This window comes from Cetorhinus maximus, chromosome 28 (genome assembly GCF_964194155.1).
Source record: "Cetorhinus maximus chromosome 28, sCetMax3.hap1.1, whole genome shotgun sequence".
Taxonomy (NCBI): Eukaryota; Metazoa; Chordata; class Chondrichthyes; order Lamniformes; family Cetorhinidae; genus Cetorhinus; species Cetorhinus maximus.
In genome coordinates, this window is record NC_135906.1 from 6,262,106 (window position 1) to 6,323,053 (window position 60,948).

A 60,948-nucleotide genomic window follows, 5' to 3' on the forward strand; every position below is an offset into this window, starting at 1 on the left:
CTCCTGGTGTTCTGCCAAAACTTTATCCCTCAATAAAACACAGGTAATCTGGTCATTGTCTGTGGGATCTTGCTGCGCACAACAGTGACTGTTGTGTTTTCCACTTCACAACAGTGACGGCATTTATAAAGCACTTGATTGAATGTCAAGACCTTTGAGATATCCTGGAGGCCACGAGAGACTCACAACAGGCACAGGTTCATCCATCCATTCAATTCCCCCTGCAACACAGCTGCATTCTGGGTCCTGAAACGTTCATATCCCGCTGCACTCCCATTGCAATTACCTGTTGTGTGCCATCGGTGAAGCCATTGGCTTTCAGCTTTCACAGGGAAACAAATCTGAATTGCAATCTCCGATTCCAAAACATTAATACATATCCTTAAATTCTAGTTACAGAAAAGGGATGGATTTTCATCGTGACCAACTGTGCTGGAAGAAAACTCATTCCAGGAGTGTTCCAGGGCACACAGATCACCACCCAGGGCCCGTATCTGAATATTCAACCCATCAGTGCAGCTCCATCCAGGGTCCCGTGTCTGATGATGGAACTCCTCTTGTTGGTTTGGATTGATGACCATATCTTGAGGGAGGAGGGGGAGGGGTTTGGGGTTGTGGTCAATGAGGCATCATCTTAGAGGAATATTGTGATTATTGATGTAAAAAGAGACGTCCTGTCAAAACTTTACACCCTGCACTCATCAGAACAGACCCAAGAATGCACATTTCAAATCACGGAATCACACTTAAAGTTAGACATTACCTTCTGAGTTTTGGGAGCATGGGCTGGTTGAGTGTGGCCAGTACTCTGCCTCTTGCAAACAGGGGAAGGGACCTGCTGCTTGATACCAGCCATTGGAACATAACAGCCTGGCAACACCCTGGCACAGAAATTCATACACCGCATCACTCATTTGTGTGGTAGGCAGAACATTATTTTTTGGCTTGATGGCAGCATCCTGTTAGTGGTGAATACCGCTCCTGTACAGCCAAGTAACTATTGCGATTATTATTTCCTAATTAGCACTAACGGGATCGTTTTCACGTAGAAACCGCACGTTGGTGGCCTGGGAGTGATCAAGGGGAAGAAAGGAGCAACCAGGGCTCTTTTTCATTTGAGAGGGAGACAGAATATTCTCCCAAGAACGTCACTGTTTTGCAAAGCAGGTTGTAAGCGGTGGCCAGTGGATCGGGTGCTGATCCTTAACTCTCCTTTATTTCTCCATCCCCCTCATTGTTCTAAAAAATGAGGCTCGATTAAAAACCAGAAAGTAACATGACCGGCTGTGCAACTCTTCCAAAAATGTCCCAGGTCACAAAGCTGTTGGGTCTGACGGCACTTACCTGAGAGAGTTGCCTATGTGTAAGACAATTTGGAGCATGCTCTGGTGATGGCATTTCTTGCATACTTTAAACGTTTATTCAGAAGTCAGACGACCTGCATGCTCGAGTGGCCCAGTCTCCCAACTACCCACAATACAAAACAACAGGAAGCAGATTCATACTTTAACAGTTATTACTAAAGAACAATGTTTTACAGTAGGGCAAAGAACGCTGCTTAATCGTAGCACGACTACTTCTGAGAATTCCCTGACTGTGAGATAATCATCCTGTTTTTTTTTATTCCTCCCCCCACCCCAAATTGTACTCAGACAAGGGAGACGTCATATTAAAAAAAAAAGGCTTGAGGAATGCGGTGTTCCCTAAAAGGCAAAAGTGGCTGGTGTGTCATCTGGAAGTGTTCAGGGATGGAAATGGTGAGCAGGCATCACATATATGCAGAGCGAGCTCCAGACACAACACTTCCTGCATGGAACAACCCAGAATTTTCCTCCATTGTAAAGCAGCGGACATTCCAGACATATTTCCAGTGAATAACCCTTCTCTTTAATCGCAGGCCCCGGCATCTCGTGTTGCAGACTTTCCACAGCTTATTGACTTTGTAGCTTCCAGTCCTGCATATTTCGGATATTCTGCAGCCCCAGGAAGTGATCTAAATTTAAACTCCAAAGTGGAGGCTAACATTTGTGTGTGTTTTTCTTCATTTTTTTTTTATGAATGGGCGAGTAAAGCTCGTTGTAACTGGCAGCTGCTGGGTCCTTCTGGGAAGGGGCTGAGAGAGGGTCACATTTTAAGCGTGAATGTTTTGCGATGAAGAAATTCACTGGAAGTCTTAATAACTTTCAGCTTAGCCAACTACCCAGAAGGAGAAAACAGCTCGGACCAGTACTCCTGCTTCCCAGTTTTCACTGGTGTTCCATTTTAAGGTATACCAGGCCAGCTCAGACTAGTATTATTACTTCTCAGTTTTTACTGTTTATTCCTTCTGGTTAATTATTACCTAACTTGTTAAGCCCCATGTACGACACATGTGGGAGTTCAGTTTGAAGACAAAGGTTCTGGGTATCAGAAATTTGGCATGAATCAACCAGGCTTGGCGCTGCTGTGAGATTCTGTTTATTATTGAAATGGGAGTGATAAGCCTTTAACTCTGCCCAGCTCTGTCATCCAGAGAAAGCGAAGGTCATTCACAACAGAAAACCTATATGAACTTGCTGAATGCAATTGCAGACCAACCGGACCAGCTCAGTGCAACGGTCAGTGTAACACAGGCCACTGTGGGCCAACATAGGCCTAGACAGTGTGAGACAGGCCAACAGGACCAACACTGTAAAACACAGCTAACCCAGAACATCACAGAACATCACAAAAACAGTACAACATGGACAAACACACGCTAACACCATACAGCACAGCACAATATATTTCAGTAGGGACCAACAAGGCAAAACACAGACCAAAAGACGTCAACTAGACCAACACAGCACAACATGGACATACACAGACTAATGAAGTACAATACGATCCAACACAAACCAAAACACAGCTGAAAACAGTAGACAAACAGGAGACAAACACAGTAAAACATATTCCAATAGTATACATCACAAGCAACTGCAGTACAGGGACCAATACAGACAAAGATTGTCCAACACAAATGCAGTACAGCCCATATCAATACAGGCCAATGCAGTACAACACAGATAAACACAGGCCAATGCAGTACAACACAGTTAAACACAGGCCAATGCAGTACAACACAGACAAACACAATGCAATACAACACAAACATAGGACAATACAGACCATCATTGTACACTACAAATAAGCACAGTACAACAGAGAGAATTACAGTACAACAAAGACCAAATTAGACAACCCGGACACCACAGTACAGCCAGAACAACACAGACTAACACAGTACAACGTATACCAACATTGTACAGGACAGACTAACACAGAGTGCAATACAAATCAACACAGCACAGCACAGACCATCTCAGTACAAAAGGACCAACAAAGTACAACTGAGGCCAAACAGATCAACAAAATATAACACAGGCCAATATGGGCTAATAATATGATGAACAAATTTCAACATGTACCAACACAGTATAACTCAGACCAAAACACTATAACACGGTCCCAACACTGTACAACCCACACTAACACAGTACAATCCCAAAAAAACATGCACTAATACCACCCAGTCAACCAAAATTCAACAATCACAGGCCAACTAAATACAACATGGATTAACGCAGGACAATCCAGTCAAACTTCAATCAACACAAATTGAAACAAGACAAACCAGGCAAACACAGGACAACAGAAGACAACACAGACCAACACAGATCAACACAGACCAACACAGATCAACATAGATAACACTAGACAACACAGGACAACACACCAAATCAGGGCAACACAGACCAACAGAGATCAACACATGACAACACAGATAAACACAGGACAACATAAAGCAACACAAACCAACACAGGACAACAAAGGTCAACACAGGACAACACAGAACAGCACAGATGAACATAGGTCAACACAGGAAAACACAGAACAACACAGGGCAACACAGGGAAACACAGATCAACACAGGTCAACGCAGGACAACTCAGACAAACACAGGACAACACAGACTAAGACAGGGCAACACGTATCAACACAGACCAACACTGATCAACACAAACCAGTACAGATCAACACAGGAGAACACAGGCCAGTACAGACCAACACAGGACAACACAATCAATGCAGGTCAACACAAACCAACAGAGGATAGCACAGGTCAACACACATCAACACAGGACAAACCAATCAACACAGATCAACACAGGCCAATACAGATCAACACATGCCAACACAGGATAACACAGGTCAAAACAGGTCAACACAGGTCAACAGAGGACAAAACAGACCAATATAGGACAACACAGACCAATGCAAACCAACACAGGACAACACAGATCAACAGAGATAAACATAGGACAACACAGGTCAACAAAGGACAACACAGACCAACACAAGAAAACACAGATTGACACACGACACCACAAGACAGCACAAACCAACACAGGACAATGCTGATCAATACATACAACACAGATCAACATTGGACAACACAGACCAACACAGGACAGTACAGATCAACTCATGACAACAAAATCAACAAAGGACAATACAGCTCAACAAAGGGCAACACAGGACAACACAGATCAACACAGATGAAGACAGATCAACACAGGTAAACACAGATAAACACAGACCTACACACAACACCACCGTTCAAAACAGGTCAACACTGGATAACACATATCAACACAGACCAACACAGGTCAACACGGACAACACAGACAAGTACAGACCAATACAGGAGAACACAGGCCAGTACAGATGAACACAGGCCAACACAGATCAACAGAGGTAAACACAGGACAACACAGATCAACACATGACAACATAAGCCAACACAGGAGAACACAGATCAACACAAGACAACACAGATCAAGACAGGACAACACAAGTCAACAGAGGACAACACAAACAAACACAGAAGAACACAGGACCCCACAAGGCAGCCCAAACCAACACAGGACAATGCTGATCAACACAGTTAAACAGACCTACACAAAACACCACCACTCAAAACAGGTCAACACAGGACAACACAGAATAACACATAACAACACAGGACAACACAGACAAGTACAGACCAACACAGGAGAACACAGGCCAGTACAGATGAATACAGGACAGCACAGATAAACAGAGGTAAACACGGGACAGAACACAGATCAATACTTAACAACACAAGCCAATACAGGAGAACACAGACCAACAGAGGACAACACAGATCAACACAGATCAACAGAGGACAACACAAACCAACACAGGAGAACACAGATCAACACAGGACACCACAGGACAGCAAAAACCAACACAGGACAATGTTGATCAACACAGGAAAACACAGACTTAGACAGGACAACACAGATCGATACAGCACAACACAGGTCAACACAGACCAAGACACATCAACACAGACCTACACAGGACACCACAGCTCAACACAGGACATCACAGGCCAACACAGGACAACACAGAGGAACACAGCTAAACACAGATCAACACAGGACAACACAGACTAAGACAGGACAACACAAATCAATGCAGATCAACACAGGACAACACACAACACAGATAAATACACAACAACACAGGACAACACAGATCAACATGGGACAACACAGGACAACGCAGATCAATACAGGACAACACAGACCAACACAGGTCAACAAAGGTCAATACAGATCAACACAGGACAACACAGATAAACACAGAACTACAAAGACCAACACAGGAAAACACAGATCAACAGAGGACAACACATACTAAGACAGGACATCTCAGCTCCAGGACATCGCTGAAGTAGTTCCTCAGGGTAGTGTCCTCGGCACAACCATCTTCAGCTGCTTCATCAATGACCTTCCTTCCATCATAAGGACAGAAGTGGGGATGTTCGTTGATGATTGCGCAATGTTCAGCACCATTCGCAACTCCTCAGATACTGAAGCAGTCCATGTCCAAATGCAGCAAGACTTGGGCTGACAAATGGCAAGTAAAATTCACGCCACACAAGTGCCAAGCCATGACCATCTCCAAGAGAGAATCCAACTATCGCCCCTTAATGTTCCATGGCATTACCGTCACTGAATCCCCCACTATAAACATCCTGGGGGTTACCATTGACCAGAAACTGAATTGGACCAGCCATATAAATACTGCAGCTACAAGGGCAGGTCAGAGGCTAGGAATCGTGCGACGAGTAACTCACAAGGACAACTCAACACAGGTAAACATAGGACAACACAGGTCAACACAGATCAGCACAGATCAACACAGGACAACACAAACTAAGACAGGACAACACAGATCAACACGGACCAACATATAACAACACAGGTCAACACAGGATAACACAGATCAACACAATTAAACACAGACCAACATATGACAACACAGACCAACACAGGACAACACAGATTAACACAGAACAACACATGTCAATACAGATCAATACAGGACAACACAGATGAACAGATGACAACACACAGCAACACAGGCAAATACAGACCAACACAGGAGGACACAGACCAAAACAGGACAACACAGGACAACTCATACAATGATCAACACAGCAAAACCCAGACTAACAAACTATAACATGCACCAACAATGTACAACATGAACTAACACAGAACAACGTTGACCATCTCAGTAAGCTGCTTACACAGTGCAATACAGACAATCTCAGTACACCCCAGAGCAACACAATACAACACAAACCAACTGAGACATATCTATTAGATCATCCCTCAATCTTCCACATGAAAGGGAATACAAGGCTAATCTAAATTATTTTCATAATTTAACCCTGTTGCCCTGATGTAGAATCATAGAAACCAGAGAATGGTTACATTCTAGCATGACAAGTAACACTTGCATCACACAAGTGCCAGGCAATGACCATTGCCAACTAGAGAGCATCTAACCAAACCATTGACCAGAAACTGAACTGGACCAGCCATATAAACACTGTGGCTACAAGAGCAGTTCAGAGGCTGGGAATTCTGCAGTGAGTAACTCATCTCCTGACTCCCCAAAGCCTGTCCACCATCTGAAGGCACAAGTCAGGAATGTAATGGAATACCTTCCATTTGCCTGGATGAGTGTGGCTCCAACACCAATCAGGAAGCTTGACACCATCCGGGACAGAGCAGCCCGCTTGATCGGCACCTCATCCACCAAGTTAAACATTCATCCCCTCCACCACCGACGCACAGTGGCAGCAGTGTGTACCTTATCTGAGATGCACTGCAGCAACTCAGCAAAGCTCCTTCGACAGCACCTTCTAAACCCACGACCACTATCATCTAGAAGGACCAGGGCAGCAGATAGATGGGAACACCGCCACCTGGAAATACCGCTCCAAGCCACTCGCCATCCTGACTTGGAAATATATCGGCCGTTCCTTCACTGTCGCTGGGTCAAAATCCTGGAACTCCCTTCCTAACAGTACTGTGGGTGTACCTACACCACATGGACTGCAGGGGTTCAAGAAGGCAGCTCACCACACCTTCTCAAGGGCAACTAGGCCTTGCCAGCGGCATCCACATCCCATGAGGGGAATAGATAGAGTGGACAGGATAAAATTTTTCCCCTTGGTTGAGAATTCTAGAACCAGGGGACATAGATTCAAGATAAGTGGCAGAAGGTGTAGGGGGGGACATGAGGAAGAACTTTTTTACTCAGAGGGTAGTGGGTGTCTGGAATTTGCTGCCCAAGTTGGTGGTAGAGGCAGAAACTCTAAACTCTTTTAAAAAGTACCTGGATCTGCACCTTAAGTGCTGTAAGCTGCAGGGCTATGGGCCGGGTGTAGGAAGTTGGGATTAGAAAGAGCACCTGGGTGTCCTCAGGCTGGCATGGACAAGATGGGCCGAATGGCCTCCTTCTGTGCTGTAACTTTTCTATGGTTCTATGAGAGAGAGAAACCCTGCAGGGTTTCTGAAGGAGAAATTCACCTTGTGCCACTCCCCTGCCTTCTCCCTATAGTCCTGCACATTCTTCCTTTTCAGGTAATGATCCAATTCCCTCTTGAAACCCTTGATTGAACCTGTCTCCACCACACTTTCAGGCAGTACATTCCAGACCCTAACCGCTCGCAATTTTTCTCATGTTGCCATTGTTTCTTTTGCCAATTACCTTAAGCCTGTGCCCTCTAGTTCTTGATCCTTCCACCAATGGGAACAGTTTCTCCCTCTCTACTCTGTCCAGACCCCTCACGATTCTGAACACCTCTATCAAATCTCTTCTCAATCTTCTCTTCTCCAAGGAAAACAGTCCCAATCTCTCCAATCTATCTATGTAACTGAAGTTTCTCATCTCTGGAACCACTCTTGTGAATCTTTTCTGCATTCTCTCCAATGCCTTCACATCCTTCGTAAAGTGTGGTGCCCAGACCTAGATGCAATATTCCAGCTGAGGCCAAAACACTTTTTTATACAGTATAATTTATCTTCCTTTTTTCCTTTATTACTTCATGGGATGTGGGAGTCGCTGGCCGGGCCAGCATTTAATGCCCATCCCTAATTGCCCTTGAGAAGGTGGTGGTGAGATCTATGAACATATGAACAAGGAGCAGAAATAGGCCATTCTGCCCCTCAAGCCTACTGCCTTCTTGAACCGCTGCAGTCCATGCATTACTAGCCGAGTGACATTAGCACTTGGCCGCCATCTCCTGCATTATAACAGTGACTACATTTTGCAATGAAAGTACTTCATTGGCTGTCAAGCTTTTTGAGACATCCGATGGGTGTGCAAAGTGCTAAATAAATGCAAGTCTTTCTTCAGATGAAAGTTAAAGTTTCTATTGTAACCGCTCTGCTTTTGCAAGAAGCTTCTCTGATCTCTGAGTTCATGCATCCCGCTCACATCAGGTAAACTGTGGATAACTCCCAGCAAACTCTTGCATCTTTGCCAATTCCTCAATTCTACCCAGAGAACTCCTACAGATAGTGCACTCTGGCTTTATATCCCCCACTTTCTAATTCCAGAATACTGTCCTGTATCAACACCGCCACTCGCCCTCCTTTTCCAATTTCCCTGTTCTTTAAATATCCAGAATATTAGCCTCCCTAGCTCGTAACCAGGTCGGAGTGATGCTCACAGGTTGCAAAAAAAAAAAATGGGAAACTTTCGAAAAGGCTCTGTTTGGAAACTCAGCCCCTAGGAGAGGAACATAGACAACTGGCAGGATAAGGAAGACAGTTTAAAATGTGCAAAGGACTGGTGCTCAAATGAAAAAGATCCCAGGTCACAATAATGTGTTCAACAGATAAGGCAGCGATGATGTCAGGGGCTGACCAGTCCAGGAATGTACATTCCCACTGAGCATTGAAGGTGACCTCAATGGAAGTCCGGGAGTTCTCTGTTCTAATTAGGCAATAATGCAGAAAAATGTGTGACTGGGACAGGAGCCAGTAACTGGAAACACACAGAATACCAAGCTTGAGGTAAGGAGTGGGGACAGAGTCTGCACTGTCCCGTCTCCTGCCCCTCAGTGTAAGGAGTTGTCTATCTTCACTGCTCTTTCTGTGTGTTAGCCTCCTTATTTTAAGGCACCCTCTTAACTTCTGGAGAAAAAAATCATTTGTTTTTACCTTGCCTTATATTTTATCTTGCTATCCCTTCTGGCTCCCCAGCACTGTTGTTATTCTACTGATTTCCTACTCCACAGACCTAGGGCTTGTGGCCAATGCTCAGAGCTGCTGCCAGACTGCTACCATAGAGAAACCCACAGGCTGCCAGTATGTGCAGTGAGCACTAACATGGGGGGAGATGGAGGGCACTTTGTACAGATTTTGGGCTCCAAATGTCAGCCACCATCCCAATCAGCTCACCTCAAAACACACTTGTGGGGTGTTTTGTCCTGTACAACTGCCCTTTCTGCTACTTTCAGTGTCTTTTTTTTTTTGCTGATGCTCCTGGATTAGCTATTGTTCTTTCATTCATTCTCTGGCGAGAGTGTCACTGGCAGCATTTATTACCCATATCATATGGGTTTGGAGAAGAGTTGTGAAAGAATGTTCCAGGAACACACCGTGCGACCCTGTACAGAAACAGTTCACAGCAGATACACAGCTAAAAGGCAATGTCTGTTGCTGAATGGCCTGTGGTTGGGTGTGTATCTGTGGGTGACTGTGCATGTGTCCCTGTCTGCATCAGTGTCTGGGTGTGTGTGTGTTTGTGCGTGTGTATCTGTGTCTGGGTGTGTGTGTGTTTGTGCGTGTGTATCTGTGTCTGGGTGTGTGTGTGTCTCTGTCTGTATCAGTGTCTGAGTGTGTTTGTGTGTGTATGTGTGTGTTTTTGCCCGTGGGTATGTGTTTGTGTCTGCGTGTGCGTATTTGTATCAGTTTCTGAGTGTGTTTGTATGTGTATTTGTGTCTGAGTGTTTGTTTTGTGTGTGTGTCTCTCTCTGTCTATATCAGTGTCTGAGTGTGTTTGTGTGGGTATGTGTTTGTATCTGCATGTACGTGTTTGTATCAGTTTCTGAGTGTGTATGTATGTGTATCTGTGTCTGAGTGTTTGTTTTGTGTGTGTGTCTCTCTCTGTCTGTATCAGTCTCTGGGTGTGTTTGTGTGTGCATCTGTGTCTGGGTGTGTCTGTGTCTGTCTTACTGTCTGGGTGTGTGTGTATCTGTGGTCTGGGTGCTTGTGTGTATCTATGTCTGGATGTGCGTGCATCTGGCTGGATGTGTTTGTGTGTGTATCAGTGTCTGGATGTGTGTTTATCAGTATCTGGGTGTGTATCAGTGTCTGGATGTGTGTTTATCAGTATCTGGGTGTGTATCAGTGTCTGGATGTGTGTTTATCAGTATCTGGGTGTGTATCAGTGTCTGGATGTGTGTTTATCAGTATCTGGGTGTGTATCAGTGTCTGGGTGTGTGTTTATCAGTATCTGGGTGTGTATCAGTGTCTGGATGTGTGTTTATCAGTATCTGGGTGTGTATCAGTGTCTGGGTGTGCGTTTATCAGTATCTGGATGTGTATCAGTGTCTGGGTGTGTATCAGTATCTGGGTGTGTATCAGTGTCTGGATGTGTGTTTATCAGTATCTGGGTGTGTATCAGTGTCTGGATGTGTGTTTATCAGTATCTGGGTGTGTATCAGTGTCTGGGTGTGTGTTTATCAGTATCTGGGTGTGTATCAGTGTCTGGGTGTGTGTTTATCAGTATCTGGGTGTTTATCAGTGTCTGGATGTGTGTTTATCAGTATCTGGGTGTGTATCAGTGTCTGGGTGTGTGTTTATCAGTATCTGGGTGTGTATCAGTGTCTGGGTGTGTGTTTATCAGTATCTGGGTGTGTATCAGTGTCTGGGTGTGTGTTTATCAGTATCTGGGTGTGTATCAGTGTCTGGATGTGTGTTTATCAGTATCTGGGTGTGTATCAGTGTCTGGGTGTGTGTTTATCAGTATCTGGGTGTGTATCAGTGTCTGGATGTGTGTTTATCAGTATCTGGGTGTGTATCCGTGTCTGGGTGTGTGTTTATCAGTATCTGGGTGTGTATCAGTGTCTGGGTGTGTATCAGTGTCTGGATGTGTGTTTATCAGTGTCTGGGTGTGTATCAGTGTCTGGGTGTGTGTTTATCAGTATCTGGGTGTGTATCAGTGTCTGGATGTGTGTTTATCAGTGTCTGGGTGTGTATCAGTGTCTGGGTGTGTGTTTATCAGTGTCTGTGTGTGTATCAGTGTCTGGGTGTATGTTTATCAGTGTCTGGGTGTGTATCAGTGTCTAGGTGTGTATCAGTGTCTGGGTGTGTGTATGTGTTTGTGTCTGGGTGTGTATCAGTGTCTGGATGTGTGTTTATCAGTATCTGGGTGTGTATCAGTGTCTGGATGTGTGTGTATCAGTATCTGGCTGTGTATCAGTGTCTGGATGTGTGTTTATCAGTATCTGGGTGTGTATCAGTGTCTGGATGTGTGTTTATCAGTATCTGGGTGTGTATCAGTGTCTGGGTGTGTGTTTATCAGTATCTGGGTGTGTATCAGTGTCTGGGTGTGTGTTTATCAGTATCTGGGTGTGTATCAGTGTCTGGGTGTGTGTTTATCAGTATCTGGGTGTGTATCAGTGTCTGGGTGTGTATCAGTGTCTGGATGTGTGTTTATCAGTGTCTGGGTGTGTGTATGTGTTTGTGTCTGGGTGTGTATCAGTGTCTGGGTGTGTATCAGTGTCTGGATGTGTGTTTATCAGTATCTGGGTGTGTATCAGTGTCTGGATGTGTGTTTATCAGTATCTGGGTGTGTATCAGTGTCTGGATGTGTGTTTATCAGTATCTGGGTGTGTATCAGTGTCTGGATGTGTGTTTATCAGTATCTGGGTGTGTATCAGTGTCTGGATGTGTGTTTATCAGTATCTGGGTGTGTATCAGTGTCTGGATGTGTGTTTATCAGTATCTGTGTGTGTATCAGTGTCTGGGTGTGTGTTTATCAGTATCTGGGTGTGTATCAGTGTCTGGGTGTGTATCAGTGTCTGGGTGTGTGTTTATCAGTATCTGGGTGTGTATCAGTGTCTGGATGTGTGTTTATCAGTATCTGGGTGTGTATCAGTGTCTGGATGTGTGTTTATCAGTATCTGGGTGTGTATCAGTGTCTGGATGTGTGTTTATCAGTATCTGGATGTGTATCAGTGTCTGGGTGTGTGTTTATCAGTATCTGGGTGTGTATCAGTGTCTGGATGTGTGTTTATCAGTATCTGGGTGTGTATCAGTGTCTGGGTGTGTGTATGTGTTTGTGTCTGGGTGTGTATCAGTGTCTGGATGTGTGTTTATCAGTATCTGGGTGTGTATCAGTGTCTGGATGTGTGTTTATCAGTATCTGGATGTGTATCAGTGTCTGGATGTGTGTTTATCAGTATCTGGGTGTGTATCAGTGTCTGGATGTGTGTTTATCAGTATCTGGGTGTGTATCAGTGTCTGGGTGTGTGTTTATCAGTATCTGGGTGTGTATCAGTGTCTGGATGTGTGTTTATTAGTATCTGGATGTGTATCAGTGTCTGGATGTGTGTTTATCAGTATTTGTGTGTGTATCAGTGTCTGGGTGTGTGTTTATCAGTATCTGGGTGTGTATCAGTGTCTGAGTGTGTGTATGTGTTTGTGTCTGGGTGTGTATTAGTGTCTGGGTGAGTGTTTATCAGTATCTGGGTGTGTATCAGTGTCTGGGTGTGTGTTTATCAGTATCTGGGTGTGTATCAGTGTCTGGATGTGTGTATGTGTTTGTGTCTGTGTGTGTATCAGTGTCTGGATGTGTGTTTATCAGTATCTGGGTGTGTATCAGTGTCTGGATGTGTGTATGTGTTTGTGTCTGTGTGTGTATCAGTGTCTGGATGTGTGTTTATCAGTATCTGGGTGTGTATCAGTGTCTGGATGTGTGTTTATCAGTGTCTAGGTGTGTATCAGTGTCTGGGTGTGTGTATGTGTTTGTGTCTGGGTGTGTATCAGTGTCTGGATGTGTGTTTATCAGTATCTGGATGTGTATCAGTGCCTGGGCGTGTGTTTATCAGTATCTGTGTGTGTATCAGTGTCTGGGTGTGTGTTTATCAGTATCTGGGTGTGTATCAGTGTCTGGGTATGTGTTTATCAGTATCTGGGTGTGTATCAGTGCCTGGGTGTGTGTTTATCAGTATCTGGGTGTGTATCAGTGTCTGGGTGTGTGTATGTGTTTGTGTCTGGGTGTGTATCAGTGTCTGGATGTGTGTTTATCAGTATCTGTGTGTGTATCAGTGTCTGGGTATGTGTTTATCAGTATCTGTGTGTGTATCAGTGTCTGGATGTGTGTTTATCAGTATCTGGGTGTGTATCAGTGCCTGGGTGTGTGTATGTGTTTGTGTCTGGGTGTGTATCAGTGTCTGGATGTGTGTTTATCAGTATCTGTGTGTGTATCAGTGTCTGGGTATGTGTTTATCAGTATCTGGGTGTGTATCAGTGCCTGGGTGTGTGTTTATCAGTATCTGGGTGTGTATCAGTGTCTGGGTGTGTGTATGTGTTTGTGTCTGGGTGTGTATCAGTGTCTGGATGTGTGTTTATCAGTATCTGTGTGTATATCAGTGTCTGGGTATGTGTTTATCAGTATCTGTGTGTGTATCAGTGTCTGGATGTGTGTTTATCAGTATCTGGGTGTGTATCAGTGCCTGGGTGTGTGTATGTGTTTGTGTCTGGGTGTGTATCAGTGTCTGGATGTGTGTTTATCAGTATCTGGGTGTGTATCAGTGTCTGGGTATGTGTTTATCAGTATCTGGGTGTGTATCAGTGTCTGGATGTGTGTTTATCAGTATCTGGGTGTGTATCAGTGTCTGGGTGTGTGTATGTGTTTGTGTCTGTGTGTGTATCAGTGTCTGGATGTGTATCAGTATCTGGGTGTGTATCAGTGTCTGGGTGTGTGTATGTGTTTGTGTCTGGGTGTGTATCAGTGTCTGGGTGTGTGTATGTGTTTGTGTCTGGGTGTGTATCAGTGTCTGGATGTGTGTTTATCAGTATCTGGGTGTGTATCAGTGTCTGGGTGTGTGTATGTGTTTGTGTCTGGGTGTGTATCAGTGTCTGGATGTGTGTTTATCAGTATCTGGGTGTGTATCAGTGTCTGGGTGTGTGTATGTGTTTGTGTCTGGGTGTGTATCAGTGTCTGGATGTGTGTTTATCAGTATCTGGGTGTGTATCAGTGTCTGGGTGTGTGTATGTGTTTGTGTCTGGGTGTGTATCAGTGTCTGGATGTGTGTTTATCAGTATCTGGGTGTGTATCAGTGTCTGGGTGTGTGTATGTGTTTGTGTCTGGGTGTGTATCAGTGTCTGGATGTGTGTTTATCAGTATCTGGGTGTGTATCAGTGTCTGGGTGTGTGTTTATCAGTATCTGGGTGTGTATCAGTGCCTGGGTGTGTGTTTATCAGTATCTGGGTGTGTATCAGTGTCTGGGTGTGTGTATGTGTTTGTGTCTGGGTGTGTATCAGTGTCTGGATGTGTGTTTATCAGTATCTGGGTGTGTATCAGTGTCTGGGTGTGTGTTTATCAGTATCTGGGTGTGTATCAGTGTCTGGGTGCGTGTGTATCTGTGTCTCACTCCTCGCCCCTTTTATGAATGGACTCCATTCATCAGGAGGAGACGGCTCAACGCACGCGCACTGAGCTCCGGAATGGAATGTCTGGAGCGAGAGACTCGTCCCTGATTGGACAGCCGTCCAGCTAGCTAACCAATGGGAGGGCTGAAGCAGCAGGGCGAGCTCTGTATAATTAGCGGGGAGGAGACAGAGGGATAGAACAGAGTTAGCAGGAGAGCAGAGACAGAGAGACAGGGACAGACTGTGATAGAGAGAGAGAAAACAGCGAGTAATAGACAGACTGATAGAGAGTGTGATAGAGAGAAAGATAGAGGGAGGAATAGACTGATAGAGACAGAGGGATAGGGATAGAGGGATAGGGATAGAGGGATAGACTGCGATAGAGAGAGAAAAACATAGTAATAAAGACAGACTGATAGTGTGATAGAGAGAAAGATAGTGATAGAGGGAGAATAGACTGATAGAGACAAGGGGATAGACTGTGTGATAGAAAGAGAGAGAAACAGAGAGTAATAAAGACAAGACTGATAGACTGTGTGATAGAGAGAAAGATAAAGAGAGTGATAAGAGAAATAAACAGAGATACACTGATAGAGTGAGAGATAGTGAAAGTGACAGACAGACAGAGACAGAGACTGAGAGAGTGTGTGTGATATCAGAGGGAGAGAGTTGCAGGGGGAGAGTTTGCAGGGAGAGAGTTTGCAGGGAGAGAGTTTGCAGGGGGAGAGTTTGCAGGGAGAGAGTCCCAGTCAGTGTAGCCCCAGAAGCTGAGCCCCTCAGTTTGTACAGCCGGGAGATGGAGCAGCTGGTATTTCTCACCCTGCTGCTGTCTGTCGCTCCTACTCTGGTGAGAGAACCCGCTGCTTTTCTGTGTTTGTCTATCGGGGGGAGGATTCCGGGGTTGAAAAAGGGACTTTGGTCAAAACCCTTTTGCTAAAACTGTTTGAATGAAAGTCTTTGAGAGGAATCTCTCTGTCTCTCTGTGTGTTGTGTAGCCTGAGTGTTTTAAGCCTGTTCCCTGCTGTGGGCTGAACTCTTGTTGTTGTCGCTTTACTAGGTGAGAGGGGACTGCCCGCTGGAGTGTAGCTGCCCCTCGGCTCCGGCCCGCTGTCCTCCCGGGGTCAGTGTGGTCCTGGACGGCTGCGGCTGCTGCCGAGTCTGTGCCCAGCAGCTGAATGATGACTGCAGCCTGGAGAAGCCGTGTGACTATCTGAAAGGACTGGAGTGTAACCAGGGTGCCAGGCTGACAGGGGGCAGCGGCATCTGCAGAGGTGAGTGTGACTGACCCAGTCCCAGGTATGAATGGTGAATAAAGTTAACCCAGAAAATCCCCCTGTGTAACTGAGGGTCACTGCTCCTCCCCTCCACCCCTCACACCCACACACACCCAGACACACCCACACACACACCCAGACACACACCCAGACACACATACACACACCCAGACACACACACACACACACCCCCACACACACACACACCCCCACACACACACCCACACACCCAGATACACACACACACACCCCCACATACCCACCCTCACACACACACACACACCCAGACACACACACCCCCACACACACCCCCACACACACCCCACCCACACCGACACACCCACACACCCCCACACACACACACCCACACACACACCCACACACACACTGAGTGATCCCAATCCACATTCCCCCCTGGCTGATCACTCAGGGTCTAGCTGTCTGAGTGGGGAGGGAAGGGGAGGCAGGTCTCTGGGATGTTTGTACAGGCTCTCTCACTGTCCCATACAGTCCCAAGGAACCTCCTCCTCACCTCCTTTATCATCACTTTCATGAATTGTCTCCTGGAGAGCTAGAAAAACAATTCGGGGCAACTACTGAGACCAGATCTTCTCTCCCTCTCTCCCTCCCTCCCCAATATCCACTCAGCCCACCCACCCACACACAGCATGGCCCTCACTCTGTGCCCCCTCCCTCACATTCCTGATCCCCTCCCTCAGTCTGCGCCTCCTCCCTCACTCTGTGCCCCCCTCACTTGCACCCCCTCACTCATTCCCACACCCCCCTCCCTCACTCTGCACACCCCCCTCCCTCCTTCACTCATTATCACCCAGGATGGGGTTCAGACTAGCAAAGGGACACTTTTTTGATTTTTTTTTGGGTGGTGGGGGGTGGAATTCTGCTGAGTTTGCCTGATCCCTCCGACTGTAACTACAGGGGAAGATTGGCGGATCTCCCAGCGAGATGGTGGTGGCTCACCGATCTACCGCTGCAGTCAGGACTGGAGAAGAGGGGGGTGGTGGTGGTGGTGGTGGAATTCGGTGGTGATTTTCCAGCACTGTGTCCACTCTGGGCAGAATCGTGAGTGCCTCGGTCTCTCTTCCCCCCACCCCCCTAATATATTCACTGTGAGCAGTGAGGTGGGAGTTTAGACTTGCATCAGGAGGAGCCTGGAGTCTGCTGTTTAGTTGGTGTTGTTTGAATTGTTTAGTGGTGAAGGATTCCTAAGCTTCTGGCCCTTGAGCGGGGTCTGACGGTGTTTCTCCTCCCCAACAGCCAAGTCTGAAGGCAGGACCTGCGAGTACAGCGGGAGGATCTATCAGAACAGTGAGAGCTTTCAGCCCAGCTGCAAACACCAGTGCACCTGTATCGACGGGGCAGTGGGCTGCATCCCACTCTGCCCCCAGGAGCTGCCGCTGACTGGGATGAACTGCCCCTACCCACGCCTGGTGAAAATGCCCGGGCAGTGCTGCGAGAAGTTTGTCTGCGATAAATTGGCTTCGAAATACCGGGGAGTGCCCTATCACGACCTCTCTGCCCTCGCTGCCATCAGCACCAACAAGCTGCTCCACAGAAAACACCACTCCCTGGGGAACCTCGCTGGTGAGTTGCTTTAAAATGGTTAACCAAGTGTATTCAGTTCACTGGCCTCTCTGGAGCTGCCCTCTCCGGTAATAGTAGCCCAGATATCCGTTGTCCATTTATAGCGACTACATCTGTCACATTGGTACTTGACTAAACAAGACAAAAATATCACCTGAATAGTTTCCTTGAAATTGAAGCCTTATGCAATTCAGTTCCTCTGCGGCTTGTCTATTTTAAGAAGGCTCTGGCTGCCCCCAGTTATGAAAATTTATATTCTGCATCCCCGGATCTAAAGCCATTTTTTGCTTCCTTTTCCCTCAGCTTGGAGGCCACTGTTTGAAGGGCGCCGGATCCCCCAGAAGAAGTGCACCATCCAGACGACCCAGTGGTCTGAGTGTTCGAAAACTTGTGGCATGGGCCTGTCGACCCGGGTTAGCAGTGATAACCCTGAGTGCAAGCTGAAGAAAGAGACACGGCTTTGCCAGCTTCGCGCTTGCAATCAGACTGCTGACCCCAGGCTGAAGGTAAGAAGGCCCCTGTTTGAACAGCTTACTGGGAGCTCAGTGCCAGTTAAACCACTAACCACGGGAAGCAGCACTGTAACCACCTGAGGGTGACTGCAGGACTTGTACAACGTGGATACTGTCACTCCTCTGCACCATCAAATGCACCAACACTGCAACACGTACAAACATGAGAAACAGGAGGAGGCCATTCAGCCCCTTGACCTTGCCCCGCCATTCAATAAATCGTGGTTGATCTGACTCCACTTTCCTGTCTGTCCCCCCCCCAATAACCCTTGACCCCCCTTTTGTCAATCAGAAATCTGTCTAACTCAGCTCTGAGTGCATTCAGTGACCCAGCCTACACTGCTCTCTGGGGAAGAGAATTCCAGAGGTTAACAACCCTGAGAGAAGAAATTCCTCCTCATTTCCATCTGAAATGGGAGAGTCCTTATTCTGAAACTGTGATCCCTAGTTCTCGATCCCCCCACCAGTGGAAATATCCTCTCAGCATCTACCCTGTCCATAAGATCGCCTCTCATTCTTCTAAACTCCGATGGGTACAGGCCCAACCAGCTTAACCTTTTCCTCATAAGATGAACCCCCTTCACCCCAGGAATCAGCCCAGTGAACCTAGCGAGATATTTATTAAAACGGTTCGGACAAACTAAGCAGTGGTCTCATGTCAACATGCACACCCCTAGGGCGAGGTGCGAATTCGTTTTTATACGGCGTGTTGGGTGGGGAAGGGAGAGAACATCCAAGATATTTTGTTGAACATAAATAGTCTTACGAACCTAGTCGCTCAGATGACTGACAGAAACAGAGCGATTGAACCTTGTCCCTGATCTCTTACAGAAAGGAAAGAAATGCACCAGAACCCAGAAGGCCACTGAACTGGTTCGCTTTACCTACGCCGGCTGCAAAAGTATGAAGAAATACCAGCCCAACTCCTGTGGCCTGTGCATAGACCAACGCTGCTGCTCCCCAGTAAAGACCCGAACAATTCGTGTCCGCTTCCGCTGCAGGGATGGCGAGAGCTTCAACAAGAACGTGATGATGATCCAGTCGTGTAAATGCAGCTACAACTGTCCCCACCTGAATGAGGTGGTCCAGCCATACTTCAGACTGCACAATGACATCCACAAGTTCTCAGAGTAAAAGCCACCCTTTAGACCCTACCCTTTAGAACTCTACTTGAGGGCTTGGGCTGAAGGAAAGGCAGGTGGCCAATCCGACCTGAACATTCAGCCTCCTGTTGTAGTGCCAGGAAGAGACCACAGTCAAGAATGTGCTGAGAACAGTCAGTCTCGTTTTGGATGAGGCTGTTGCACTGTCTGGTGTAATCTTCAAACGAGAATGAGCTCCATTACTCTGCAGAGTAGCCATGTAAGACTATAACTTTCTCCTCTGTTCATGGGAGTGAATAACTGTGTCCTGCATAAGGTGGTGCAGGTTGCTTCACAGCAGTCAGAGCATGACCATAGTCAACCGTAGTGCATCTCTGTGGGGGGTGGGGGGGGATCTGAGATTTATTTAACTATTTTTAACTGGACTATGGGCTTTCATCAATGAATACTTTTGCTTCCAGCCTGCAATAACAGAACTGAATCGAGCCCCCTTGGCAGTTGCTCTCTGCAGCTAAGCTCTTGCTTATTATCTCTGTGACGATTTGTGTGATAGTTCCTCTATATTTCAACTTGCACAGCCATCTTGGAGTTTATGAAGTGGCTTTGTTTCAGAAGCCTGTACCTTTAACCTTTATTGCGTGTGTGTGTGTGTGTGTGTGTGCCTGGGAGTCAGACTGTGTTTTCATGTCTGGAATTGACTGACTGTATCCTGTACCATCCGGCTGTTGGGACTTGTTTACAGTGCAAAGGGGGACAGTGCTGTTTTTGTCCTGATGTCACGGGTCTCAATCGGGGCTGGTGACAATTTAAAAAGCACATGATGCCATTGGGAGAGTTGCCTGGTTTTCAGCGAGAGTCAAGGTGCTTTTGCATAGCCTCGCTTGCACAAGGTCAGTTCGGAACTTCCTCTGTTCCCTCCTTCACGGACCGGGTGCAAGAGCTGCTGACCATGCATAGGAGCGGTGAAATCTAGAGTGGGGGCAGGGAATAAAAGGCAAGAGAGGGCACTGGCACTGTGTTGTCTAACTGCCAGGTCTCGGGACCTGGTAATCTGTGTTGGTTGGTTGAATTCAACTGTTTTTAAACCCAGCTGTTGTTATGAAAGGCCCAGTTGCCACTGGTTCCTGGGATTTTTGCTGGTAGATATACCACTTGGACTGTGTGCTCAGTGACTTTATAAGACAGGATGAGGCATAGGAGCAGAAGTAGGCCATTCGGCCCATCGAGTCTGCTCCGCCATTCAATGAGATCAGGGCTGATCTGATAATCCTCAACTCCACTTTCCTGCCTTTTTTCCCCCACAACCCTCGATTCCCTCACTGATTAAAAATCCGCCTCGAATATACTTCATCGTTCTCAACATCTGATTGTGAGACAGCCTGAAATAGCCAAAAGTTCAACACAAATGACGACGAGCTTATTGCCCTGACTGACTTCTAGTTTTAAAGCTGGACAATGGAGTCCGCCTGTGAAGATGGTTTTGAAATCTGGTCCTTTGGTGGAACAAAAGGCTACAGTATCTAAAGCCGGTTCACCCTGCGTGGGCCTGAAATGTCTGTTTCAGTGTTGCTGTTCGTGTTGACTGTGAGAAATGTCAGGATTGTAATGCCGCTTAGACACATTCCCTATCCCATTACCAGTATTGCTCCTTGGCAAAGACGATCAGCTGCAGGTGGTAGCTGAGTCATAGTTGAACCATTCACTCCTGTATCGTGTATTTATCAAAGTGTGGCATATTTTTTATTTTGGATATAAATTGTAATATAGTGGATTTTAAAATATGTATTTTTGAAAATTATAAGGATTAAATAAATTTATTTTATAGAAATCAAATGACGATTTTTGGGTTTGGTTTGTCTTTGGTCCTCACTCCTGACTGACGTGGAACATTCTTCATGTGGGACGTTCAGGAACGGTTAGCCACTTGTGCCCGCTCTGCCATTCAATGAGATCGTGGCCGAGCTGCGACCAAACTCCATAAACCCACGTTTGCCCCATCTTCCCTTAAAATCTTTGGCTGGCTAAAATCTTATCAGCGCAGAAGCAAAACACCGCGGATGCTGGATATCCGAAATAAAACTAGAAAACGCTGGAATAGCTCAGCGGGTCTGGCAGCGTCTGTGGAGATAGAAACAAGAGTTAACGCCTCAGGTCGATGGCCTTTCTTCAGAGCTGGGGAAGGTTAGAAGTGTCATTTGTTTTATGCGGGTGGAATAGGGAAGAGTGGAAAAAGGCACATAGGAAGGTCCACAAGAAGACAGGAGACATTGAATGACAAAAGAGTTGTTTGAGAAGGGCCAGAAGGCATGGTAATGGACAAAAACCTATCCATCTAGGGTTTTAAAACTAACATTTGACCTAATGTCGATTATCCTTTGTGGGAAGAGAGTCCCAAGCTTTGCCAACCCTCTGTGTGAAAAAGTATCTCCTAATCTCACTCCCGAAAGGTCTGGCACTAGTGTTTAGACTCTGCCGCCTCATCCTAGACTCTCCAACCAGCAGAAATCATTTCTCACAATCTACCTTTATCCCTTTCCTCTTAATGTGTTTAAACTTGGACCGAATCACACTGTAAACTTCTAAAATTCCGGGGAATACAATACCTAGTTTGTGTCATCTCTCCTTGTAATTTAACCTTTGGAGTTTGGGTATCACTCTGGTAAATCTCCCCCCCAAGGCCAATATCTCCTTCCTCAGGTGTGGTACCCAGAGCAGCTCACAGTAACTCCGAGTGTGGTCTAACCAGGGCTTTGTACAGCTGAAGAATGACTTCTAGTCCCTTGGATTCTATTCCCCTGGATAGAGTGGCCAACATTCCATTAGCCTTTTTCATTTCATTTGGACCCATTCATGACACTTTAATCGTTTGTCTATCTGGACCTCCAGGGCATTGAGCTTTTCACCATTTAGAAAGTACCCTGTTCTATCCCTTCTTTTAGGTCCAAAGCGAATGAACCATTTGCCAGGTTTGCCCATTCACTTAATGAACAAATCTCTGTAGTTTTATGCTAACATCTACAGCTTATAATGCCACCTATTTTTGTGTCAATGGCAAATTTGGATATGTGGCATTCGATCTCATCATCTAAATAGTTAATGAATGGGGAGGTAGTGGTAATGTCACTGGGCTAGAAATCCAGAGGCCCAGGCTCCTGCTCAGGGGACATGGCTTCAAACCCCATCATAGTGGAATTTCAATTCAGTTAATAAAACCTGGAATTGAAAGCTAGTCTCAGTCATGGTGACCACAAAACTATCATCAACTGCTGCAAAAACCCAACTGGTTCACTAATGGAAATCTGCCATCCTTACCTGGTCTGGCCTACATCTGACTCCAGACCCACAGCAATGTGGTTGACCCTTAACTGCCCTCTGAACTGGCCTAGCAAGTCACTCAATTCAGAGCAACATAGCTGGCCTTGCCAGTGATGCCCACATCCCATGAAAGAATAATGAAAAAAAAATACACTTAATAGTTGAGGCCCCAACACAGATCCTTGAGTGGCACATAGACTCTCTCTCTCTTTAGGTCCTAAGGGGGTGTTGGCGACCATGTTACTCCTGCTGTGGAGACGTGGAACATCTTTGTTGATGTTACATCCATCCGGTTTGTGAGGCTCTTTAGAAAGATTGTTCTTCATTTACCTCAATCTCTTTTACCATCGATCTTTCCCATCAGCATCATATTTTCTAAATCATGATTTTTTTATTACGTGCCCAAGAAATTCCAACTATCTCTTCCTGATCTGGGTCAGCAGAGTTCATTTGGTCTCAGATATTACCAGCACTGCTTCATTGGGCGTGTGATTTGTCCGAGATATCTTCATTATTCACCTCAAAACCCACAACTCTGCAGCTTCAGTTCGTCTCTGCAGTGCTTCACTGATCGTCCAACAATCAGTACCATATGTCAAAATTGGTGTGATGTAACATTCCTGGATTCTCAGCTTTGTTTTCATGGCTAATTTTGAGTTGATCTTAAACTTTCTCATTTTTTGAAATGCATCTTTGGCCATTCCAATCCTTCAACTTATTTCTTGGCCGCACTTTCCATGCGATGTTCACATACACCCCCAGGTAATAAAATTTGTCTACCTGTTTGACCTCTTCGTTCTTCACTGTGACCTTACATTCTAGTGCGACATGACCAGGCATCCCGTTTTCTTTTAATTTATGCTCAGCCCTTTCTTCTCACTTTCACTGACTCCTCTATCCAAAATCTTCCACAGTTTCTCTTCAGAGTCCCTGTCTATTATCCCTGTTCTCTGTTCCCTGCTACTCAAGTCAATTTCCTAACCAGGTCACATTTTCAAGATGTTCAGTCACCATGTTCCTCATTGTAGACTTGAGTAACTTCCCAACAACAGATGTTAGGCTAACTGGTGGATCACTCCTTGGTCTTCCTCTGTTGCCTTCCTCAAATAGCAGAGTGGCACATGCAATTTTCCAATCTAAAGGAGCCATTCCCTAATGGATAGCACATTGGAAGATTACAGCCAGGTCACCTGCAATGTTCCAACCTGCTTCTTTTAAAAAACCCTGGAGTGAGAACCAGCTGGTCCTGGAGATTGTCACTCTTTAATGTCATTATTTTCTTCATTATGTTATCGTGCTTCCGCTAATTTCATTGAGTCGCTGTGCCTTATTTACTAACAGTTTCTTTGGGCTGCTTGGCACACCGACCTCTTCCTCTACTGCAAATAGATTCCTAGAACCCTTACTTCCTTTAAAAACGTCTTTAAACACTTCGCAGCAACCTGTTGCTTTATCAGTTGGTAATTTTGCCCGGTTACTGTGAACAGTCTCTGTCACACCCATTGAACCCGGCCTTAGCTAAATCCACAATCTCACAAGCTGTTTCTCATTGCTCCCTTTCAGACACCATGTTGAACTCGACCACATTATAATTGCCCTTTGATTCATGCACCAATGGGCTGTTAACTAAATCTGGTTCATTACTAAACCTAGCGTGGCCTGTCCTCTTATTAGTTCTAGGACATACTGTAGCAGAAAACTAGCCTGAACACACTCAAGAAATGCACTGTCTTTCTGACACAAAAGTGAAAACCTTTCATTAAAACTGTTCTGGTAAGTGACACACATGTACCAGGCTATGACCATCTCCAACAAAAGAGAGTCCAATCACCTTAACACCATCCTGACTTGGTCGTTCCTTCACTGTCGCTGGGTCAAAATCCTGGAACTCCCTTCCTAACAGCACTGTGGGTGTACCTACACCACAGGGACTGCAGCAGTTCAAGAAGGCAGCTCACCACCACCTTCTCAAGGGCAACTAGGGATGGGCAATAAATTCCACCCTTGGCAATGAGGCCTATATCCCAAGAATGAATTTATGAGAACACAGGTTCTCTCCCTACCTAGAGCACCTGGTCATTCTTTGTAATCACAAACTGGGGAATATGACACAGGTTGTACTCCATTCCCACGTCAGTCCTCAAATAAAAACAGAAAATGCTGGAAAAGCTCAGCTGGTCTGGCAGCATCTGTGGAGAGAGAAACAGAGTTAACGTTTCGAGTCCGTGTGACCCTTCTTCCCTTCTTCAGATCTCTCAAACCAGCTTTTTTGAAAAAAATGTGTTCATGGGATGTGGGCTTCACTGGCTGGGTCAGCATTTATTGCCCACCCCCAGTTGCCCTTGAGAAGGTGGTGATGAGCTGCCTTCTTGAACCGCTGGAGTCCATGTGGTGTAGGTACACCCACAGTGCTGTTAGGGAGGGCGTTCCAGGATTTGGACCCAGCGACAGTGAAGGAACGGCGATACAGTTTTTAAAAATTCGTTCATGGGATGTAGGTATCACTGGATAAGCCAGCATTCATTGCCCATCCCATAACTGCCCATCCCCTAACTGCCCTTGAGAAGGCAGCTCACCATGACCTTCTCAAGGATTTTTGGCAGGCAAGTATCCCTGTGATGTAGCTTCACCAGGTTGATACCTCATTTTTAGGTATACCTGGTGCTGCTCCTGGCATGCCCTCCTGCACTCTTCATTGAACCAGGGTTGATCCCCTGGCTTTGTGGTAATGGTAAAGTAGGGGATATGCCAGGCCATGAGGTTACAGATTGTGGTCGAGTACAATTCTGCTGCTGCTGATGGCCCACAGAGTCTCAGGGATGCCCAGTTTTAAGTTGCAGAATCTGTTTGAAATCTATCCCATTTAGCACAGTGGTAGTGCCCCACAATATGATGGAGGGTATCCTCAATGTGAAGGCCAGACTTTGTCTCCACAAGGACTGTGCGGTGGTCACTCCTACCGATACTGTCATGGACAGATGCATCTGCAGCAGGCACGCTGGTGACAACGAGGTCAAGTAAATTTTTCCCCCTTCTTGTTCCTCTCACTACCTGCCACAGACTCAGTCAGTAATGGTGCCACCCTCAGTGCTTCCTCCAAGTGGTGTTCAACATGGAGGAGCACTGATTCATCAGCTAAGGGAGGGCGGTACGTGGTAATCAGCAGGAGGTTTCCTTGCCCATGTTTGACGTGATGCCATGAGACTTCATGGGATCCAGAGTTGATGTTGAGGACTCCCAGGGCAACTCCCTTCCGACTGTACCACCACCTCTGCTGGGCCTGTCCTGCCGGTGGGACAGGACTACTCAGGGATGGTGATGCTGGGGTCTGGGACATAATCTGTAAGATATAATCCCATGAGGATGACTATGTCAGGCTGTTGCTGGACTAGTCTGTGAGACAGCTCTCCCAATCTTGGCACGAGTCCCCCGACGTTAGTAAGGAGGACTCTGCAGTAATAGCAGAGTGCTCCATTCAGCTCCCCTTTGCTTGTACAATGCAAACACTGAGCCTGTTAGGGAAACAGTTCATTTCGCCGTTGCTGAGTTTGCCGTTGTCCATTCCAATGTCAGGCGGTCTGTCCGGTCTCCTTTTAGACTTTTTTAACTGTTTGAAGCGATTGAGTAGCTTCCTAGGCCAATGTAGAAGGCGTTTCTGAGTCAGCCAGTTTGCTGTGGGTCTGGAGTCACATGTAGGCCGGACCAGGTAAGGACAGCAGATTTCCTTCCCTAAAAGGTATTAGTGGACCAGATTGTTCAATGAAAACACTGTGCCCGTAAGGGAACCAGCTTATTTGGTTACCTGAATTCAATGGAAAAATGGCAGGTTACAGTGACAGTTATATCCCCGCAAGTTCCATGGAGCTCATTGTTCATTCATGTGGAGCAGACTGCTCCACAGAAGGTGCGTTAGTTACTTTAATTTTAATATTTAAAATGTGCACGTGTGTGGAAAAGCAATGCAGAATAAATTATTCAAATGCTGAATCACAATTTTCATAATGCTGGAAAATGTAGCAACCGACTGCCAAATATCAAAACCGTTTGTGTAGGTGTTGCCTCCTGAATTTAATGTTACACCTTCCGTGCTCAATCCATCCTTCAAAACTGTCTAAATGCACAACTGTTTTAACAGGTCAGCTAGCTTAAGTCATGACAAATCGTATCGTGCTGCACCCGAATTGTACCTACTTGTGCAATGATTCCTCTTTCTGCCAGATATTCAACTCACTCCTCATTCTGTTTGGTTAAGACACCAGCACCCCCTGCCTGCCTCCTGTGTACCTGCGGTGCCATATTCAGCCCCAGTTCAAAGGCTGCGATTCTCTCATTTTGTTCCATTCTGATTTTACTGGCAAATTCACAGAACCCACCCGAACAGTTCATTGAAACCTATTGGACCGTTGCAGTGACTGACCGAGACTCTCCTCTACTCCAGGAACTGGTGGTCAGATCCCTACATCTAACACTAGAAGCAGCAAAACCTAATGCAGACAAACTGTCAAACATCGCCATTTTCCTCTCTAACCCAATCTTGACACTAAGTGAAGCCATGCTCGATGCAAGGAGCTGGTCAGTGTAGGGAGGAGAACTGGAGCAGAAAACAAGGTATTAGGTACAAAGTGGAACGAATGAGACAACAAGTTAAAGGGATAGGAGGATGTACAAGAAATCAGAGAGAGAAACTGAGAATTCCAAGGGGCGGGGTTTGGAGGAGGTTACAGAGGTAGGGAGGGGTATGGACTGGAGTTGGTTAGAGATAGGGAGGGGTGTGGACTAAAGGAGGTTACAGAGATAGGGAGGGGTGTAGACTGGAGGAGGTTACAGAGATAGGGAGGGGTGTAGACTGGAGTAGATTACAGAGATAGGGAGGGGTGTAGACTAGAGTAGATTACAGAGATAGGGAGGGGTGTGGACTGGAGGAGGTTACAGAGATAGGGAGGGGTGTGGACTGGAGTAGATTACAGAGATAGGGAGGGGTGTAGACTGGAGGAGGTTACAGAGATAGGGAGGGGTGTGGACTGGGGGAGGTTACAGAGATAGGGACGGGTGTAGACTGGAGGAGGTTACAGAGATAGGGAGGGGTGTGGATTGGAGGAGGTTACAGAGATAGGGAGGGGTGTAGGCTGGAGGAGGTTACAGAGATAGGGAGGGGTGTGGACTGGAGGAGGTTACAGAGATAGGGAGGGGTGTGGATTGGAGGAGGTTACAGAGATAGGGAGGGGTGTAGGCTGGAGGAGGTTACAGAGATAGGGAGGGGTGTGGACTGGAGGAGGTTACAGAGATAGGGAGAGGTGTAGATTGGAGGAGGTTCCAGAGATAGGGAGAGGTGTGGATTGGAGGAGGTTACAGAGATAAGGAGAGGTGTAGACTAGAGTAGATTACAGGGATAGGGAGGGGTGTGGACTGGAGTAGATTACAGAGATAGGGAGGGGTGTGGACTGGAGGAGGTTCCAGAGATAGGGAGGGGTGTGGACTGGAGGAGGTTACATGAAGGGGATGGAGAGGAGTAGTTTGTGGTGAAGATCATGAGGAGCAGCTTCATCTTTCCATATTAAAGCTGCAGGAAATTACAGGCGGGACGTTGAACAAGCAATCTGACTGCAGCGAGGCAGAGGCAATGGAGGAGAGCTGGCTGTGTGCATGCAAAGCAGGCCCCAGCTCTGAGAAGGTATTGCTGGGTGCCAGCATGCAGATGAGGAGGGTTCAAAAGTATATCTTTGTGGAACTCCACAGACCATGGTGTGAGTGGAAGGAGAAACCATTGCTGGAAATGCTCCAGCTACAACTCAATGTGACACATACAAATAGGGATGAGTTACAAAACAGAAACTGTACTTTCTGCATAGCCGGTCTGCGTTGGAAGTTTATCCTCTGAATAATTACATAGTTCTCATACCCAGCCCGGTTCCTTCGTCCACCAATCTAATCTTAAATATTGTTTCACTTTCTATCTTGACCACTCGTCTTGGAAGTGAAATCCTCAGCCTCGAAACAATCTGCTTTAAGTATCTCCAACCCTCTATTTTAAATTTCCTACACACAATCGCATATCAATGGCCCCTCACTCCTCACCCCCGCCTCCAGCTATTGGGAGCAGTCGACTAAAGCTTTGGCAGCCAATGCAAAAGATGCGATGGAGAAAGGCTGCTAGTCTTAAGACCCTTCTGCCATGGTGTACCCAGGGGACAGAAACAGTGTAAACCCTGTTTCAGGGAGATGGTGGTGTAATGGTAAAGTAACTGGACAAGCAATCCAGTAGCCTGGATTAATGCTCTGGGGACATGGGTTCAAATCCCAACACAGCAGCTGGTGGAATTTAAATTCAGTGAACAAAATCTGGAATTGAAAGCTAGTCAATAATCGTTGACCATGAAACTATCTAAGTGTTCGGTAGTACAGAACTTGAGTATTGCTGAAAGAGAGACATGTCAAATCTTTTTGTCTTGCACGCATCAGGACACTCGAATACCAATATAAGGGGAAAACAACAGAGTGGTGGTTGGTTGGCAAGTGGACTCAGATTGGTAGAGGCATCGCCATGGAGAATGCACCAGTGATGGTAACTGACAGTTAATTGCCAAGCATTGTTTGAAATTTAAACCAGGTAGCTTGACCCTGATTGGTCAAGGCATTGCCAAGGAATGAGTCAGCGAATGGTTGAAATTATCCGTGATTGTCATAAAACCCACTTGACTACACTAATGTCCTTTAGAGAAGGAAATCTGCCATCCTTACCTGGTCTGGCCTACACGTGACTCCAGACCCACAGGTAATGTGGTTGTCTTCAGAGGAAGAAATCTCCCAGAATTAGAGATCCAAGGGACCAGAGAAAATGAGGAATTGAAGGAAATTAGTATTTGTAAGATGATTGTATTGGAGAAATTAATGGGACTGAAGTCCCCGGGACCTGATATTCTATGTCCCAGAGCGCTGAAAGAGGGAGCTATGGAGATAATGGATGCATTGGTGATCATCTTCCAAAATTCTAGATTCTGGAACAGTTCCTGCAGATTGGAAGGTAGCAAATGTCACCCCACTATTTGAGGGAGGGAGAGAACTGCAGACCTGCAAGTCTTGTCGGTAGTAGGGAAAATGCTGGAATCTGTTATAAGGGGTGTGATAAATGGACAATTAATGATGTGATGGGGCAGTCAACATGAACGGGAAATCATGTTTGACAAACTTGTTGAGGGATGTAGTGCGCTTGGTTTGTCAGAAGACTTTTGATAAGGTTTCCCGTGGGAGGTTGGTTAACAAATTTAAGGCACACGGGATAAGAAGTAATATATTGGTATGGATTAAGGATTGGTTAACCAGCAGAAAACAGTAGGAATAAACAGGTCATTCTTGTGTTGGCTGTGACTAATGGGGTACCACAAGGATCAGTACTTGGGCCCCAGCTGTTCACAATATCTATCAATGATTTGGATGTGGGGACCAAATGTAATATCTCCAAGTTCATGGATGATACAAAGCTAGGTGGGAACGTGTGTTGTGAGGAAGATGCAAAGTGGCTCCAAGGGGATTTGGACAGATTTAGTGAGTGGGCAAGAACGTGGGCAGATGGAATATAACGTGGAAAAATGAGAGGTTGTCCACTTTGGTAGGAGAAACGGATGCACAGAGTACTTCTTAGATGGTAAGATTAGAAAGTATAGATGTGCAAAGGGACCTGGGTTTCCTCGTCGATAACACTGAAAGCTAACGTGCAGGTGCAGCAAACAATTAGGAACGCTAGCCTTTATTGCAAGAGGATTTGAGTATAGGAGTAGTGAAGTTTAGCTTCAGTTGTATGGAACCTTGGTTAGACTGCACCTGGAGTAGTGTGCGCAGTTTTTGGTCCCCTTACTTTAGGAAGGTTATTATTGCCACAGAGGGAGTGCAGTGAATGTTCACTGGACCTAGTCCTGGGATGGCAGGACTGTCCTAAGAGCAGCGACCGGGGAAACTGGGCCTATATTCTCTGCAGTTTCAAAGAATGAGGGTCGATCTCACTCAAACCTACAAAATACTTAAAAGGGATAGACAGGGTAGATGCAGGTAAGATGCTCCCTCTGGTTGGGGAGAAGAACCAGAGGACACAATTTCAAAATGAGCGGCAAGCCATTTAGGACTGAGATGAGGAGGGTTTTTTTTTACTCAAGAGGGTTGTGAATCTTTGGACTTCTCCACCCCAGGGGGCTCTGGAAGCTCAGTCACTGAGTAGCAGAGATTGACAGATTTTTAAATGCCCATGACATAAAAGGGACATGGGGATAGTGTGGGGAAAAGGCCTTAAAGTGGATGATCAGCCATGATCATATTGAAGGACAGAGCAGGCTCGATGGGCTAAATGGCCTTCTCCTCTGACTCTTAATTGTCCCCTCAAATGGCCTACCAAGCCACTCAGTTCAAGGGCAGTTAGGAATGGGCAACAAATGCTGACCTCGTCAGCGACGCCCACATCCCATGTAAGAATAAATAACCCCTCGAGCTGTCTTAGACTTAGCTCCTTTGGTCCCATGCAGGACAATGTGCAGCAGGACTCCGCCACTGGCCCCAGTCAATCACAATCTCCTCCCTTATGTGTAATGTTGGCCAACTATTTTCATTCCCAATTGGGTAACTATCCATATACATTGTCTCAACAACTCTGGGACGTCTTTCTACCCTAGCAGACAGAATCCTTTAACCCTCCCGAAAACGTTTAACTAGGAATATTAAACTCCCAATCCTGTTCAGGTACAAATCATCTCTCTTATAGCTACTGTATGACACATCCATTATTACCCACTCATTCTGAATGATTTGTACATTCGTACACACCACTCAATCCCGAAAATTTTTTGGGACACTGACTCATTTTTACATTTAAGTTTTTGATGTACCCTGCCTCTTCTAGGGCGGGTGTTCTAATCTCCTTACCTCACAGCCCACTCCTTTCCTGTTCTCGTCTGATATTTATTTCAACTACAACCCTCCCATTCCTTGCCCTTGTTCTATATCCTCCGGCACTGCTCCATTTACCTTGATAAGGACAGTGCAATACTGCTCTGTTAAATTGTAAGGACAACACTGCTGTATGTGTACCAGTGTAACATCTGCTCAACAATCCCTCTCTACAGGGCGCTGTGAGCTTCACACTGTTATCGTGTCAGCTCCAAACCACACCGAAGAATCTGACCCACTCGATAGGACTCTCTGTATCTCCACACAGCATCTACTATCCTTGTCCTGTATTCAAGCACTTGCCCCCCACCCACCCCTTTCAGTAAAAGCATAAAAGGCATGTGGACATTTTAAAACAGATTTATTAACCAACAGACCACCTTTAGATAAAGACAGGCAGGAAAGAGCAATGTACAAACAAATTAAAACAGATCCAATGTTGTATAAAAGCTTCATTTTCTCCCACAAAATTTTTATCCATTGAAACAGTTTTAAAAAAAACATTTCAACAAAAGGAATTTTAAAAGTCATCTTCCCCTCTTGTAGGTTAAAGGCATCTCTGATGCCCATCTAGTAACTGCTGTAAATTTCCCTGGAACGGTTTTCAGCCTCACCAGGTGCTGGCTTTATCGGCTTTGTTCAACTATAAGACAAGAACATGAACATGTTTAGCATCAAACTCCACTGAACAGACAGAAAACTCAAATCATTCACAGAGCCACAACCAAATCAGACACCCAAATCCACCTGCACAAGTCCAGTAGGTGAGTCAGTTTCATCAGTAACAGATTCCCTCAGCAGTAAGAGTTTAGAAAATAGCAAGATGTACTTCAATAATAGCAAACATCTCTCTAGATCAATCAAATGTCTCTATAGATAAACCTCCTGCCCCAGGCTACCCAGTAATATCACTAAACATGCCCGGTTTACCCAGTAATATCGCTAAACACCCCCAGTTTACCCAGTAATATCATTAAACACCCCCAGTTTACCCAGTAATAGCACTAAACACTCCCAGGCTAACCAGTAATGCAATAAAACACACCTTAGGTTACGTGGATTGATTGATCGTAGATGATTAATGGCCAAATGATTAATTATGTTCCAAAGTAAAATGCAGAACTTCAAAGGTAATAATCTCTGAGCCATGCACTAATTGGCATCGCATCGTGAAGGTTATAGAATTAATCCAACAGTGTAGGGAGAAGGGTTTTGATTCATCGGGGGGGCGGGGAAATGACACGGGTGCCAGTACTGAGGAAAGGGAGCTGTTCTACTGGAATGGGCTCCGCCCAAACTGAGCTTTGATCAGTGCCCTGGTGATTCACATAACCTGGGCTGTGGATAGGGCTTTAAACAGGCGGGAGCAGGGGAGTTGGCTAGGTAGGGTCAGGTGAAGGGGGATTTAGAAAATCTAAAGAGAAAAATCAAGACAATAGAACAGCACCGAGAACTGGACAAAGACAAGCAGACTGGACGAGGAGGAACAGTAAGTTTAACAGCAGTGAGTGCGTCAGCAAATGAGGTCCATCCGCACAGGACAGCAACAAAAAAAAAGGTTCTTCCTCTGTACACACGAAGCACTTGCAACAAGATAGATTGATGAACTTGTGAGACTAATGGGTTTGATAAATTACAGAGACGTGGTTGCAAGGTGACCAAGATTGGGAAATAAGTATTCCAGATACACAATATTTCAAAAAGGTAGGCAGAATGGAAGAGGAGGGGGAATAGCCCTGATCGTAAAGGATAACATGAGGGCATTAGTGAGAAAGGATCTTGGCTCAGAAGATACCAACATACGAATTAGGAGGAGTAGGCCACTTGACCTCGCTCTGCCATTCAATAAGATCATGGCTGATTTGTTTGTAACCTCCATCCCACATCCCTGCCTACCCCCAGCAGCCTTTCAGCCCCTGTATATCAAGAATCTAGCTAGCTCTGCCTTAAAAATACTCAAAGACTCTGCTCCCACCGCCTTTTGAGGAAGAGGGTTCCAAAAATTCATGACTCTCAAAAAAACCTTTTCATCCCTGTCTTAAATGAACGACCCCTTATTTTTAAACCGTGACCTGTAGTTCTAGATTCTCCCACAAGGGGAAACATCCTTTCCACATCCACCCTCTCAAGACCCCTCAGAATTTTGACGGTTTCAATCAAGTCACCTCTTACTCTCCTAAACTCCAGTGGATACAAGCCTAGCCTGTCTTTGCCCACTCACTTAACCTATGTCACTTTGTAGCCTCCTTATGTCCTCTTCACAATTTACTTTCCTACATATCTTTGTGTTGTCAGCAATTTAGCAACAATACCTTCAGTCCCTTAATCCAAGTCATTTATATAAATTGCAAAAAGTTGAGGCCCCAGCACTGATCCCTGTGACACACAACTCGCACATTCCGCCAACCAGAAAAAGACTCATTTATGGCTACCCTCTGTTGCCTGTTAGCTAGCCTACCTTGTATCCATGCCAGTATGTTACCTCCTACACCAGGAGCTTTTATTTTCCACAATAACCTTTGATGTGGCATCTTATCAAATGCCTTCCGGAAAACTAAGTTCAGTACATCCACCGGTTCCCCTTTAGCCACAGCACGTGTGACTCCATCAAAGAATTGGTTAAACCTGATTTCCCTTTCACAAAACCATGTTGACTCTGTCTGATTGTCTTGAATTTTTCTAAGTGCCCTGCTACAACATCTTAGCTTCCAACATTTTCCCTGTGACAGATGTTAAGCTAACTGGCCTGTAGTTTCCTGCCTTCCGTCTCCCACCCACTTTTTGAATAATGGAGTTACATTTGCTATTTTCCAATCTAATGGGACCGTCTCCAAATCCAGAGGAATTAAAACCAACGCATCAACTATCTCACTAGTCACTTCTTTCAAGACCCTAGGATGAAATCCATCAGGGCCAGGGGATTTTTCAGTTCTAAGTACCACTTCTCTGGTGATTGTAATTTTCCCAAGTTCCTCCCTCCTTTCCATTTCCTGATTAACAGCTATTTCTGGGATGTTACTTGTGTTCTCTATATTGAAGACCAAAGCAAAATACTGGTTCAATTCATCTGCCATCTCCTTATTTTCCATTATTAATTCCCCAGACTCTCATTCTTTAGAACCAATACTCACTTTAACTCTTTTCTTATAAAATATTTATAGATACTATCCATCTTTATATTTCTAGCTAGCTTCCTCTTGTACTCAAATTTTTTCCTCCTTATTAATCTTTTTGTCATTCTTTGCTGTTCTTTATATTCTTTCCAATCTTGTGACCTGCCACCCATCTTTGTGCAATTATATGCTTTTCTTTTAATTTTGATACTGTAACTTTTTTAGTTAATCACATATGATGGGTCCTCCCCTTGGAAATTCTCTCTCATTGGAAATATCCCCTGAAAGGTTTGCCACTGCATCTCTACTGACCTATCCCATAACCTCATTTGCCAGGTCACTTTAGCTAGCTGTGCTTTCATGCCTTCATAATTGCCCTTATTTAAGTTTAAAATACTAGTCTTGGGACCACTCTTCTCTCCCTCAAACTGAAGGTAAAATTCATTAATATGATCGCTGCCACCTAGGGGTGTTTTCGCTATGGGGTTATCAATTCATCCTATCTCGTTGCACAATACCAGGTCTAGTATAGCCTCCTCTCTGGTTGGCTCCAGAATGTGTTGTTTGAAGAAACTATCCCAAAAACATTCTATGAACTCATCTACGCTACTTTTGCCCATCTGATTTTTCTAGTCTATATGTAGATTAAAATTTATGATTAGCACTGTACCTTTCTAAAAAAGCTCCCATTATCTCTTCCTTTATACTCTGTCCTAATGTGTAGTTACAATTAGATGGCTTTAACACCACTCCCATAAGTGACTTCTTGCCTTTATCATTTCTCATCTCAACCCAAACCGTTTCTACAACCTGGTTTCCTGAACTTAGGTCATCTCTCTCTAATGTGTTAATACCATCATTGATTAACAGAGCCGCCCCTCCACCTTTTCCTAACTTCCTGTCCTTCCTAAATATCACGTACCCTTCAGCAGCCGGCTCCCATCTATGGCATCCTGTAGCCATGTCTCTGTAATGGCTAACAGTTCATACTTATTTATTTCTATTTGTGATATCAGTTCATGTGTTTTATTTTAAATGTTATATGCGTTTATATTGTCCTTTTATTATTTTTGTAACACCTAGCCTTATCTGATTTGTTAGATTTCTACTCTCAGTCCCTGCTGTCACATTCCGTTTATCATTTCACACATGAGTACCTTTCTCTTTTGTCTTGTCTCCACTCTTTGGTTTACCACATCTTCCCAAATTTGACCAGGAAGTAGAATCAGTAAGGGCAAATTAGGAATTACAAGAGCCTGAAAACACTGATTGGGAGTAGTTTATAAGCTCCACAAACAAGAGTTATACCACTGGACAGTGCATTAAGTAAAAGTAATTGGAGCTTGTAAAAAAGGATAAGCTATTTTAGATCTAAGATGAGGCAGCGTTAATCAGTTATCTCATAGTGAAAGATTTTAAGAGCTTTTACAAGTATATAAACATAGGAATGTAACTAAAGTAAACACTGGTCCCTTAGAGGCAGTGATAGAAGAAATCACCATGGGGAATGAGGAACTGGCAGGGAAACTGAACAAATATTTAGTGCCTGTCTTCACAGTAGAAGACACAAGCTACATACTAGAAATAGAGGGTAACCAAGGGGCTAACAAGAGTGAGGAACGTTAATTAATATCATAGAAAAAGTATTGGAGAAACTTAAGGGATTAAGATCTGACAAATCCCCATGACCTACATCCTAGGTTTCTAATAGAGATAGCTGCAGAAATAGTAATGATTTTCCAAAATTCCCTAGATTCTAGAGCAAGGATTGGAAATTAGTTAAGGTAACTCTACTATTTAAGAAAGGAGGAAAAGGGAAAACGGAGTCTCAGGCCTGATTGATCATTCAGAATCGAGATGAGGAGTAATTCTTTCACTCAGATGTTTGTGAATCGTTGGAATTCTCTACCCAAGAGTTTTGCAGTTGCTCCATCATTGAGTATTATCAAGGCTGGGGCAGATGGATTTTTGAACTCTCAGAATCAAGGGACAAGGGAAGGGGGCAGGAAAGTGGAGTGCGATAGAAGATCAGCAATGATCCTATTGAATGGTGGAGCAGGCTAGAGGGGCCATGTGGTCAACTCCTGCTCATACTTCTGATGTTCTAACCACCCAGGCCAACCAGCACTTCACTAAAACCCAAGCCTAACCAGCAATAAAAGTAAACATCAAAACTAAAGGAAACACAGATCCAGAATAGATTCTGAAGCTGCACCGATCCCAATGGGTTTACACTTATGCTACATTATATCGCCTCACCAAAGCACAAGTGTACTCCAAGTCAGAAGATGCTGGATTCAATCCTCACTCCTGAGACTTGAGCACCAACTGTATACACTGACACTCCCAAAGCAGTGATAATGGAGCTATGCACTGTCAAAGTGCTGTCTTTCAAATGCAGTGTTAAACCAAGATAGTGCTCTGCCCCCTCAGGTGGATGCAAAGATCCCATAACTAACATTTATCCCTCAGCCAACATCACAAAATCAGAAACTGGTCATTATCTTTTCACTATTTGTGGAAATCTTGCTGTCTGCATATTGGTTGGTGCCTTTCCTGGATTACAACAGTAAGTGCACTGTCAGCTGGCTATAGTGTTTTGTGGCACACTGAGGTCATAAAAGACACCACAGATATTCAAGTTTTTCTTTCTTTATATGACAGATGGCTAGTCTTTGGGAGGGTAGAAAGTTCCTAACAATCTCAGGATATAAAATTATTCCTGATAAACCTGGAAATGAAATCAATTTCCTCAAACAAATATTAAAAACTAATTTTGATTCCACTCCTGACTTTGCTCTCTCCTTACCCACCCCCCAAACCTGGTTCATTACTCCCCATTTCACCCTTACCCACAGGACATTTATCAAAACCATTTTCCCTCACCCCCTCCCGCCACCTCCTTAAAGCCTCACCATCAAATCTTCACCAACCCCCACAGTGCTCTCAACACCACGAAGAAACCAAAAGCCCAGTACATACTGTAGGTAGAAATGTCGATTTCATCCGGCAGTTCAGCAACATTGACTTCAAATCGATCCTGCACGTCATTCAGAACTTTAGCATCGGTCTCATCAGACACAAAGGTAATGGCCAAACCCTTGGTACCAAACCTACCAGCACGAGCAACCTACAGACAGAGGGTTACAAAACGTAATATGTACCATTTATTAAACCTGACATAACTCAGTGGGTTTGTAGCAGGTTAATGCGCAGAGTGTCACCAACTAAGGCACGAGTATCTAAACCGCACTGCCATGTAAAGTTAGGAATCTGCCAGAATATTGGAAGTCCTGCGTACGCACTCCCCAAATACAAAATCTGTGGACCCTCAAAAACAACACTCCCAGTTCTCCTCATATTATTGACACTCGCAGGGAAGTGGTGAGTGTTCTCACTTGGCTCGAAGAACTGCTGGAAGGTGCAGCTGTCAAGTGAGGACAGACCCAGGTTTGCTGAGATGTCCTCACACGTCTCACAGGCTCAGTGGATGCCAGAACCTCCTCCACAAAGCATGAACTTCTCTCCGAGTTGCAAAGAAGAGTCATATTGGACTCGGGAGGTTGAGTGTTTCTCTCTCCACAGATGCTGTCAGACGGGCTGAGCTTTTCCAGCACTTTTGTTTTTATTTCAGATCTCCAGCATCGGCAATACTTTGCTTTTGTTAACTTTCTCTTACTGCCTCAAACACTGACAGGCATGTAGTGCTCAACCGCCCATTTCTGCTTGTATTTCAGCTTTCTAGCATTAGTGCTGCTTCATTGTGCATCTGTGAAGAATGGTCACTAGGTGGGAGAAAGCTGTAGAAAAAAAGTGGAGCTGTATGGAGTGGAGCAAGAGAAGGTACAGCTTAGAGGTGCGGGCAAATCAGATTTTATATACACAGTAAAAATTCCAACAAGTGCTAATAGGTTTCAACACACTCAGCAATTGGTGATCAGCCCAAGTGTTCTATAGGAACTTAATTCTCACCCTGTGCAGGTACGTGTCAGAGTCCTCAGGCATGTCGTAGTTGAAAACGATATTCACTCGCTCAATGTCCATACCACGACCAAACAGGTTAGTTGCTACCAAGATACGTCTCTGAAAGTCTTTAAACTGCTGATAACGGGATAACCTAGCAGTGAGCAGGGAGAGAAAAACAAGTCTCTTTAAAGCATGTTTCTAAATATTCCCAAATATCAAATGAAAACCTCACCAGAACCACGCGTTGGGATCAGGCAGTTTTGAAACTCAGCTCCAGCGATACAAACCTTTCTTCCTGCGCCATTCCTCGGTGGATGGCGATCGCTGGGAAGTTCTGCTCCACAAGCAGTTGCGCCAGTGCCACACAACGCTGCACCGATTTCACAAAGATCACCACCTGCAAGGGGGAAGGGACACCAGCATTAAATGTGCATAGAGATTTTAAGAGCTGGTTTTCTTCAATTGCTGGGGAATGCTCAACTCTCAGGCACAAAGTGGGAACAAAGCGGCAGGCAGACCCCAACACCGAGTCCCTGCCTCTGGGGATTTCCACAAGATCATTGGGGTGGTGGTAATGTGGGTCATTAGGGCTAAAATATACCAACGAGGCATTCCTCCCCTTCTGCTCCGATCACTCCCAGGCTTGCTCAGATCTTGGCTCTGGCCTCACACCCAGGCCCACACAGACCGAAGGATCTAAGAGAGTGGCAGCAGACATACCCATGGAGTTGAAGTGTCGCCGGCTGGTTTCTGTTAAAGCTGCAAAGGTACCACACCATAGGCTCGAGGCAAAGGTCAGTGCACGTGGAGTCAGGGGGCAAATAGCTGGATGGATAGTAAATTTGCTCTTTGCTTTACATTTTTTTTGGCTAAGGTAGCTATTCAAATTGGGGGAGAGGTGGAAACTGGTGTTGCACAAGGATCAGTGTTGGGGTAACCATTATTGATGATTTAGACTTGGGTCAAGTATCTCAGTACCGAAATTCACAGGTACCACCAGGACTGAGCAGTTTAGTAGTTAATGAACTTTAACAGATAAATATGGGATAGAAACAATGATGATGTGCTTTAGTAGGAACAAGCATCACCTACATCTTAGAAAATAAAAAAAAAGGAATCCAGGGACACAGATGAACAAATCATTCCGAGCAGAATTACAGGTCAGCAAAGCACTGGGATTCGTGCCTAGAGATATAAATTACAAAAATAGTGAGGTTACTTTAAACTTGTACAGAACCCTGGACAGGCCACACTTATGAGTACTGTGCACTCCACTATTAAAGAGGACACAGAAGCACTGGAAAAAGCACAAAATAGATTTAAGGACGACACCAGAATTGGGAGATTACAGCTATCAGGATGGATTGAACAGGTTAGGCCCTTTTCTTTGGAAAAGAGAACTTAGAGAAGATCTGATAGAGATCTTTAAGATTACGAATGAGCTAAACGGGGTAGATGTAGAGAGAATGTTTCCCCTTTTGGAAGAATCCAAAACTAAGGGCTATAAGTACATGACAGTGACATATAAATCCAATAGGGGAATTAGGAGGAATTTAATAGAAGGAGCAGTGGAAAACTTAGGATAGGAGCGGCGGCGGGGGGGGGGGGGGTGTGGAAGAACTGGTGCCATAGTGGTAACTGGACTAGTAATCCAGACACCCAGGCCAATCCTCTGGGGGACACAGCAGCTGGTGGGATTTAAATCTGGAATATAAACTTAGTCTCAGTAATAGTGACCATGAAACTGTCAATGTTGTAAAAACACATCTGGTTCAGCAATGTCCTTCTGCCACCCATACCTGATCTGGCCTACATGTGACTCCAGACCCACAGCAACATGGTTGACTCTTAACTGCCCTATGAAATAGCCTGGTAAGCCATTCAGTTCAAGGCCAATTGGGGATGGGCAGCAAATGCTGGCATTGTCAGCGACGCTCACATCCCACGAAAGAATATAATAAAACTTGGTTGGTCAAGCCTAAGTGCTCAGAATGCCACAGGAAGTGGATGAGGCAATTAGCTTGGATGCTTTCAAAAGGAAAGCAGACAAGTACATGACAGAAAGGGGAATAGAAAGATACTTTGAAAGGCTAAGATGAGGTAGGTGGAATGCTGTATATTCTATGTAACAGGGCTAGAGGCTCAGTGTTTGAGCAGCAGCTAAATGCATTGAAGTTGAAGGCTGCAGGCTGGCCTCAATTCAATGCTGGTCCTGTTGGAATGAACTGAGCTCAAAAATAAAAGCACAGATGGGCAAGCTGTAAACCCAGCCTTTTAGTGACTTATACATTACAGATTCTTCAGAACTTTCTAATTGGTGAGGTGTTAGGAACTGTGTAGGAGCAGGGAGATTTAGGGATCCAAGTAGAGAAACTACTAGTGAATTGACTGGACAAAGAATAATTGTAAAAGAAGTTAATGGAATGTTGGCCTTATCTCAAGAGGGCTGGAATACAAAGGAGTGGAAAATAAGCCACAGCCTTGTGGAGCTTGTTGTTCCCCATGATGCACTGCACCTCAGTATACTGACCTTGCAGTAGGCGCAATGCAGATTCACCAGAAGGATGCAACTGAAGACAGGTTGCATAGACTAGGATTGCATACTCTGGAATATGAATATGGTGATCGAATTGAGATGTTTTAAGATATTATTAAAAGATTCAGCATGGTGGTTAGAAAGGGATTATTTCCTCTGGAGGGAGAGACCAGAACGAATTACAGCTTGTCCATTCAGGGGTGATGCCTGGAAACAATTAGTCACACACAGGGTAATGGAAACCTGGAACTCTTCCCCCCCCCAAAAAGCTGTTGTGGCAAATTAAATGATCAAAATGGAGATTGCTGATTCTTGTTAGACAAGGGTATTAAAGAGTTATAGAACAAGATGGGTCGATAGAGTTAGGACACAGAACAGCCATGATCTGGTTGAATGGTTTGAACAGGCTCAGGGGGCTGAACGGACTACTCTGTTTCCTACTTTGGCTCCAATCGTAACACAACTGTGCTTGCTGTCCCGTCACTGGAGGCACAACTCTGCCCCCTAACAGTCACCTCACCAATTCAGAGCTCATACCCATTGTCTTGGCGATCCAGAAATACAAGCCACTGCCTTTTTGAAATAGAAAGTAAAACTTGATTGGCTAGGAAGAGGGAAATGGTTGAGTATTACCTGCACCTCAGCACAAAGCAAAATCCACTCCATTCTCATTCAGCGTACTGTCTCACCTGATTAAATTCCAGGACGTCAAGTAAATCAAACAGCTTGCGGTTCTTCTCATTGTCCTTTAGTTTAACATAATATTGCTGTAATCCATGGAGTGTCAGCTTAGTTTCATCGTCAACAAACACCTCCATGGGCTAAACGAGAGAGAAAAACCAGAAACATGTAACATTTCATGAATTGTTTGCCCTGCTCCTTGGGCTATTTACCATTACGGGTTGCTTTGGAGACCACTCAATTCATCTAGGAAGAAACCTATAGCCCATGGTAGTTTCTCAAATGATTCTGGGTTTAGTACCAACTACTCTACATGGAAGCCTATTCGATGAGATCATTGCTTCTCGTAAGAAGCACTTCCAGTCATCGGTCCTAAGCTCACCATTCACAGTCCCTCTGCCCAGCCTGCCAGTTTATCCTCAGAGGATGACTGAAGCTAGCTATCAGTGCCAGGACTCTGCTCCACACTCCTTTACAGCCCAAAGGTCTCCCTTTGTGTCAGTGACTAGAGCTAGCTAGGTACCATATTCAAGATGTTGGCTGGCCAGGGTACTGCAGCTTTAGAAGGCTTCCATGAGTGTTTAGGATGTTAAGGGAGATTCAACCTATGGAAATATCTCTGTTGAACCAATACTATCCTCAACCAGCATCTACATACATTTTATTCAAGGAAGGAGAAATGGGCAGCAATAGATATCTTGACAACACAATCTCCTTTGATAGGTGTAAAGGGAAGCTGCAAAATTGAAGGTCAAATCAGTGGACTCAGCAGTTTCTACCAACCTCCAGGATGATCAATGTTCTATGAACAAATTAAATCAGAAAGAAACTAGCCCTACCATCTCCAAACATAGGTTCAAACTGGAATATTGAGACATACGAGTCACAACAGACAGAGCGAACCAGGGTGATATATTGTGAAATGGCTTCATATGGTGATGGGGAGCAGAGTAAGAGTTAAAGCCCCAGTTTGATGGCTGCATGTCTTACTGCTCTGCAAATCTAACCTGGCCAGCCGATCAATCGGCTGCTAAACAAAGGGGCCGCAAACATTACCTGCAGCTAATCCCGGAATGGAACTGCCTGAAAGGAACACTGAGCACAACTTGTCACTACATACTCGTAAGCAATTACACCAACCAGTAAGGGCTTTCAGTAACCACACAATCAACAGACCACTTGCAAGTTAGAGACTCCCAAGTGTCCCTGAAGGACTTGAAAATTTTAACCTATAAGTTATGGTTATAAGTGAAGTTTTTTTTAAACCCAGCATTGTTATACCGTAGTATCTGATGTGTAATCTGCAGGCCTCCAAATTAAATACAGCAATGCTCAACTTTCCCAATGACTAAACACATCCAATATGCCCCACACGTGCACCAGGTTTCAAACAGGCACAAACAGCTCCCACATCGCAAGAATATGAAATCTAACCTCAATGACCATCCTTTGTCAGATTGAGAAACCACTGTCGGTGAGCACTCAATTTCTTGGACAGCCAGCAGCAATGGAGCCGCATCCCTGTACCCCTCCAATCACTGAGCTCAATTCCCAGCCAGGCCACTCATACCCAGGCTCCCCTGTTCTATGAGGTCATTGGTCTCAGAGTTCAGGTACCTCAACACCCATTACAAGTAAACTTCCATGAACTGTCTTCCAACTACTGCACCCCCTCCCTGTCCCCAGATTTCAAGTTAGATCCATTGAATTTCGGCACAAAATAAATGCAGTATTGTTTGGTACTTGTGGTAACAGCTAAAGTGAACAGTTTTGCACAGAGGCTTGCCCCAGCCATAGCCTAGCCTAGTAGTTCAACCAACCATACACTTTGGGATACAGCCAATTTAAATTAAAGCAATACACTAACAGTTGAACAGAACTTTCACTGGTCTAGTGTAACTCTAAAGATATAAAGATTAAAAAAGGCTTTCATGCTGCACCGTCAGCCAAGAGATAAAAAATAACACACCACCACCAAAAGGATCACATCAGAGAGAATTGTGAGATTCCACCGTTATACACACCTCGGTCACAATGGTAATGTTTAGGCTCAAAGAATGGAGAGCTGAACGAGGTACACAGACAGCTCCGCCATGGAACTGGACCCCACAAACAAGAGTCAGCACATCCAGGTCAGGGCCGATTGCGGGAAATAGAGCTTGTAGTGACTCAAAACTCGGAAATGTAGTGAATAGCGGGGATAGTAACAGGCCTCAGAAGGACACAGACTATGATATGAGCAAAAACACAGCTGATGCAATTTAACTAAGTGTGAAGTGATGCATTTGTGGTAAGAAAAATGAGAGGTACTCTGAACTAAATGGTAGAATTCTAAAGGGGAGAGAGAATCAGCAAGAGCTGGGGATGTATGTACACAAATCGTCGACCTTGAATAAAACATATTGGATCCTTGGTTTATTAAAACCAAGGAAATTATGTTAAAACTTTAAAAAGAGCTGGTCAGGCCACAGTTGGGAGTATTGCTTCTAATTCTGGGCACCAAGTTTCAGAAGGCTGTTTTTAAACTCGTTCTTGGGACATGGGGCATCGCTGTTGAGGATGCCAAGGCCTCAGAGGAGGTGCAGTGGTTCACTAAAACGGTACCAGGGATGAGGGAGTTCACTCACGTACAAATTAGAGAAGCTGGGGTTGCCCCCTCACAGTGGAGAAGGTTAGCAGGGATGTGGGACTAACTGGATAGCTCTAGCAAAAATTCAGGCAGACAAAATGAGCTGAATGGTCTCCTTTTATGCTGTGTCATTTTAACACTGGGCCCCCTGCACTAGCAGACCCTTTGGGCACATTCTCTCAAGGTTATTATAAGACTAACAATAGCACATTTCAGCACAGTCACAAACATGGTACGGCCTACATCTGGACACAGTAGCAGTTATGCTCCTGGACTGACAATCCAGAGGCCTGGACTCCATAAAATGAACATTCAAATTCCACCGTAGTTTAGAATTTGAATCCAGTGCTTAAAAAAAATATTTTAAATATCTATCAGTAAAAGTAACAACAGAGCTGTCAGGTGGATGTGAAAACTCAACTGGTGAACTCATGTCCTGCATAAACCAAGTCTAGTCTACATATGACTCGGGGCCCCAGACCACCGTGGTTGTCACTTAACTGCTCTCCGAAGTTTAACTCAGTCGTATCTAACCAATGTGGAAAACAGGGATGGGCAATAAATGCTGGCCTGCCACACAGGGAACAAATTAAAAACCATCACCATTCCCAATTCACTGGCCCACAAGTACCAAACAAACTGAGATTCAGCTCATGGAAAAATCAGCTCCACTAAAAGTTCAAAATCCCATTCCAGAAATACCATGCACGCTCATAAAAAAACCCACAACTTCAATGCGATGCCCAATGGGCAATCTGCCAACTAGCCATTTCTGGCTCTCAGCAACATTGAGCTGCTCTGTGGTTTGAAAATGTTTGCCATTGGTTGCAGGGAGTCTGCCAATAGCCAAGTCACCTCGTTACAATCTGCTGCATACAAACCATTCCACATTAAGAAATGGAACTTTGTAAAGCTGGGTCGAAGATGGAGTCCTCTCGCAGCCATCCTTGACCGTTGCAGGTCTCAAGGTCAGCAGCACAGTGTGAACCAGTCCATTGGATAGATAACATGATTAACTGCAAGTAGCTACTGCTTGCGTTGGCCACTGCTCGCACCCTAGCGATATGGGAATATCTTCTTCCGTTCGACGACAGCAGGGATCATCAGTGAAGATACTAAAACTACATCTCTCTTCAAAGTATATTTTAAACCAGGACTTTGACAAACTCTTTAACTGCTTCACCCTGAATACGCTGGTCTTCTGGAGATCGTGGATAATTGGACACTGTGCTAAGACACTAAGCTAGATAATTCTTCGCAATCACGAACGCAATCTTCTCGACAACGTAGCTAGCAGCTGACTGAATACCGTGGGAGGGGCTGTGTTAGAATACTCCTCACAACCCCGAGCAGCACCAAATTTCAGGGAACGCAACAGTGAGAGCAATCTGCGGATCTTTATCAGAAGTGGACTAACGTGATGGCCTCAACTATCTAAGCCCGAAACCGTTGATCTTCCGGAAAACGCAACTAACTTCTTTAGAAAGCCGTGGGAAGCCTGGTTTTACCATAACTCTGCCGGTGCTTCTGATCATAACTGTGCTAATTATTAATAAAGCCCCGAATAGGACCGAGTCTACCGCAAGGACACGCTTACGATCTCTCCTATAAGCATTGCTAGAGGTGGGATTGGACTAAGGTTGCCACTACCTATGGTTCTTTAGTCTAAACTGCACTATCTACAGCTAGCTGGTGAAAACCGAATCTTGCAAAGGTTACAACTGTGCGGTGATGAGCTTCAGGAGGAGCAGCATGCCGTTCCATTCCATTCCAGACTGGGGTTTGCTTGACTCTTAGGAATGCAAGCACCCTTGATGGTGGCTCATCAAAAACTTGTGGGGTAGTGGTAAGAAAGATGAATAATTACATCCTGCATGAACTTGCGGCAGACGGGACGGATCTCCTTGCTTAGGGTGGCGCTGAACATCATAACCTGCTTTTCATGAGGAGTCAAACGGAAAATATCCTGGACATCCCTGCGCATGTCTGCAAAGGAATCAAAACAGAAGAGTCAGCATCAGGTGCTGTGCTGAGCCAGGTGGGCACCCAGTGCATCAAAGCAACGCCAGTGATTTATCAGCCAGTCCAGTTATTAATGCTGCGATTCCTCACACTTTACTCCATGTAACCTTGCAAGTTAATGTCTGACTGGGTTGAACAAGCTGCAGGAAACACCCCAGTGCTGTGAAGCTTCAGTTTCAGCTGGTCAAACAGCCGGGCGGTTGAATCTTCACTCACGTTGTCACCTGCCAGTCTGGGGCAGCACGCGATTGGGAACAGAACTAAATATTTGTTGCCATTTTGCCAATTCTTTTGGGCCATTCAATCCAATCATGGTTGATCTGTGCCTTAGCTCCATTTACTCACCTCAGTTCCATATTCTTTAATACCCTTAGTTAAAGAGAAGCTTATCTACCTTCATTTTGAAACTTACAATTGGGCGGGGTGGAGGGTGCGGGGGGAGTTATTCCAGATTTCTGTTACCTTTGTGTGAAGAGGTACTTCCTCACATCACCCCTGACGCGCTAATTTTAAAGTTCTGCCCCCTTTCTCTGAATTCCCACCAGAGAAAATAGTCTTTCTTTATCTAACCTATCAATTAAAGCATAAAATCTTCAATTAGATCATCCCCAAATCATCTTATATATGCACAGGAATGCAAGTCTAATTTATGCAAGATGTTCTCAATTTAAATACTCTTAGCCCCAGCATCATTGCGAATCGACGCTGAGCCCTTTACAAGGCCAGTATATCCTTCCTGAGGTGAGATGCCCTGAACTGAACAATGCGCTCTGAATGGGGTCTAACCACAGCTGTACAACTGGAACATAACTTGTACCCCTTTATATTCAATCCCCTTCAAGATAAAGACCAACATTCCATTTGCCTTTTTTGATTATTCTTCGTTGACTAGCTTTAAGTAATTTCTGTATTTGGACCTCAATCTCGTAAGTTTTGAGGTTCTCATTATGTAAAAGATATTCTGAGACATCTCGCTTGGTCCAAAACGATGACCTTGCACTGGCAAAAGAACTAGGTGACAGACCTTGGGTTTCCTGCCTGAAAGGATGCAGGAGCAGATGTAATAGTAACTCAAAAGTGACTTTGATATACAAGGGGAAAAAATTGTAGAGCTACAGGGAAAGAACAGGGGAGTGAGGATATAGAGATAATAGAGTGGACAGCTCTTTCAAAGGTGCAGGCACAATAGGCCAAATAGCCTCGTTCTGTCCTGTATTATTCCACTGAACTCCATTTGCCACAGTTTTGCCCACTCAACCTATCAATGCCCCTCTGAAACTTTGTGCTTCTATCAATATTACTTCCTGTGAAACCTGCCATCAAGTTTCAATATAACCTTTCACTCCTTTATAAATACAGTGAAAGGCTGTGGCCCCAGTACAGGTCCCTGAGCATACCGCTAGCCACATCCTGCCAATTGGAATACATACACATTATCTGTCTCCTGCCTGCTAACCAATTCCCTACCCACAATCAATAAGGATTCCTCCAATTCCATGCATTCTCATTTTTAAAAAAAAGTCTGTTATGTGGAAGCTTATCAAATACCTTCTCAAAGTCTGTATAAATCCATAGATACTCCAATCTACCATATAGAAAGATAGAAAATAGGAGGAGGTCATCCTGCCCATCAAGTCTGCTCTGGCATTCAATATGATCATGGCTGATCCTCTATCGCAACGCCATACTCCTACGGTCTTCCCATACCTCCTGACACCTTTGGAGTCCAGGGATCTACTTCCTTCTTAAATATATTCAGTGGCTTGGCCTCCAGAGTCTTCTGTGGTAGAGAATTCCACAGGTTCATCACCCTGAGTGAAGAAGTTTCTCCTCACCTCAGTCCTAAATGGTCTACTCCGCATCCTGAGACTGTGACCCCTTGTTCTAGACCACCCAGGCCAGAGGAAACATCATCCCTGCACCCAGTCTGTCTATTACTGTCAGGATTTTATATGTTTCAAAGAGATCTCCTCTCATTCTTCTAAACTCCAGTGAGTACAGGCTTAATCGGCCCAATCTCTCCTCATAAAACAATCCTGCCATCCCAGGAATCAGTCTGATGAACCTTCGCTGCACTCCCTCTATGGGAAGTATATCCTTTCTTAGGTAAGGAGACCAAAACCACACACACTACTCCAGGTGTGGTCTCACCAAGGCCCGGTACAGCTGCAGCAAGACATCCTTGCTCCTGTACTCAAGTCCTCTCGCAATGAAGGCCAATATACCATTTGCGTTTTTAACTGCTTGCTTCACCTGCATGCTTGCTTTCAGTGATTGGTGTACAAGGACACCCAGGTGTCTTTGTACATCAACAATTCCCAATCTATCACTATTTAAATAATACTCTGCCATTATTTTTCCTACCAAAGTGGATAACTTCACACTTAACCATGTTATACTACATCTGCCATGTATTTGCCCACTTACTCAACCTGTCTAAATCGTCTTGAAGCCTCTTAACACCCTCCTCATCGCTCACATTCCCACCTAGATTTGTGTCATCAGCAAACTTGGAAATATTACATTTAGTTTCCTCATCCAAATCATTGATATATATTGTGAATAGCTGGGGCCCAAGTACTGATCCTTGTGGTACTCCACTAGTCACCGCCTGCCACTCCAAAAAAGACCCATTTATTCCCTCTCTCTGCTTCCTGTCTAACCAATTCCCAATCCATGCCAATATATTACCCCCAATCCCATGAGCTTTAATTTTACACACTAACCTCTTATGTGGGACTTTATCAAAAGCTTTCTGAAAATCCAAACGCACCACATCCACTGGTTCTCAACATGATTTCCCTTTCATAAATCCAGGCTGACATTGTCTAATCTCATTGATATTTTCTAATGTCCTGTTATCACATCCTTTATAATAGACTCTAGTATTTTCCCTGATTACTGATGTTAGGCTAACTAGTCTGTTATTTCTCTTTTTTATTCCTCCCTCTTTTTTTAAACAGTGGGGTTACATTTGCTACCCTCCAATCTGCCGGGACTGTTCCAGAATCTACAGAATTTTGGAAGATGACAACCAACACATCCACTGTTTCCATGGCCACCTCCTTTAGTTCCCTGGGATGTAGATTATGAGGCCCTGGGGATTTATCAGCTTTCCGTCCCATTAACTTCCCCAGCACTATTGTTTTACTAATACTAATTTGCTTCGATTCCTCCTTCTCACCAGGCCCTTGATTCCCAAGTATTCCCGGGAAGTTATTTGTGTCTTCCTCCATGAAGGCAGAGCTAGAGTAGTGGCCTCCTCAAAAATTTCAACTAGGTTCGTTAGGCACAACTTGTCCTTGTCAAATCAAATTCTCTCTCATCAGCTCATAGCTGTCCAGATATGAAATAGGAGGCCACACAAACTCTTCAACTTGCCCCATCATTCAATAAGATCATGGTTGAGCTTCTAAATCAACTCCATTCCCATTTCTTGACTCAGAGGCTCTAACGATGTCTCAAATATATTACCAACTGAGCATCAACAGCCCCCTCAGGGGAGAGAATTTCAAAGGTTCACAACTTTCTGAGTGAAGGAATTTCTCATCTCAATCCTTATCCTGTAACGATACCTCTAGTTCTAGGTTCTCCAGCCTGTCAAAGCCCCCAAAGAATCTTATATTTTTTTGAGTGGGATTATCTGCAATTCCTCATTATGCCAGTGAATAAAGACCCACTGTGCTCACCCGCTCATCCTAGGAAAGCCCTGCAATCCCAGCAACCAGCCCAGGGCACAACACAAAAATTTCCTTCCTTAGGTATGGAGACCAAAACCATACCAAGTGCTTCGGGTGTGGTCTCACCAAAGCCCTATACAATTGTAACAAGGTTTCCTCACTTTTATACTTCAGGGTCCTTGTAATAAAGGCTAACATGCCATTTGCCTTAATTGCTTGCTGTACCTTCATGTCAACTTTGCAATTTGTGCACAACGATCACCAAATTTTTCTGCAGACCAACGTTCACTCGTTCCGCACCATTTTAAAGAATATTCTTTGTTTCCACTCTTCCTACCGAAAGTGATAATTTTGCACATCTCCATGTTATACCCCAGCTGTCACCTGTCCATGTGCTTTTGCAGCCTTTCTGCATCTTCCTCAAAGCTTACTTTTCCACCTAGCTTTGTCGTCAACAAACTTGAATGTTACACTCGGACCCCTCAAGTCATTGATACAAATTGTAACGAGTTAAGCCCCAAGCAGTGAGCCTTGCGGCATTTCGCAAGGTATACCACTACCACCCTGAAAATAATCCATTATTCCTATTGTTTCTGTTCATTAACCAATCGTCAATCCATGCTAATACATTACTCCCAATCTCATGAGTCCTAACCTTGCGTAACAATCTCTAGTGTGACACCATATCAAATTCCTTCTCAAAATCCAAATATGTTACACTGGTGCTCTTTTATCTATCATCCTAGTTAGTAACTCAAAAAAAACCAAGAGTTTTCTCAAATAGGACGCCTTTTTCATTAAAACCCTGTTGACTCTGACCAATTGTGTGATTTTGTAAATGCCCTGTTACCATGTCCCCTAATAGATTTCAGGATTTTCCCAGCTACTGAAGTCAGACTAGCTGGCCTCTAGTTCTGTTTTCACCCTCTAGACTCTATTAAACAGCGATGCTACTATTTTTAACCTTCTGATCCAGGAGACCGTTCTGGAACCAGGAGGGCTTTCCAAGCTCAAAACCAATGCATTCACTATCCCTGCAGCAACTCCTTTTAACCCTAATGCACAAGATCCGGCCCCGGGGATGTCAGCTTTTAGTCCCATTAATTTTTCAATGTTTTTCTTCACTAACATTATTTAGTTTTAGTTCCTCAAACTCAACAGACCCTTGGCTCCCCACAATTTCTCATATGTTTGTCTTTGAAGACTGATACAAAATATTCGTTCAACATCTTTGCAATTTCCTTATTTTCCACCTGTCTCAACCTCTAAGGGGCTCCTACCTGCTGTTGCCACTTTCTTACTAGCTATTCTACTTCCATTCTATTTTCATTCTTCCTAATTTCTTGGTCACCTCTTGCTGATTTTTTAAAACCACATAATCCTCAGGCTTGCTAATCCATTTGATAACACTATCCTAAAGTTCCCTAGTTAACCATGGCTGCGCCTCTTTTCCAGTGGAGTTTTTAACTCCTCAAGGGGACGCACTCCGAGAATTATGAAATATTTCTTTAAATGTTTGCAATTGCTTATTTTCTAATTTCCCCATCTACCTCATTGCCCTTATTAATAAATTCTTGTACCATACAAACGTTGGACTAAAGATGTGTAATTTCCTGGTTTATCTCTGACCCTTCTTAACAATGGAGTGACAATGACAACTTTCCAATCCAAAGATGATAACAGAAGCATTTACAATTTTGTCATCAACTTCATACCCTGGAGCAGAAACCATCAGGCCTTGCAGATTTGTCCACCTTCTGTCTCACTATTTTCTCTATTACATTTTTCAAAAACTTAGCTTTTGCTTAATATACTTGTAAAAAAACTTGAGCGTCATCCTTTATATCCTTGTTTTTCTCGTATTCCTTTTCTGTTGCTCTTAATTTCCTTGAATACCTTTGCTGCTCTTTATATCTCTCCCAGTCTGCGGCATCTTCATTATTTGCCCTTTCTTTCGTTGATGAAGGTTGTTTAATTAATTAATAAGTGGAGTGGGGTTGTACAAAATGCCTCCCTGACCGTCACCCACTATGCACCTGAAGACTCCTGTCTCCACTCCAGAAGTACATTCTGGCCAGCTGGATTGAGCTGCAGCTCATGAACCCTGCTCTCCAGTACCCTCTCCAAATGGCTCTTCTGCATCTGCACCCCAGACAGTTGCCCATTCCACCAAAGGCTGGGGGTGAGGAGATGAAAGAAGTGACTGGATAGTGAAAGGGGGGGCAGGAAACCTTTCCCCAATGCTCCATCTGCGTGGTCCAGGGCGCTCAAGCCAATTTTAACTGTAGAGAAATGGCGATTCGCTCCACCCAGTCCAGGAATCAAAGCAGGCTTCCTGATTAGAATGGCATAACACATCTACAGAACTGTAATGTTTTATTCTATTCTTTGACGTGATCGGCAACCACATGCATTAAATAGCCGAACCTGGTTTTGAATTAGAAATTGAATGAAGTCCAAAGGTGGGGGTCTGACAAGTACCAGTTAACGCTAGTTAATAAAAAAAACGCTCTATCCACCAAAAAAAGTGAGAAACACTCCACTAACCGAGCTGCTCAAGCATCTTGTCGCACTCATCCAATACAAAGTGTTTGACGTATTTCAGATTGAGTGACTTGTTACGCGTGAGGGCCAGGATCCGCCCCGGAGTGCCCACCACAATATGAGGACAATTTTTCTTCAGGATGTCTTCGTCTTTTTTGATTGACAGCCCTCCAAAGAACACCGCTGCCTGTCCAAAACAAAATACATGGTTGCAATTAGAGGGATCACTGCAAAGCACAGAATTCGGGGCGAGGACACAAGTCGGGTAAATCTGCTTAAGGGACTGAGCTGCAAACAGAGTGAGGTCTTCAAAAAGGGGAATCTGGTGAGAGGATGACTTTGCTGAAGATGGGGAAAGACGTGTTAAGTAATTTAAACCAAGGAGGAACAGTAATTATATAAATGATCATTAATCAATTAGATCTAAGGCGATAAAATTAAAATTGAGATTACCAACATTAAATAAAGATTTTGTACACATCAATAATTAATAGGAGTTATGGGGGTATTCACATCAAGCCATAACAGAAGGACGGAGATGATTACAAGCCAATAAAGAGATCCTCCTGGAGACCGAAGGCTTGACTTGAAATGCTGAAGACTGCATTTGTTTGAACGAAAGAGAATTTGGCCAATGTCTAGAGTAAAGGAGGCGTAGTAAAGATATTGGATAGGATATAAATAGATACAAGTGGTACTTAAAAGGTTGGCAGTGCTCGAACTTTAAGTCATCTGGTCTGGATGAGATGCATCCTCGGTTACTGAGGGAACTAAGGGTGGAAATAGCAGATGCCCAAGGCCACAATCTTCTCTTCCCCTCAGGTGTGGGAGCTGGGCCAGAGGACTGGAGGTTAGTAAATGTTATACCAATGTTCAACAAAAGGGGTGAGAGATAAGTCTGCCATCTACAGGCCAGTCTGTCTAATTTCAGTGGTGGGGAAACCATTACAGACAATAATCTGGGACCAAATTAATAAACTCATGGAAAAAGAAATAAATAATAAATGAAAGACAACATGCATTCATCAAAGGCTTGACTAACTGGATCAAGTGAAGTAACAGAGAAGGTTGATGAATGTAGTGTGCTTGGTGTTTATAAGGGCCTCCAAAATGCATTTGACAAAGTACCACATAACAGACTAGTTAGCAAAATTCAAGCTAATGGGATTGAAGAGGCAGTGAACGCAGACATACGTAAATAGCTAAAAGACGGAAAGCAGAGGGCAGTGATGAGCAACTATTCTCCAGACTGGAGGGACATGGATAATGGTGTCCACCCCCCACCCTAGGCCTCAGTGTCAGGACCACAACTCTTTGATATCTATTTATGTATTCATGACATGGGTATGGGTTGGTGCGTAAAATTTAAGTTTACAGAGGACTCTAAACTCAAATATAATGAACAGTGGAGGAGGACATGGACAGGCTGGTGCAGTGGACACAAATTTAGTGTGAAGCAATTCATTTTGGTAGCAGCAATGAAGAGGGGTAATATAAGCCGTATGGTACAATTAAAAGGGGTGCAGTATAACAGATACCTGGGGTGTGCTCATACAAGCAGTGGAAATTGGGTAGATAAGAGGAACTGATGGTTTCTCTGTAATATCTTGAATGCTTTGAGAAAATCACCCTTAATCACCTAAATTTCAGAGAATACAACTCTAGTTCAAGAAATCTCTCCTTTTAATTTAACAAACTGATCTCTGATATAATTTTGTAAATCTACAATGTACTCCCTCCAAGGCCAATATACCTCCCTCCTATGAAGTGCCCAGGCAGCTCACAGTATTCCAAGTGAAGTCTAAGCAGAGCTTTGTACAGCTGGAGCATGACTTCTCTTCTCCTCTAGTCAAACATTCCACCAGCCCCTTGTATTATTCCCTGTACTTGTTCAGGACATTTTAATGATCTGTGTACCTGAACTACCAAGTCCCTTTGGGCCACCACTAGCTTTTCATCATTTCGAATGTACCTTGTTCTATTCCTTGCGGGGCCAAAGTAGATGTTCTCACACTCGCCTGCACTGAAGCCCATTTGTCACCGTTTTGCCAAATCACTGACTCTTTAAATATCTCTTGGTAAATTTATGCTTCTATCTACTTTACCTTGCTGCTAATCTTTGGGTCATACATGCCCCGTACTTGGGTATGCAGCTTTCCAACCCATCAGCCAATTCAAGTGATTTGTTGAGGCTCCAACACAGGTTCCTGTGGGATGCCACTGTCGCGTCCTGCCAATTACAGCAAGTCCCCACTCTTCCTGCAACCAATCTCCCAACCAAGTCAATAATTCACCTTCAATCCCGTCAGCTAGAATTTTAACTAATGGTCGCTTATGAAAGACATTAGCAAATGCCTTCTCGAGGTCAATATAGGCATATTCATAGACATTCCCCTACAAAAGCCATCCATTCAAAAACGAAGGTTTGTACCAGTTTTAAGATTCATAATTTCCACAGAGAGCATATTGGTAAATTGGGCACAAGCTCAGCAGTTTCTGGTGGATCCCAACTAAAATAGCAGCACAAGGGCTCGGTTTACAGAGATCCAGAAAAACTCAGCAGCTGGCAGCATCTATGGAGAGAAAAACAGAGTTAATGTTTCAAGTCCAATGTGACTCTTCAGTTCTGAAGACCTGAAAAGTTAACTCTGCTTCTTTCTCCACAGGTGCTGCCAGACCTGCTGAGCTTTTCCAGTACTTTCTATTTTTATTTCAGATTTCTAGCATCAGCAGTATTTTGCTCTTATTTCATTTTCAGAGTTTTGGCTGAATTTGAAACAAATTTGGCTGGATAATAATCCTTACACTTTCCATGTTTTTCAAAAATACTCATTAAGTTCCATTAGTAAAATCTTCGATATCTAAAGATGCCCCCAAGTCACTTCAAGCGCATGGGCATACAAAAAACAAATATCGTTCAAAGGAAGTCAAATTGAGACAAATAGTGAGTCTTAATTGTGGAGAGTCATCGGGGGAAATTTCAGAGCCTGCGGTTGAAATAGGTGAAGGCAGAGGTGCCAATTGGAAGCGGTTCTGGGGGTGGGTTTTAAGGCTGATGGGAAGTTGCTGAAGTAGGAAAGGGAAAGGCCAGATTGTGATTTAACCGTGAGGATGAGAGCCTCAAGTTGGAGGCTTTGGGGAAATCGAGAACCAATGTAGGTCAGCAAGGTGGGCGAATGAGAAAGCAGGCATGCGGGTTATTTTTGGAAGAGCTGAAGGTTAGGAGTGGAAGAGGATGGAATGCTGGTCAGGAGAGCACGGGAATAGTCCAGTGTGAAGGTGACAAAAGCATGGACAGATGCAGCAGCTGATCAGCTGGGGCAGAGGCAGCCAATATTAGGCAGGGGTGGGCAGTCTTGGTGATGGAGAACACATGGAATGAGAAACTCAGGTCAGAGTCAAACACAACGATAGTGTTGCAAACACTAAGATAAAAGCAAAAAACTGCCGATGCTGGAAATCCAAAACAAAAACAAAAATACCTGGAAAAACTCAGCAGGTCTGGCAGCATCTGCGGAGAGGAGCACAGTTAACGTTTCGAGTCCGAATGAATGTTCTGTTGAAGGGTCATACAGACTCGAAACGTTAACTGTGTTCCTCTCCGTAGATGCTGCCAGACCTGCTGAGTTTTTCCAGGTATTTTTGTTTTTGTGTTGCAAACACTGTCTGGCTCAAACCTGAGATAATGGTGAGAGTGAGCAAGGGGAGCTAAAGCTCAAGTTTCAATCTTCTCAATGTTTAATAAAAACCAAAAAGGCTACAAATACTCAGCAGGCCAGTTAGCACCTGTGGAGGAAGAGTTAACACTCAGGTCAATGGTGAAACAACCTGAAACATTAACACTCTCTCTTCACAGATGTGCCTGACCTATTATCAGCATTTTCTGTTCTTATTCACGATTTCCAGCATTTGCAGTATTTTGCTTCTCATTGTTTCACTTACTCCATTTGTAAGTTCAATATAGTAACTGTCATTCAGCCATCATGGGGACATTTATGATAATCTGTGTTCACTCCATCTACAGGATACGAACAATAATCCATCCACCCAGTCTTTATAATGCTTACAATTCACAATCACTCCATCTACAGGATGTTTACAGCAATCCACACTCATCCTATCAACAGAGGATTTAGTTACCCACGCACCCCATCCATAGGGCATGCAGAGTAATACAAATGTTAGATCTTTCAAAGTAATGAACCTCCAAAGCTACAGAGGCTATCAAGGCTGATATGAAGCTAGCAAACTCCAGCTTGGATGCTTACTGAAAACTCCAGAGGCAAAGGTTGGTAACTCAAAGCAGCCCAGGAGAGGGTCGCTGGAGCGCAGTTAGCCTCCAGTAGCTGCCGAAGTCAGCAGAGGCTTCCTGTTGAGTGCCTCTAGTGGCAACCAAATGCCCGATTCCCCTAACCAACCAACCAGATGGCACAGCAAGCATACAAGGCATTCTGCATGGGCACTTACCTTAATGTTTGGCATGTACTTGGAGAACCTCTCATACTCTTTGCTGATTTGGAAAGCCAGCTCTCTTGTGTGGCACATGACAAGAACAGACACCTGTTCAAAGGGGGGAGGAACAGAGTATAAATGAAATGTGCAGCTACTCTGAACGTGGTTACATCTACTGGCTCATGTACTTATGATCTGAAAACAAAATGACACAAACTTCTAATGCACAGTCTGCATAACTATCCCTTAATTATCCCTTCAGATTGTATTCAGGTGGCTGCTATATAGTCATTCACACCTCATTTGGCTTAAACTTTGTTTCTTTATAACTTTCTTCACTGGCTTTTGCAGCATGAAATTTTTCATTAATTAATCTCCTGTGTCCTCCACCCTATTAGACCTTCTCCCTTTGTTCTTCCACTGACTGAAAAACACTTACGTTATATTCAGTTCCAACAAGATCCCTGAAATGTTAACTCTTCCTCTCCACAGATGCTGCCTGACCTGGGGTATTTCCAGCATTTTTTTTTCTGTTTTTATTTCAGATCTCCAGGATCAGCAGTTGTTTTTTGCTCTGGTGTGTCTGAATAATTGCATTTGATAATCTTTTTAAAATTTAAGCTTTCTCAATGGAAAAACAGGACTTTTGTCCAACAAGATTGGCTGTCATGTAAGACCTTTCACCTCACAATAGGCTTGCAGAGAATGTTTTTGCCAGAGCTACCTTCAATACATATACCACAGGAGCCTACACACATTACTTTTCAGTTCTCTCCATTAATGCTGCTTGATCTGCTGAATGCATCTTGCATTTGTTCTTTGTTTCAAATTTTAAAGTTGTCTGCCAACTTAATAAATCTGTGCGGCTTCAAATGTTAGTTTCTCTTTCCTGGGCACCAGCAGCCATCAGGCAGCTTTTCATCACGCCTTTGTTCACACAGCAAAGGAGATGGGCCTCAGTGTCGACCCAATGCTGCTCTATGCAGAGACCCACACACCCCCTCAGTGAAAATTGCGAGAAGCAGGACCATCAACTGGATGCTCACACCAGAACAGTGGGCCTGAAGTTGGAACTTCCATAATAAAAGGGAACGTTCCCACAGGATAATCAAAACCTCAAATTTTGGTCTTGCGTCCATCAATAGTCTAGGGAGATGGTGGCGTAGTGGTAATGTCACTGGACTCGTGATCCAGAGGCCCAAGCTAATGCTCTGAGGACATTGATTCAAATCCCACCACTGCAGCTGGTGGAATTTAAATTCAGTTAATAAAATAAATTAATGAGTTAAATAATAAATCTGGGACAGAAAGCTAGTCTCATTAATGGTGACCATGACAACCACCATCGATTGTCATAAAACCTCACCTGGTTCACTAACATCCTTTAGGGAAGGAAATCTGCCATCCTTATCCAGTCTGGCCTACATGAAAGTCCAGGCCCACAGTAATGTGGTTGACTCTTAACAGCCCTCTGCAATGGCCTAGCAAGCCATTCAGTTCAAGGACAATTAGGGATGGGGAACAAATGCTGGCCTTGTCAGCGATACCCACATCTCATGAAGGAATTATAAAAAAGCAAAGTCTGGACAATGCCGAAGGGAAAAAAGGACAAATAAATTGAACCCTATCCTGTTGCTTTATGTCAGAAATGAGGAAACAGGGGCTAATGGGCTGTGCAACGAATAGCACCGTGCACAGAACAGATCCTGTAATATTTCCAATGGATAAACTGGGATAGGCATTAACGGGATCAGGGCTAATGGAGCTGTCACTGCATTTAGGGTATATTTATTTTGTCGGCATCAAATTCAATCTAAACAGTATTTTAGTATTACCAAAACAGAATTGCCAGCATCTGCAGCTATCTGACCTTGTATTAGGTGATACACCTGTCTGTTAAAGTATATGTTCAAAACACTATTACATTACCAATTCTATTCTCATCTGACAAATTACCTGTCCGTCAACTGCCTCCAACTGCTGCAGAGTAGCAAGAACAAATACAGCGGTCTTCCCCATTCCTGATTTGGCCTGACAGAGAATGTCCATCCCGAGAATGGCCTGAGGAATGCACTCATGTTGAACTGCAGAGAGAGTAGGTGCACCAGTTATGTATTGTACCACACCTGTTAATTAGGGCTAGCTCCAGTTTAATCTACTGAGGTCTGGCCATTTACCTCCACCCTTATCTGAAACAAAATACTGCAAAACAAAGCATTCAGTCCCATTTGTGCCCAACCATTTACATGGGCAAATTTCTGTGAGGAATGGACAGCATCAAGATGGGCCACTTGGCCCAAATTATCCATATTGGAATTTATGTTCCACATGGACCTTCTCCAATCCCCTGTTCATCTAATCCCCTCAGCACAACCTTTCTAATCCTTTTTTTCCCTGATAATCTTGCTTCCCTTTCAATGCGACTATGACATTTGCCTCCGCTCCTTATAGTAAGCAAGCTCCATTATCATCCCTCTCCAGGTAAAGAAGTTGCTGCAGAATTCCCGATTGGATCTATCCAATTGGATCATCTTGTATTTATGGCCTCCAACCTAAGAACAAGAATGGCTGTCTCACACCACTGATTCAACTCGAGAATGTTGTACATTGGCCATCCAATCAGACTAGCATAATGCCAAGCTCAAGTTGTGATGATTTACTTTTGCTCTGCCCGACAGTTATCGTACAATTAACTTCCACATCCTCGGGGTTGGAGGGCAAACCAGAGTCAGTGATCCGATCACTATCCACTAACCTGTGGAGATTCAGGGCGTACATGTGCCAGAGATACTAAAGGATACTGGTTAAAATATTACCTTCTGAAGGGTGCTCAAAGCCACAATCTACAATGGCCCGCAGGAGCTCTGGTTTGAGCAGGAAATCTCGGAAGCCAGAGCTGTGAATGGAGACATAGGAACCCTTCACATCTTTCTTAGCAGGAGCTGTTGCCGGCTCGGCTGCAGTCTGGTTTTCATCATCCTCTTCATAATCCAACAGCTCATTCTCAACATCGTTCTCTGCCATCTTGTCTAATAGAAACAATCAACAAATGTTACAAGGTTCAGAGAAGCTGATTCAACAAATTTTTCTTTCATCCCGTCGATTAAAGTCAACTTCTGTCCCAAGAATTTTTTGCTCCAGTGAAACTTTTATTTTAAAGGCAAAGATTTGTTAGTAAGATAGGTCTCCCTGAGGAACACACTGCTCCTATCTCAGGTACACACTCTGGAGTACAGCTCCCCAGGGCTCACATCCATTCTGTTTAAACCTTAGTCCCAGGAGCTCTCCTTCCACCATCCGCTCACAGGTTCTCCTCGCTGTTCCTCCCAACTCTTCTTTCCTCAACATTTCTCCTAACCAGCAGCCCCATACTCCACCCCCAGTAGGCATCTCCCTTCCACCACCCACCCACCCCAAGCAACTAACTCACTCTACCCCCACCGTCCCCTCTCTTTCCTCCACTCACCCCCTCCTCCTCCCTACCCCAATTAACCCCCTTCCCTCCCCGTGTCCCCTCACTCCCCCTTCCTCGTCCCCCCCAGTCCCCCTCACTCCCCCCGTCCCCCCTCACTC

The 60,948-nt window shown here is 44.6% G+C and overlaps 2 protein-coding genes across 2 annotated transcripts; one reads left to right on the forward strand and one right to left on the reverse strand.

Moving 5' to 3' along the window:
- Positions 1–15,211: 15,211 nt before the first annotated feature.
- On the forward strand, positions 15,212–21,342 carry LOC144668785 (CCN family member 1-like). The gene is made up of 5 exons (XM_078531121.1): positions 15,212–15,862; positions 16,073–16,286; positions 17,565–17,891; positions 18,195–18,397; positions 19,235–21,342. The coding sequence occupies exons 1-5, from the start codon at positions 15,812–15,814 to the stop codon at positions 19,535–19,537; spliced, it is 1,098 nt and encodes a 365-aa protein (XP_078387247.1). The 5' UTR covers positions 15,212–15,811; the 3' UTR covers positions 19,538–21,342.
- A 10,754-nt stretch (positions 21,343–32,096) lies between these two features.
- Positions 32,097–60,640, reverse strand: LOC144668786 (spliceosome RNA helicase DDX39B-like). The gene is made up of 10 exons (XM_078531122.1): positions 60,192–60,640; positions 59,332–59,459; positions 57,391–57,483; positions 52,927–53,110; positions 46,545–46,663; positions 42,057–42,188; positions 39,119–39,228; positions 38,838–38,982; positions 37,848–37,995; positions 32,097–32,395 (listed from the first exon to the last, which is right to left on the reverse strand). Exons 1-10 carry the CDS (start codon positions 60,397–60,399, stop codon positions 32,379–32,381), a joined length of 1,284 nt encoding a protein of 427 aa, XP_078387248.1. The 5' UTR covers positions 60,400–60,640; the 3' UTR covers positions 32,097–32,378.
- Between the last annotated feature and the right edge of the window lie 308 nt (positions 60,641–60,948).

Coding starts and splice junctions, on each gene's coding strand:
- LOC144668786 (XM_078531122.1), bottom strand. CDS start 60,399: ATGGCAGAGAACGATGTTGAGAATGAGCTGTTGGATTATGAAGAGGAT. Junction 59,460..60,191: donor CTTTGAGCACCCTTCAGAAG/GTAATATTTTAA, acceptor CTCTCTCTGCAG/TTCAACATGAGTGCATTCCT. Junction 42,189..46,544: donor GCCGCAAGTTCATGCAGGAT/GTAATTATTCAT, acceptor TCTCTCGTTTAG/CCCATGGAGGTGTTTGTTGA.
- LOC144668785 (XM_078531121.1), top strand. CDS start 15,812: ATGGAGCAGCTGGTATTTCTCACCCTGCTGCTGTCTGTCGCTCCTACT. Junction 17,892..18,194: donor CTCCCTGGGGAACCTCGCTG/GTGAGTTGCTTT, acceptor CTTTTCCCTCAG/CTTGGAGGCCACTGTTTGAA. Junction 18,398..19,234: donor CTGCTGACCCCAGGCTGAAG/GTAAGAAGGCCC, acceptor GATCTCTTACAG/AAAGGAAAGAAATGCACCAG.